Genomic DNA, 72,089 nt, shown 5'->3' on the forward strand with positions numbered 1-72,089 from the left:
CCTCTGGCAATTCCCCAGCCACGAGCACTATGGATAGCAACAACCATGCACAGTGGAACATCTTTCGTTGTTCCTAGGCTTCGCAACAATTTTCTAAGAACTCCTGGCAAAGGAATTTGGACAAGTTAAACTTGACCCCCTCCGTGCACTACTCAGCGAGTGCTACCACTGGCACGGGTACTTTGTTTGTGTGGCACTTGCGCATGACCTTTCCTACCAGAATTTGGGTTGCCACGCGCACTACTTTCTCCTTGATGTTGGAGATGGTGTAGCCCCTTTTCTTCTTTTCTAGCTTGTACTTTTTCTTCATGGCCTCCGTGATGGCCAAGTCACTACCCTTCCCTTCCGATATGTCTGCGGGGTCCTCTCCTTTGCATGGAAGCCAGGAGATGCGGTGAATCAGGTCTACTGTGATGGGGATGGGCTCCTCCAGCCACAAACACCCATCATGCACCAGGCAGAGTAGCTGCCTGATGACGAAAATGGTTATTGGTGTGTGGTGGAATTGTAACACCCAAAGCAAATTCAATAGTCCAGCCTTCTCCACTCCGCACAACCACTTCCACAGCTCTAGCTATGTAACCCCCGCTGCAGTGTTTTGCTTGGGCTTCATGAGGTTCCTTATCTCCAAGTGAGGGAACTTCTCGTGGTCAGCGAGGTCCCAATCTTCAAATTTTAGGCTTGGCACACATCCCAAGTGTGTGCCCTCAAACTTAATATTATGTGGGAGGAGCAGGGTCTGGAGTGAGCTCTTGGTCTCGTCCAGGTCCTTGGGCACTTTCTCCTTCCCTTTTCGCAGGGGGACATAGGCGAGAAATTTTTTCGCGTGGTGCATAGGCTGAGTGTCCTCTTCCATGCCTTCATCCTCTTCCTCCATGATGATAAGATCCTCCAGATATTCTTCCTCTTCATCCGTCTCTATGGTGATGGCTTTCCCCTTCTCCTCCATTGACAGTTTGGTGTGCAGCGGGTTCCACGGGGACACATGTACGGGGACCATTGCTTGTTTGTCCTTCTTGGGTCTTGGTGTGCGTGGTGATTTTGGGATTTCTGCCACAATCTTGGCACCTTCTGGAACATCTCCCACAGTTAGGGCCTATGTGGCCTCCTCGACGGTCATTTTTATTATGTCCATAACATCCTAAGCAATTTCCATTGTACTTGTCCAAAAATAATACTCGTGAAATTAGGGGCTCAATCAACGCTCGACTCACAACACTCAGGGCTCTTCCAATCACTCAATTTGCAAATGACCAAGTGTTGTTTGCTACGCAGCCCTTTATATTTTATAGTGCTTTTTGAATTCGAATTCAACCGTTCCCTCTAATTCTGGTTCATCAATGCTTTCTTGGCGACAGATTTTCCCAAATCTTGCCCATAAATTGCGTCTTAATTGCCTTTTGCCCGCTCCATTTGGCCTCAAGTCAAGCATCCCATCGTGAATAGTGACTTCAATGGTCACTTTCTGACCAACCCACACGACAATGCAACCCCTCGTGCGTGGTCGCAGACCTTATGACTTTTTGTTTCTCTGCACAACTTCAACCTCACGCAGCTTCCGGGCAGAGTAGTTTATAGTCCCACTCTTCCTTTCAACTACTTGGAGCACTAAGACTGTATTTCCTTCGGCTAGTCAAGTGGCCGCACCACCCATGTAAAGTTCCATCCTGTCCTCCGTCATGGTTCCTGGAGAATCCCCACCTTTTATTGTTACGATCGGCATCACGCACTTCACCATTTGCAATACGCTACCCTGGTCACTATGCTTCACAATATGCGGTCCAAGCTAAGGCATAAGACTAATCAATTCACAACAATAGTGCTCAAACTTGTCAACATGATCGTATGCGCCCTGCCTTACCATCCTAGTTTTTTCAATGAGAAAATCTTCCTTTTTCTCGTCCTCCAGCTTCTTGACTTCCGCGTCCACCAGAGCACTTTTCTTTCTTAACTGTACCCTTCCTTCTTCAAGTTCTTAGAGTCTAAGGTTTCCCTATTGGATCTTTGCTTCTAGGGTTCTGTGAACCGTCATCCCTACTAGTGTTGGATTAGGCTTTTCAAGTTCTAGAGGGCTTACAACGTTCGTCTCATATTCCAGCCTTGGCGGTGCCTACGCGGTCAAGTTCTTGCACATGGTCCTATATGCCCATAGAACCACTGCTATGAGCAGTTCTGAGTCAGTCTGTTTTGCATTGTGGACCCTGTTCAGTAATGCGCACACTTTGTCAAAGGTTTCCATGCAGATAAGATTTTGTACGCTTGGTCTTACCATACCTCCTGGTCCCAACTGGAGGGGTTGTCTGCGGCATTGTCTTGCCCGCTCCTGCTTACCAATCGTGTTTCCTACTGCGTAGATGGTGTGCCTTTGTGCAGGTTGCGCACCATATGCATGTATCCACCTAGGAAGGTGGGCGTGTGGGCCGTTCTGTCCGTCATACTTTGCTTCCATCTGCTTCTGAGGCTTCCCAATTGTAGGCACATCATCCTTCTGTATTCGCGCCTGTCCTCAGAACTCTGTTGGTGTGTACCCCACCACCTTGCGGGCGTAGCACGTAGTACCCATTTCAAAGGGTCGAACCGCTATTGTTTTGACACTTCTTTTTCAAATATATTTCGGAACTCCTCCACCTCGCTTAACCCGTCATACCTAGGCAGGTCTCTTGTCTTCGTTGCTACGCAGCACAGTGACCTTATCATCATGTTACAGTTGAGCATGGTTACCTCGTGTAACTGGTTCTGCCATCATTCTATCTCTTCGTCAGAATCTGATGTGCAGGAGCTTTTGCACTCCCACAATATTCAGCCATCCGCAGTGGGATTTACCCAGTCTTGCTCCCGTGCTGTTATCTTGTAGATGTAGTCCAGATCGTCATCGCTATCATTGTCGCACACTGATTCTGTGTAGCGCGATCCTTCTGCAAGGTCTAAGGTACCACTATGCATAGTGACTTTTTTTCAAAAATCATCTTGTGCTTCTTTAGATTTGTCACTCCATTCATGTCAGTGGCCCAATCAGTTCCCAGTAACACAGGATAGGGATTGTTGTCATCAATAATCTATATCACTTCGAAATCTGCTAACGTGCTCGCTCCTTCGATTTCTACCATAATTACTTCCAATCTTCCCATATGTAGGATCTTTTGCTGGTTTTCCATTTATAGTTGGATAGGAGACCATTGTAGCGGAGGCTGGCCGATGTGCTCCCATGTCTACTTTGGTAGGACGTTCCCGTTCGATCCTAGATCTAGAATTGCTTGATCCATCTCATATTCCCTAATCTGCGCAGTCAATCTCATCTCCCTTCCTGTTCGTGTTGTGTGCTTCCTAAGCTTCCAAACTACACGTGGTTATCCTTGCGCAGTCTTGACACATCTATTTATGAGTTATTGTAGCCCCTTCATAGCCTTGTTGTCGCGCAGTAGCTTCATGCATGTATCTAAGAATGTAGTGAGCATTGATGGGTCCATTTCCAGTTCCAGTCTGTCTTTACTTCCTGAAGTGGAGGCATCTGTGAAGCTCCTCTTAGCTTCCATGAATGTCTCTTTAGCGTGCTCTAGATCAAATTCAGGTTCCGTTGTTGGAGCCTTGCAAACCCAGGTACTTTCCTCAGGCTGCTTGCCCTTGTCATCCCCTGTTGTAATATTGCTTCGGAGCACGATATTTACATTATGTTCTTCCTCACGTGGCTCAGATCTCATCATTTGCAGGTTCTAAGTCGGGGGAGGTTGGAGTGCTCCTTTATCACGTAGCCTCTCTATTAGTGTTGGACAGTCCTCTATCTCATGATCGAACAATGTACAATACAAGAAAAATGGTCGCATTGGATTTGTATAGTCGTGGGCATAATGTCCTGGCCCTCCGCAATTGTAACATATTAGTTGGCCAGAACCCTTTCCTAGTCCCATTCCTCCACGGCCTTGCCCGTGCCCCTGAAATACAGTGCACGCCATTCCTATGTTTTTATCAAGGGCCCGTGTTTCAGCCTAAAATCTGTAGGTCAGAGTTCGATCCATCATCAGTTCATAACTTCTACAGGTGCGCTCGTCATGTCCCACTGATCTGCAAAAATTATAGAACAACTGCTGGGAAGTCTGTGTATACTTCTGTAATAGATGGCATTTATATGTAGCATACTTCCCTACTATCTGAAAAATCATGCACCACAATGTAGGCACTACATTTGGCCCTACTTGTGCCTTCAGTCTCAATGGCATTGGTCCTCCTCTCGCAAGGTAATTCGCGAACACCAACTAGTGGTCCTTGTCGTGCCCTTGGCCCTTGTATTTTACGCACCATACCTTGTCACGCACTTCTAGACAAGTCGTCCTGTCTTGTTTCAAACTCTACATCTCAAGGCACAAGTTTTTCAGCTGTGCGTGAATCTGTTGGACTCCTAGGTTTGGATCTTGTATCAGAGTCTCGTGCAATCTCATCGCGACCTCCAAAGCTTCAGCTTGAGTTGTTAGCCTTTGTTGCGACAACGCGTTCTGTAAATGCGATGTTAATGATGCTACAAACCATTCGCGATGTTGCCCATATGTTAGTGTCATGTTTGCTTCATGAATTCTGCACTTCAATCTTTGATCCAACTCCCACGGGGTTTCGCCAGGCAGCATTGTGATCTCCTTGAATCCAATGATCGATTTTTCCTTCGATTTTGGTCTGCTAAATTCCTTGTTTAGCGAAGCTTGGATATCTGCTATCCCCACATTCGGATTGTCATTGGAATGCTTAATGTACCAGGTCAGTGCGCGATCCTGCAAAGCGCTGATCAATGTTGCCTTCATTATATTGTCGTCCGTGACACCCTGTGCTTCCCATACCATTTTTACCACGAACCAAAATTGGTCTGGATCTTCATTCCCTACTCCCTTCAACACTAATAGCTTTATTGCGTTGGCCATACTGCTTCGTGGTGGTGGCAGAGGTGGTACGAGCGAAGATGGGGGTGAATATGGTGAAATTGGTGGTGGTGTGGGTGGGAGTGGTATGCGCGGAATTCTCTACTTTATCAGATTGATTGCACTTCTTCGTGAAACCTTTGCGAGTTCTTCTTCACCTCTGTACACAGGTGAAATCAAGGGGATAGTTTCTAGTTCCGTGCTACCTTCATTTCTATAGATCCTCCCACTCTGCATAGCCGCAAACATCAATCTATTTGCATAACTTGCTTTTCACACTATAGCATTTTAATCTAGGTATTCAAAGATTTAACATACTTACCTTGTGGTCCCTTGAGGATGTTGGCATTATGATGTATGTGTTGTACTTGATGGCAACCCACTTGTAGCAGAACAGCTCACTTGTACATGGTAACTAGATCAATCTACAAAAGAGATATCAGATGTGAAAGAATGCATGGCAGTAGTATTTATAGATGTGATGAAATGTAGGGCAGCTTCAAAGAATGAGTTCAAAAGGCAACTCACTCAAATGAAAGATCACAGTATAGCAGGTAAAAAACAAAGAATTACAGATCAATCTTCACAGAATGAAGAAAGAGCGGTATACGCAGGTTCACCTTGACCAAGCTGCGTATACATGCAGGTTAACAGAACAAAAGTAGCATATAGCATACACACACATTTTCATAGAAGGAAAAGCACGTATACCTTGGAAAACTAAGTTTTTGGTCCGAAGTATTTGGTCCATGGTATTGGTCCAAGGTATCTGGTCCAAGGTATTGACACTAAGTATTTGGTCCAAGGTATTGGTCCTAAGTACTTGGTCCAAGGTATTGGTCCTAAGTGGTTTTGGTCCATGGTATTGAGAATGGCCTAAAACTATATAAGGAGGAGAAGGTCATTAGGCCAAGGAACACAAGCATTTGAATATCTGATGAAGTGTGAGATCTAGTATGCAAGTTATGAGTTTATGATGCTCTACTTGATCTGAACCAAGGAGGAGCCTTAGTGGTTGATGGAGGACAAGATCTAATGATGGAATGAATAATATTTATATGGTTTTATCATTTTTATTCGAGATCTGTATACTGATGCATGTGTTGTTCTACAAATATTATGAACTAGTTATAATTGAAGTCTGGAATAACTGCAAAATTATGAATGAATATTTACAGATGTATACGCTGGTTGACTTTGGTAAAAGTGTGTATACACGCAGGTTCGACACATCGAAGTAGCATATACCTTGTGAACTATGATTTTTGAAGTTGAAATTGGTTTTGGTTGTTGATGCATAGATCTGGGTTTTGCTTTATGTTTTGGTGACTACATTCTGGTAACAGTGTTCAGATTGATTGATTGTGATTTGCTTCAGTAATGATGGATGAGATCTAATAATGGATCAGAATCATAATGAATTATCATTATGTGATCTGATGGGCTAGATCTGGTTGCTAACACATGTATTATCCTTTATATGTGATGATCTGGGTAAGTTTGAAGTCAGGAAGTGCAGCAAAGTTATAAGTAAGTATTTGCAAATCTATACGGTGGTTCGCCTTGATGAATTTGTGTGTACACGTTGGTTCCACTCTTCCAAGTTGCATATGCACTCTGATGCATGGTTTTGAGGTTACAACTAGTTCTGATTAATGATGCAGTGTTCTGGGTAAAAATCTGTGTACTGGCTACAGTGATCTCTCTGTTCCAGTTGATTTTTTGAAGTTGATTAAAGTATGAATGAATGGTTGATTTAGTTGTGTCAGAGGTCTAGAGGTTGTCAGAAAGTAATGATTGAATTTTAGTGATTGGTTGATGCATATATAGTTGATGGTTGTGCTGATTGATTTGAGCTTCAATGTTGTTGATGCGTCTAGTATGAAAATTTGATGAAACGTGGCCTTTAGATTATGGTGTTGAGTTCCAGGAGTATCCAGTCTGAAAATTTATGGAACATGGTCCTTAGAGGAAGAAATAACATCGTAGCCTTCTGTAGGCCGACACCTACGTACTAGTAAACATATCAGCTAGTGCAAGAGCTAGGGGGTTGTAGCTCCCTTCAAGTAGAAGCTGGAGAGGGAGAGAAGGTTGTAGCTTTCTGCAGGTAGAAGCCTTCGTACTAGTATGAGTCTGCACCAGTACAATGTTGTAAACATATTTTCCTATTATTAAAAGAAGACAGAGATGACAACAACAGGTGGTTTTCACCCACATTGGGTTTCCACCTTAAATCTTGGTGTTCATGTGTGTTTCTTATGTGTGATGGTTTACTCTGTTATTAACTGCATATGGTTACTATTTAATGTCTAATAAAGTACTGATTCGCAGATTAAAATATCAACATATGATGAATTAACTTAATCATTAGTTTGCTGGATATATGCTTTTTTCCTTAAGCATAGTTGGATGTACACATGGGTTTCCCACATGGAAGTAGCATATACAAATTTGAGTATGAAAAGAAAAAGATTATTGACTTGACTAATACTGATTCACCCCCCCCCCACCTCTCAGTATTATTTCCAACAATTGGTATTAGAGAAGGTCCTTTGGTAGAAGCTTGATCGCTGGAAGGAGATCTGTAGAACAATGGGAAGAATCTAAAGAAAAAAGCATCTAAGAAGAAGAAGACATCTCAAAGGAACTATGACACTAGGAGAATCGATTGGGGATTATGTGGAAGCAACTCTTCAGATTCAGAATCACCTCAGAACGAAGATGAACAAGAAAAAGAACTATCAGGTATGAATTTGTTATCCTTTGGTGATACATTTCTCCATCCATTTGAAGATGATGAAAGTGATAGCGAAACAAAATGAATTTGCTCTTATGGGTGAGAAAGAAAGATATAAAATAGAGGCAGAATTTAAAAGGCTTATAGACAAAATTAGAGATCAACAAGATCTATTAGACAAAAGGGAATGTTCCTTCAAAGAAGAAGCTACCAATCTAAAAGCTCAACTAGAGGAAGGAAACAAGGAAAAGGAAGATCAATGTCAAAAGCTGCAGGATGAAGTGACTTCATTAAGAAATGAAGTAAATAAAAGGAACAAAACAATCAATAAACTCAAAGATAGATCCAGTTACTATGAAAATCTTGAAGCTAAGATTCTCTCTCTAAAAGAAGATCTTGAAAAATAAAATAAGTAGAATGAAGAACTACTCCAAGCTCTTGAAGAACAGGAAAACGAAGTTCTCGAATTAAGGAAAAAAGTGGAAGAAGGAAGAAAAGTTGAAGAAATCATGAGGAAGCAGTATCTTGAAAAGGAAGAGCAATATTAGGTTGAGGTAAATATACTAAAAGGTAAATTAGAAGAAAAAGGATAGGCTTTTACGATTTCAAGATAGTACTAAGATATTGGATGATATTCTTAGTAGTCAAAGGTCTTCTGCCATCAAATCTAGCCTTGGTTTCCATGAATCTGTTGAAGATGAATCTAGCTCACAAGCTAAGGCAAGGAACTCTAATGTAAAACCTGAAATGCTCAACAAGGAGATTAGAGGTCAACTCCATCAACAACCAAGGAAATAAATTCTTCAAAGAAAATCTTTTACTCTTAACCATGGAAATGATAGTTGGTTATTTCCTCAAATGAAAAATGTTGAATGTTTTATATGTCATAATCTTGGACATGTTTCAGCAAGATGCAGAAGTAGAATGGTTCAAGACCATCACACAAAAAGATCATCATCTTGCAGGTACTTTAAGGGATATTGTTTTTCTTGCAATATGTTTGGTCACAAAGCCATTGACTGCTATAGAAGAAATATGAAACATGTAAGATGTTATGTATGTAACAAGCTTGGACATATAGCGAAGGAATGTAGGAGAAAATATCGGGCACCATACCAAAAGGAGCAAACATCATCACACTCGAAGATATGGAAGAAGAAGGAAGTACAGTCAGAAAAATGTGGCATGGCACAATGTACAGACATGACAAACTCCGGAGAAGCTGAAAGTATTAAACTTCAATGTTCTAAATCTCATACACAAATTGCATGAAGACAAGTCGTGTATATACGTGAGTTCAAAGCTGCACAGTCGCGTATATGTAGTGTGAGGAAAATGCTGCGGTATAGTCTCAGAAAAATTGATGTGATATGATTAAGAAAATTATCAGATATCATTTATGTCATAGATGACTGCAGTCTATGGATATTATTTAAAAGTGTCTTGATCCTAACAAGTTGTTGATAACTTGATGTATATCTGATTGATGACGACGCCTTGATACTTCTTATTGATATATGCAATGATCAGATCTGACAGTGAACAGGTTCAGGGGGAGAACATGCTATGCTTCTAATAAAGCATTGTTGGCATTATGTTTAGAAGTCTTTGGTATCTAATCAATGATGATGAACCTTATGTACACAAGTTTCCCATGATAAAATGTCAGATGATACTTGGGGTCACATAGTTGGTATTCAGATCAGATTTATGGATAATTGTGAATGACATTTTGATGATACATATAGTACATATATGTTGCTTACATGGTGATCTTCATTAGGACAAGGAGAAGTACAAAGATTGAGTACACAATTTCATTATTTTATGATGAGCGACTCATTTCTTTTATGCTGCTGTCATCATGCCTTCAAAGATGCATAAAGTTCATATGGTGCAGTTATGATATAGGATTCCTATAGATCTTGGCTCTCACACGGTTGAAGATTGTTGTTGTTGATGATATCAAGAAATCTTGACAAATGACCATGAGCTCATAGTTTGCTAGATACATATTGATATCTCTTTGATGGATACATGGATGATTACTCAAGTTGCATATTGTTGGTTGGCCAAGAGAATGGTGTTATTGCAGGTCGCAAGAAGACATAGCTATTTGAAGACATGGATATTCGAAGACATGGCTTACTTAGTCACATAATGATGATGAGTTCTTACCTTATGATGATAGTTGATACTCACATATGTTGATTATCATGGTTGATGCTTATCAGATATGGGATGTTCCCTAGTGATGATACATGGTTGATATATTGAAGGTCCTTGTGGAAAGATCATGCAGTTCTTGATGATGATGTGAAAGATCATGTGATGACTATGGTGTTTTCACATATGATATGGTGTGAATGATTTTGTTACTGCTTGGAGATATGACATATGTTGAGTTGATTCATGGAAGGAAATGAAGCAAGTTGATCTTGATGAGATCAAGAGGATGAGTTGATATCTATATGCAGACATACTTTGTCACAGGTTGATGATATTTACACTGACATGGACATATACAGGTTGCTGGTCTGGATGTTGTTGACAGATGCTTATGGAGCAGATCATACATGGTGTATGATAGTTGCTGATGACTATCATGGTCTTGTCTCTGTTATAAATGTCATGTATATCATTCAATGTAAAGGTCATATCAAGACCCATGATGTAATAATTTGTCTTTGTCTATTGTAGTCTTTTGATGAAGTCCCTTTTTGGTCATATGATGTAATTTGTACCCCCACTATGCATGGGAAGGATGATGTAATATTTCAGTCATGTATAAAAAATTGGTATATCCCCACTTGGATGGGTGAATGAGTCAAGTTTGGTATATCCCCACTTGGTTGGGAGAATGAATGTAGGTATGAGTCATTGGTGATAGGAAGGTCAAATTCACACAGTTGAGTTATAGAGTCATGTTATGTTTCTTGAAAATATTTGCAGAGTCTGCATGTGCTCAGGGGAGCATGGATGATACAGTACATCTCAGCATGAACAAAGGGGGAGTTCAATTAAATAATTCGGCATGCACTCAGGGCAAGCATGACCCTTTTCCCTTGATGTCAAAGGGGGAGAGTGACTTGGTGTGGCTTTTGTTGCCATCAAGTCTAAAGGGGGAGATTGTTGGCATTATGATGTGTGTGTTGTACTTTATGGCAACCTACTTGTAGCAGAACAACTCACTTGTACATGGTAACTAGATGAATCTAAAATAGAGATATCAGATGTGACAGTGTTATCACTCAAGTTGTCCTTAAAGCTCCTTAAAGGATACAACTGAGGTAACCACAAACCAATCTTTGGACTGCAGGGCCTAGCCTACCTGCAATCAGAGAGGGCTCTCTCTTTATAATTTAGCTTTGTTTTGGGTTGATTTTTAGGCTAGTTATGATTTTCTTGGGTTTTGTTTTGATTTTGATGGGATGGAGGATTCTTTCAAACAGAGTTGGGATGCATAGTGTGAGAAGTTAAAACCATTGGGCATGGAGTCATGGATTAGGATTGCTGTTGCATTTTCTTGGTCACAAGAGGAATACATAATAGGATAGCTACACATAAAACAATATCTAGCTAGAATAAAGATGGAACGAAGGTCAGTGAATGAAAGGAAACTAAGTAGCTCTCATTATGCTAACAGAGGGAAGGTGAATGAACATTTATATAGGATCAATCAAGGATTCCTAAACAACATTCATATATGAAGGAACTAGTGTAAATATGAGCAAATCAGTATTCATATTCAGGACTAATTCAGAGGAAAACATAGATAAATCACAGAAATTGAGAACAGAATACAACTAAGTGAGGTCTGAACTATTCTTTCTTTCTGCTATTTAGATAGTGAAACAATGATGGCATAAAACATATAAACTGTAAACAGAGATAAGAAACACTTATTGGGCTATGTAGAAGCGTTAGGATTCCATAGTCACTCTTCAGACATTAAAACACAACAGTCAGTTCATCTCCCAAACATTCCAGCAATCTTTGATTATAGAGACTCTCATAAAATACAATGCAAGTCTAGAGGAAGTTATCGACCAACCAACCCTTAAAATAGTGCAGAGGGTGGTTTAAATAGAAAATATTTACAAACATCCCTTGAACAGGTGTCAAGGGAGAAAATATCTCAAAATATCTATCAAAACAGGTTCAAAAGAGATCTGTGGAATAACTTCTTCTAATGCTAAGTCGTGCTGGAAATAAATGCAATAAAATATCTAAAATAGGTGTTCATGAGGGAGCAGCCTCATCAAAATGGCTCTTTAGGGCTGCGCATGGTCCTGTAGCTTCAAAAATGGACTAAAAGAGTTCCTTGAGCCACGCACTGTCCTCTGTGTGATAACTGCGCATTTAAGAAAGCAGCGCTGCTCCAAAATATGACTGGGTTCATTGTGTTTGCCAATATCTGCTTTGAAAACCCTTTACTTGTGCCTTCAAGTGGTCCTGCTGCCTTAAATGGCCAAAATCTGTGAGTTGGTGAGCCATTACAGCTCAATGATGCCTTGTTGAATCTGCTGGGGTCCCTTTTGCTTCATCTGCCTTGGAAGACCTTCACTGACATACTCCGCCGCTTCCCTGATACTCTTTGACACGCACATGGTCCCTTCTTGACCTCCGAATGCCTTTGAACTGTCCAATCACCCATTTATGGCTGTTGCTCAGCCTTCTGCCGCCTTTGGAGTCGTTATCAGCCCTTGCCGATCAGCGAATGCCTCAAAAATGGTAAAAAATTGCAATCTGGATGACTAGAGGATCATTGGAGGACCGCCGATGTGAAAACCCTGCATTTAGAAGTATTTTGGGCCTGGAGTGATTTGAAAATGGCTGAGGAAAGCATCGTTCCTTTGTAATTGGGCGGGCACGGGCACCGCATGATTAAATCTTTGAAAAAGGCCTATTTCATTAAACAGGCGGAAAAGCCTTAAAAATTGCAAAATTGATGAATTTTTGGCTCTGCCGCAACACTATTCATTTCTTTAAATCGTGGCCATTGGATCCGGCGCGGGCCGATCCAACGGCCCAGATCATATCGCTATATCGCATCGGGGCGGACCAGGGGGTGGCACATAAACAATCGCCGAAACTGCGCGGACCCGATATGCTAATATACCATGCTTTATTGTTATTTCGGCTCCGCCAGTCGGAGCGATACATGGGGAGTGCTGCGATTAAATTAGGGCCATTGATCTGGGGGCCCGATCCGACAGCTGGCGCTAAATCGCATCGGGGCGGACCATTGGTCCCAATATATAAAACCTCTGAAATGCCGCGGACCCGAAATGCTTATATGCCCTTTCTTTATGGAGATCCAGTCCGGTCCGTCGGCGATTTCATATCGGTGGATTTTAACAAAATCAATGTGCGGACCCGAAATCCCTTAAAATTTCCCTTTATAACTTTTCGGCTACGAAATATCGGAGCTTTCCCATTTCGCTGTACAAAGGCCTCCTTTCGGACCCGATAATTTTATATGCTTCATTTTATTAATACTTCGGCTCCGGAATAAGCAATGCTATATATGGGGCCGCGACTTAATAAAGACCATTGATCTAAGGGCCCGAATGGGCAGCCGCGATTAAATCGGCATTTCGCTATTAGCGGGGACATGGGGCAGGACTTTATACAATTGCGATCGCCGAAATGGGAGATCGCCGACAAGATCTGGGCCGTTGATCTGAGCAGGGGTGATGAACGGCTGTGATGCGATATTGTTGAAAAATGTGGGTTTTTACGATATAACTTAAGTTTTATAAAAAACTTGAGTTTAAACGATAAAACAAAAAAAAGGGGAGTTGCGATAAAAAAGAGTATATGCAGGATATATGGGAAAATATGATGGAGGAAGCCTCCGATAGCGATATCGCATCGGGGCAAAAAGGAATGGGGGCATATATATATGGGCCAGCACTGTTATTACCTCTGACAGCGATATCGCGTCGGGGGGGGAATCCATCGGAGGAGGGTTTATATGTATAGAAGGGGGTTATAAAGCATCGGAAGGGTTTTTTGCCTTTGAAGAAAGGTAAAATGAAATCGGAGGAAGGTTGTTAATGCATCGGAAGGGGTCCGAAGCATGGCGAGAGGGTTTTGAGCCTTGAAAAAAGGTTAAAACATGGATAATGGAGGGTTTGCATAGATGAAAGGAGGGATTTTATGCATAGGAAGGGGTCCTAATGCATTTGGAAGATGGTTTGAGGGGGGAAGTGAGGGCTCTTGCTCAGTTTCAGGTAAACTTAGCAATTCCCAAATGTACTTATGGTTATATTTTCAACCAGGGGGAGGGGATAAGTATATAGGGGAGTTATTAACATAGTTTTAGTAGGGGAAGGGGAAATAGATAGGGAGCTACATAGTAAAGTTAATAGTTAACATGACAAATGATCAGAGAGCACTAAGTATGCAGATCTTAGGCTATTAAGGGGGAAAATGATTCATAGAAGCAGTATGGACATTACTTGAGTGGAGCAGATCTTCACCAAGGTAAATGATGAAACTAAGAGGTACCAAGCAGATCTTGACCTCTTTTTAGGGAAGTTAGTGAGTGATTTGGGGGAGAGGAAGAAGGGGGAAGTTAGACATGCATTTCTTGAAGTCCTCCAACTGAACAACTGCCTTCAACTTGTGATATGATAGATATAACACTTGACAATATGAAATGGGTCACAAGCCATGATTTTGCAACCACAAAGCTACCCACCTAGCCTATTCACCTAGTATTTTCTCTTCTTTTTGGTTTGGGTGCACTTGAACTAGCATACCCAGCCTTTTGTTCTTTTCTTCTTGCTGTCTTCCTATCTACAACTACACTTATTGCATCCAGGGGCTCAGATTAAGCTGTTGAGCACCCTTATTTCTCTACCTATCTACAAATCTGCCAAGATTAAGCTGTTTGGACATATGTTTATTCTCTATATTCTACAACAAGAAATTGAAACCTAGGGAGGCCAAGATTAAGCTGTTTGGACCTCCTTTAGCTGAAAACTCATGAAAATGGATCAACTCATCAAAAATGGAACACAGCAGTGGCATTTAGACTAGCACACTCTCATGGATACTTCTCTGGCCATCTGTAGCAAATATGGAGCATTGCAGCAAGCAAAGTATGACATATTTGGCATATAAAAATGTCGATCATGAAAGATGATTAACCTGCTGCAGCAGGAGGCTAACAGACAGAATGCATGGCAGTAGTATTTATAGATGTGATGAAATGCAGGGTGGCTCCAGGGAATCAGTTCAGAAGGAAACTCACTCAGATGAAAGATCATAGTATAGCAAGTAAACAACAAAGAATTACAGATCATTCTTCACGGAATGAAGAATGAGGGGTATACGTAGGTTCACCTTGACCAAGCTGCGTATACATGCAGGTTAATAGAACAAAAGTAGCGTATAGCGTACACACGCACTTTCACAGAACAAAAAGCGCGTATACCTTGGAAAACTAAGTTTTTGGTCTGAAGTATTTGGTACATGGTATTTTGATCCATGGTATTGGTCCGAGATATCTGGTCCGAGGTATTGACCCTAAGTATTTGGCCCAAGGTATTGGTCGTAAGTATTTGGTCCAAGGTATTGGTCCTAAGTGGTCTTGGTCCATGGTATTGAGAAAGGCTAAAAACTATATAAAGAGGAGAATATCATTAGGCCAAAGAACGAAAGAATTTGAATATCTGATGAAGTGTGAGATCTAGTATGCAGGTTATGAGTTTATGATGCTCTGCGTGATCTGAACCAAGGAGGAGCCTTAGCGGTTGATGGAGGACAAGCTCTAATGATGGAATGAATAATATTTATATGGTTTGATCATGTTTATTCTAGATCTGTATATTGATGCATGTGTTGTTCTATAAATATTATGAACTGGTTATAACTAAAGCATGGAATAGCTGAAAAATTATGAGTGGATATTTACAGATGTATATGTTGGTTGACTTTGGTAAAAGTGTGTATACATGCAGGTTCAACACATTGAGGTAGCATATATCTTGTGAACTATGATTTTTGAAGTTGCAATTGGTTCTGGTTGTTGATGCAGAGATCTGGGTTTTGTTTTATGTTCTGGTAACTGCATTCTGGTAACAGTGTTTAGATTGATTGATTGTGATTTGTTTCAGTAATGATGGATGAGATCTAATAATGGATTAGAATCATAATGACTTATCACTATGTGATCTGATGGGCTAGATCTGGTTGCTAACACATGTATTATCCTTTATATTTGATGATCTGGGTATGTCTGAAGTCGGGAAGTGCAACGAAGTTATAAGTAAGTATTTTCAAATCTATACGCTAGTTCGCCTTGATGAAGTTGCATGTACATGAAGGTTCAACTCTTCCAAGTTGCGTATACACTCTTATGCATGGTTTTGAGGTTACAACTGGTTTTGATTAATGATGCAGTGTTCTAGGTACAAATCTATGTACTGGCTACAGTGATCTCTCTGTTCCAATTGATTTGTTGAAGTTGATTAAAGTTTGAATGAATGGTTGATTCAGTTGTGTCAAAGGTTCACAGGTTGTTAGAAAGTAATGATTGAGTTTCAGTGATTGGTTGATGCAGATATAGTTGATGGTTATGGTGATTGATTTGATCTTCAATTTTGTTGATGGGTCCAGTATGAAAATTGGATGAAACATGGCCTTTAGATTATGGTGTTGAGTTCTAGGAGTATCCAGTCTGAAAATTTATGAAATGTGGTCCCTGGAGGAAGAAAGAAGGTCATAGCCTTCTATAGGCTAGCGCCTTCGTACTAGTAAATATATCGGCTAGTGCAAAAGCCAAGGGGTTTTAGCTCCCTTCCAGTAGAAGCTGGAGAGTGAGAGAAGCTTGTAGCCTTCTGCAGGTAGAAGCTTGCGTACTAGTATGAGTCAGCACCAGTACAATGTTGTAAACATATTTTCTTATTATTAAAAGAAGACAAAGACGACAGCAGCAGGTGGTTTTCACCCACATTGGGTTTCCACCTTAAATCTTGGTGTTCATGTGTGTTTCTTATGTATGGTGGTTTATGCTGTTATTAATTGCATATGGTTAGTATTTAATGTCTAATAAAGTATAGATTCACAGATTAAAATATCAACATATGATGAATTAATTGAATCATTAGTTTGCTGGATAAACACTTGTTTCCTTAAGCATAGTTGCATGTACACGCAGGTTGCCCACATGGAAGTAGCGTATACAAATTTGAGTATGAAAAGAAAAATATTATTGATTTGACTAATAATGATTCACCCCCTCCCTCTTAGTATTATTTCCAACAACTGGTATCAGAGCAGGTCCTTTGGTAGAATCTTGATCTCTTGAAGGAGATCCGTAGAACAATGGGGAAGAAGCTAAAGAAGAAAGCGTCTTAGAAGAAAAAGACATATCAAAGGAACTATGACAGTGGGAGAATCAATAGGGGATTATGTGGAAGCAACTCTTGAGATTCAGAATCACCTCAGAATGAATATGAACAAGCAAAAGAACTATTAGGTATGAATTTGTTATCCTCTAGTGATACATTTCTCCATCCATTTGAAGATGATGAAAGTGATAGTGAAACAACTGAATTTTCTCATATGGGTGAGAAAGAAAGATATCAAATAGAGGCATAATTTAAAAGGCTTACAAACAAAATTTGAGATCAACAAGATCTATTGGACAAAAGGGAATGTGTCTTCAAAGAAGAAGCTACCAATCTAAAAGCTCAACTAGAGGAAGGAAACGAGGAAAAGGAAGATCAATATCAAAAGCTACAGGATGAAGTGACTTCATTAAGAAATGAAGTAAATAAAAGGAACACAACAATCAAGAAACTCAAAGATAGATCCAGTTACTATGAAAATCTTGAAGCTAAGATCCTCTCTCTAAAAGAAGATCTTGAAAAATCAAATAAACAGAATGAAGAACTACTCCAAGCTCTTGAAGAACAGGAAATTGAAATTCTCGAATTAAGGAAAAAAGTGGAAGAAGGAAGAAAAGCTAAAGAAATCATGAAGAAGCAGTATCTTGAAAAGGAAGAGCAATATCAGGTTGAGGTAAATATACTAAAAGGTAAATTAGAAGAAAAGGATAAGCTTTTATGATTTCAAGATAGTACTAATATTTTGGATGATATTCTTAGTAGTCAAAGGTCTTCTGCCGTCAAATCTAGTCTTGGTTTCCATGAATCTATTGAAGATGAATCTAGCTCACAAGCTAAGGCAAGGAACTCTAATGTAAAACCTAAAATGCTAAACAAGGAGATTAGAGGTCAACTCCATCAACAACCAAGGAAAGATATTCTTCAAAGAAAATCTTTTACTCTTAACCATGGAAATTATAGTCGGTTATTCTCTCAAATGAAAAGTGTTGAAGGTTTTATATGTCATAATCTTGGACATGTTGCCGCAAGATGCAGAAGTAGAATGGTTCAAGACCATCACACAGAAAGATCATCAGCTTGCAGGTACTTTAATGGATATTTTGTTTCTTGCAATATGTTGGGTCACAAAGCCATTGACTGCTATAGAAGAAATATGAAACATGTAAGATGTTATGCATGTAACAAGCTTGGACATATAGCAAAGGAATGCAGGAGAAAATATCGGGCACCATACCAAAAGGAGAAAACATCATCACACTTGAAGATATGGAAGAAGAAGGAAGTATAGTCAGAAAAATGTGGCATGGAACAATGTACAGACATGACAGACTCCGAAGAAGCCGAAAGTATGAAACTTCAATGTTCTAAATCTCATACACAAGTCGTTGTTGCACTGAAAATTGTCATCTTGGCATTTTGCAATCTGCGTGAGACCATTATCACTCATACTTTCCTCCTTTGCAAGTCTTAAGCCTCAGTTCCTCATATCAAGCCTTGAAAATAAGAGAAAGCCCTCAAAAGTCTCTAAAACTCTGGTTTCGCACTTTCTCTTTGCATTACCTGCGTCCCGCACCTAATGGTCATTTCTCCTACGCATCTGACCACTCTGTCTTTGTGTTATGGGTGTGGACCCCTGTAAAAGTTAAAAAGGTGTGAGTATATTCTGAAAAACTCACTTTCAGTCATTTCTAGAAGCTTCTAGAAGGAATCTTGAGGTGGCAAGTTCACTCTCTTAAGGTTCATGCATCCCATACCTTAAGGAGCTAACCCCTTGATGTGAGGAGTTTATCCCTTTGAAGGAGGATTCTATCCCTTCATAGATGGACCTGTAACCTCCTCCTTTGCACTATAAAATGAAGCATTGGGCTGGTTACTAAAAAGGGGAAAGCTGAATATTTTTGAGGTGAAATGCTGGTGGAACATAGTCTTCTTTAGTTGAGCTTTTATGAGGAGAGATTACATACCTCTAAGATCTCATCTGGAAGAGGGCAAGGCTTGTCAAAGTAAAGGAAATTCCTCTTTCGGACCCCAACAAGAGCTTGTTCAACATCAAGGCTAAAAAGGTTATAAGGTTCTTCTACTTCAAAGTTAATACAAATAAGCTTGTTTTTCTCAATAAGCTGTTCATTTATGGTTTATTTTATGGATTCCTTGATCACCATGATAGACATGATTTATGATATTTGTTGTGCAGGTGCTATTTGATGTTTGTTTGTTTGTCATTGCAAGTCTTTAAGGATAACTCTTTCAGACAATCGAGGGATGACTACAACGAACAAGCGTTGGATCTAAGGTAGGATATTAACACCTTTATAGTTTTTATTTGTAAATCACATATGTCTAGAGAAAGATAGATTTGTGTGTCTGTTTGTTTCTAGACTATCTTCTGATACTAGGGAGATCAACCTTGTCCGCAAGATCAATTTATTTGGCCAACAAATTGGCGACTCCATTGGGGAACTGAATTTGGTTTTTTGTTTTCCTTTGTCTTTGACTTGAGAAAATTGTTTTCGTTTCTGGTTTTTGATTGATGTATGTTGGCTTGGGTAGTTTTTAGAATCTGGATTATTTTTTGTTTTTTTCAAAGTTTTCAGGGGACTGCACTTTCTCTTTACAGACAGTGCGGGCATCTCCGCACTTTTCCTTTAGTAAACAGAGTGGTACCGCATCTGGTTCTACTGGAAGCTTGTGGACCCTGTAATTTTTTTTGAAAAACCTAAAATGTTTTCTTCCAGTTAAGTTTAGCTTTCATTTAAGGCCTTTGTCTACCCAGATCTGCATTTGTATTGTCAAAAATCTCTTGTGACTGAGTTCCGATGGTATTTTTTTTAAAATGATTTTCTAGAAGTTTTGCATGCCTGAAGTGGTTTTCACTTGGTCTCTGTAGTGACTCAAAGATCAGAAGCTTGAGAAACCTTAGATTTCCCTGGTGCCTTTTCGTCTTCTTGATGAGTCTAACTTGGTTTTGAAATCTATCCTTTGTGAGAAATAGATTTAGTTTTCTCCTTACAAATCTTTGAACAAGCTTTATTATAAGTTTTGAATTTCATTTTTATAAAAGAGAACATATTTGGATGTTTTTTGATTGATTTTTTATTATGAATGAATGAATCCTTAGTTTACTGAACAACTAAGTAAAACATCCTCAAAAAGATTTGAAGCTTTTATTCAATTAGGTTTTAAAATTTTTTAGATCTCAATATTAGTTTTTGTAGTTTTGAGTGTTTTTTAGAACTTGTAGATCTCTTTTGAAGAAAATTGTTTTTTCTAGTTTCGAGTTTTGAAAAAGGAAAGGGATTTATTGTGAGCATTAATTAGTAGTCTCGTTTTGAGCTCTTATTGAAAAATAAAAAAATATTTTCTTTTCATTTACATGTTAAAAGAAAGAATTGTTTTTCAAATAATTGCATTCTCAAACTCTTTCTTTTAGCTAGATTTTCATTGAAAGAAAAACGAATTGCTTATCATTTTAGGTGCATTTTTTAGTGTTTTTGGAGTTGAGTCTTCACACCATCAAAGTTTCATTTCCATACCTATTGACTTAAAGAACAACCCATAAAAGCAATGTTTAATTAAAATTGATCTAGTAATATTTTTTATTTCTAGGGCTCTTATCACCAATATAGCTTAGGCTAGTATCTTGGAGTAGGGAGTAATTAACTCTCCAAGATAGTTAAAACAAACAAGTAGCTATATCTTGCGGTAGGAAATAAATCCAATTGTAATTGATACATTCTGGGAAGCTTCCCTTAAAGGAGTCAATCACGAGATCATGTCCAAACCTTTGAGACAATCAAGTCTATTTCATTGGGAAAGATAGAAGATTTGCGCATATTATAAATGGTAAACCTCAGATTAACCATTGTCGAGGAGCCTGGGGTCACTTTTTTGAAAACCTTGGATTGATCATGTCGAGGGGCCTTCAAGGGGATTGAGCTTTGTTACTCTGCCCTTCCGCGTAGATCGGATCCTAGACTGTTCCCCCAGTGGTATTTGTTGTTGTTGGTAACCTTAGTGTCCATAAACTTAAGATTATTTCCTAAGGTTACGGTGAAGGACGGGTCTCACTGTACCTGGAGCAGACATCGCCTAGACTCACTTGGACTCTCTGGGGGGTTCTCTTCACTTCAGATGGTTTTGTGAAGAAACTTGTGCTAGTCTGTTTCATTAAGTAGGTTTTCAGGGTAACTGTTCCAACTGCCCTTTCTATATTAAAATTCTACGATGTTTTTGGTCCATGGTTTTTTGATCCATGGATCAATGAAGATCACAACGTAAGCAACACATATGTACCATATGCATCATCAAAAGGTCATTCACAATTATCCCTAAATCTGATCTGAATACCAACTATGTGACCCCAAGTATCATCATAGATTTTATCATGGTAAACTCATTTTCATAAGCTTCATCATCATTGATTAGATACCAAAGACTTCTAAATAAAATGCCAACAATTCTTTATTAGAAGCATAGCATGTTCTCCCCCTAAACCTGTTCACTATCGGATCTGATCATTGCATATATTAATAAGAAGTATCAAGGAATCATCATCAATTAGATATAGATCAAGTTATCAACAACTTGTTAGGATCAAGACACTTCTCAATAATATCCACATACTACAGTCATCTATGACAGAAACAATATCTGATAATTGTTTGAATCATATCACATCAGTTTTTCTGAGACTGTCCCACATTATTTTTCTCACACTACATATACGTGACTGTGCAACGTTGAACTCGCGTATATACACAACTTGTCTTCATGCAACTATTGGCTGGATAAATCAATCTTGCGGACAAGCCCAATCTCCCTAGTATCAGAAAGGGTGTGTATACCTTGGAAAACTAAGTTTTTGGTCCAGGGTGTTTTGATCGATGGTATTGGTCCAACGTATCTGGTTTGAGGTATTGACCCTAAGTATTTGGTCCAAGGTATTGGTCCTAAGTATTTGGTCCAAGGTATTGGTCCTAAGTGGTTTTGTTCCATGGTATTGAGAAAGGCCTAAAACTATATAAGGAGGAGAAGATCATTAGGCCAAATAACGCAAGCATTTGAATATATGATGAAGTGCGAGATCCAGTATGCAGGTTATAAGTTTATGATGCTTTGCTTGATCTGAACCAAGGACAAGCCTTAGCGACTGATGGAGGATAAGATCTAATGATGGAATGAATAATGTTTATATGGTTTGATCATGTTTATTATAGATCTGCATATTGATGCATGTGTTGTTCTGTAAATATTATGAAATGGTTATAACTGAAGTTTGGAATAGCTGCAAAATTATGAATGAATATTTTCAGATGTATACACTGGTTGACTTTGGTAAAAGTGCATATACATGCAGGTTCGACACATTGAGGTAGCGTATACCTTGTGAACTATGATTTTTGAAGTTGCAATTAGTTCTGGTTGTTGATGCAGAGATCTGGGTTTTTCTTTATGTTCTGGTGACTGCATTCTGGTAACAATGTTTAGATTGATTGATTGTGATTTGCTTCAGTAATGATGGATGAGATCTAATAATGGATCAGAATCATAATGACTTATCATTATGTGAACTGATGGGCTAGATCTAGTTGGTAACACATGCATTATCCTTTATATGTGATGATCTGGGTATGTATGAAGTCGAGAAGTGCAGCGAAGTTATAAGTAAGTATTTGCAGATCTATACACTGGTTTCCCTTGATGAAGTTGCGTGTACATGTTGGTTCAGCTCTTCCAAGTTGCGTATACACTCTGATGCATGGTTTTGAGGTTACAACTAGTTTTTATTAATGATGCAGTGTTTTGGGTACAAATCTGTGTACTGGCTATAGTGATCTCTCTGTTCCAGTTGATTTGTTGAAGTTGATTAAAGTATGAATGAATGGTTGATTCAGTTGTGTCAGAGGTTCAGAGGTTTTCAAAAAGTAATGATTGAGTTTCAGTGATTGGTTGATGCAGATATAGTTGATGGTTGTGGTGATTGATTTGAGCTTCAATGTTGTTGATGGGTCCAGTATGAAAATTGGATGAAATGTGACCTTCAGATTATGGTGTTTAGTTCCAAGAGTATCCAGTCTGAAAATTTATGAAACGTGGTCTCTAGAGGAAGAAAGAAGGTCGTAGCCTTCTGTAGGCCAGCATCTACGCACTATTAAATATATCGGCTAATGAAAGAGCCAAGGGGTTGTAGCTCCCTCGTAGTTGAAGCTGGAGAACGAGAGAAGGTTGTAGCCTTCTGCAGGTAGAAGCCTGCATACTAGTATGAGTCTACACCAGTACAATGTTGTAAATTTTTTTTCTTATTATTAAAAGAAGACAGAGATGACAACAGTAGGTGGTTTTCACCCACGTTGGGTTTCCACCTTAAATATTGGTGTTCATGTGCGTTTCTTATGTGTGATGGTTTACTTTGTTATTAACTGCATATGGTTACTGTTTAATGTTTAATAAAGTATTGATTCACATATTAAAAGATCAACATATGATAAATTAACTGAATCATTAGTTTTCTGGATATATGCTTGTTTCCTTAAGCATAGTTGTGTGTACACACGAGTTGCCCACATGGAAGTAGCGTATACAAATTTGAGTATGAAAAGAAAAAGATTATTGACTTGACTAATACTGATTCACCACCCCCTCTGAGTATTATTTCCAACAGAGGAAACATCGTTCTGCCTTGCTATAGCTGACTGAAGGATCTACCGCGAATTCGATGATGAATCCTCCAATGATTCAATCCAACGAGTGATCGACAGCATGCACGATCCTATCTTCCAATGCTTCTAGTCTGCGTACCAACTCTGGAGTCCACACAATAGGTTTGTAGAGTTTACACCTTCCTTGCCTATCTTTTAGCTTTGCGATCCACTCGTACAACTTAGTGGGGAAGGATGCAAAGAAAATTTCATGGATCTTCATATACAAATAACAATTTAACCACTCTTCCTTTGATAATCGCGGATTCTTGCTTTCCTGCGCCGTGAACTTGTGAATATTGTCCAACCACTCCTCAATTCCTTTCTTTGTCGGATTCTAGTGGTACGACATCAGACATCTTTATGCAGATCTCAATCCTGGCAATAGAACCATTTGTTGGCTTTTTGGGGCCTGACCTAGGTTTAGAGTTAGTTAGCCAAACAAATACCAGTACTACTGGCTCTTTCGACAACAGTCTACGGAGCGTGGACTGTGATCTCACCTGAAGTAGTATGGGAGGGTGCTAGAACCAAGTTTCTACACCCTGAAGATGTCTGATGAGTTTGATTGGTCTGCATTTTCTCCCTACACGTAGGAAGCTTCACGCACCTTTCCATTCCTCGCGACCTGATACACTGCCTTCGTGGAGCCCTATCCAGGGGTTGTGCCGTGTTTTTCACTATTTACCAAGACCTCACTTATATTCCAATGTTAATTAATTATGTTTTCCTACTTGAGTGATTTGAGTTATACTTAACAACCTAAAACATTCATACAGGTGTGCACATTAAATAAACAATATATTTGCAAGTTATAACAATCATACATTAACCCAAGAACAGATACACAGAATTATAACCAAACTTCTCTTTATTGATTCTTTCCATGGTTATAGACTCAACTTGCCCTGGGCACTCAGCTGCAGGGGTTTGCACACTCAACTCTAGACTACTAGGCCTCTACGCACTTCGCTATAGAGCCTTCTCCTACTCTACGACCCAAAGACACACTTTACACTTTGACTCAGGCACTTGGACTTTCTTATCCTTTTTCCCTTTTTTCCTTGACACTTAAGAGCCTCGCTCTATTTATACAATCGCATGGTCCGCGAACCATGGGTAGGTCTATCCAGCCAACATTACATTACAAAACTAGGGCTTTGAGCCCCAAAACATGCCTTGGGGGATACCATGCCCAACATTTTTTGTTCTCAGTGGGTTCCTCACCTTCTTAAAAGAATCTCCTTTTGGAAACATTGCTATCTCCTTTGTCTTCTTTCCTCCATGGTATTCCTAGGGGCAGTGTGGTGACTCTAATGATGAGCTCAGGGGTGAGTTCTATAGAGAGGCCCCTTATTACAACAATGGCTTGGATTCTGGTGAGTGGAGTGAGGAAGAGAGAAAATTCTTCAGCCACCTCATCATCATACCCTCTGAATTTTTCGAAAAACCCCATCCAATTATGTCTTGTGAAGATTTCAAGCACTTGGGGGTGTTGTTGGATTCTCATTGTGTTTGTGGGCTCCCTCCTATTAAACCCTCCCGTCATCTTGGTTGGCAAAGTTTGAGGAGATGAGAGGGTTGAGACAATTTCAAATGAAGAACCAAAACATAAATGACTGTGTATGTAATTCCCTTACAAAGTTGATAAATTCACTCAAACTTAGAGGATTTTTTGTTCAATTACTTGTAAAGAGGGCTGTAATTACAAAACCCACCTCTTTAGATTGTTTGCAATGGCCAACTCTTGTGATATCCCTTCTGAAATATTCTCTGCCAATCCTATAGATAGTCTCTGTGTATCTTGTAGGAATTCCTGTGCAGTAAAATGACGGAGTTTTCCTTCCAATGGGTTGCCTGGGTATGAGAGCGACCTAAGAGAGTGAGTTTCAAGGAAGTGAAATGCATGAATTCATGGGAACGATGTTTTATTTCCTCTTATGGTCATTCAGGGTGAGGTGGTGTGCTGGCAGCAAAGGTATGTTTCCATTTTTGGACCATTGGTCCCCACTACCACCTCATCATTCCCCACTCCTTGTAATCATCTCCCACCTCTTGCATCCATAGTTTAACCGTTTTTGTCCTACTCCCTCTCTATCTTTCAGTTGACTGCTGCCACGTGTGAGCGAACAGCCTGTTTTGTATATGTTTACTGAACGAAGGCGGCCAAGTTAATTGGCCACATTTTTGCTTATAAACCAACTATCTCATAACCCTTACATTTTTTTGACTACATGATGCATATGAGAGAGCGAGCCACGATACTTACCTATGGTTCCAATGTTATGCTGCAGTTGTTGAAGACCAGGGGTGTTGCTATGTGTATTTGCTACATGCTATTCTTCCTCCTCCTCTTGTTGTATGCTAATGGCTTCTTTGTTTGTGAAGGTACCTGTGGTTGAAGATATGATGCTGCTAGTTTGGAGCTCCTGGATCATCATGTTGAAGGCTTGTTGCTGGTATGATTGGTATTCTGTGGGATAGGATGCTACAGGATTTCCTACAAGACGTCCTGTAGTTGATTCTCCCTAAGAACTCTTCAATAATTCTTTTTTCTGGGGATGTGAGGATGATGACATGGATGGAGAGAAGAAACAGGAGTGTGGAGAGCAAGGAATCCTCAGGTGATGCTCTTTATTCATCCCTTCTTTTCGAACACTGAAAAAAATACTCGTGAAACTGATTTTTTTAAAATGGTGAGTGTAGGGGTGATGATGGTGGACAAGGTATGGTGATTGAATGATGAAGAGGGTGAATTTTATTGGCCTAGAAAGTCATTCATTTTCCTTAGGACTGCTTCCTGTAGGATTTCTGGGTCACTATAATTCCTACAGGATCATCCTGTAGGTTTTCATGGGATCCTGTAGGAATACAGGGGATCCTGTAGAAAACACAGTCTTTTTATAAACTAAAGCAATGGAATCGAAAAAACGACAAAAATGATGGAGGAATGCATGGTAATGAGTGGGAAAATAAATATGTGAGTGACAGGGGTCTCTTTGTGATCATCCTTTGCTCCTTGACTGTCCTTCTTGCTGACCTGCAAATGGAAATTTCATGATTTTTTTTTTGAAAAACAACTAGGCTTCCTTTGAGAGGTTTTCAGCATAGCTGTTTGCCCTCGACTCCTCAAGAGAGGTTTTCACCCAGGGATCTTTCTTATTCTCTTTTTTCTCTTCTGTTTTTTTTTTGACACCACTAGGTTGCCTCAAGAGGTTTTCAACCCAATTATGGGACTCAGGCACCTCATGGAGGTTTTCACTTGAGTCCTTATTCTTTTTTCTTTTTTCTTAGTGATTTGATGAGGGAAGAGCTGAAACTTGCTCCACTATCATCACTATTTTATTAATATCATCAATGAACTCTTGTTTTGATAAAGGTCTCTTGTAAATTTTCAATTGGTGTCCATTAACAAGCAAAGGAATGGATTCTTCATCTATGGTTCCAATTTTCACTAAACCATTATCATTGCATATTTTCACAACATAAGGTCTTAGCCGTATTGTCCTTAACTTGCCCTTGAAGTCTTTATACCTAGAATCATATAGCAACGCCAATCGCCTTCCTAAAATTGCTTCTCCTTGATATTTTTATCATGCCAGATCTTCCTCTGAAGTTGAACTACCTCTATATGTAGGAGGGCCTGCATTCTGAATTCATCCAAACCATTCAACTGGAACAATCTCTCTTTATGTGCACTACTGAGATCCAGATCTAGTTGGGCTGCCATCCTTAATGTGTTATACTCAAATTCAATGGACAACAAGGCCTTTTTCCCATAGAACAGCTCATAGGGTGTGAATCTAGTGGTGGTCTTCCATGTGGTATTATAGGCCCAGGTGGCCTCAACTAGTCTATCTGCCCAATCCCCCCTGCTGCTGCTTACCACTTTGGTCAATATTCCCTCCAGTGCTCTGTTGGTCACCTCCACTTGTCCATTAGCTTGTGGATGATATGGAGTGGAGGTCCTCTGCTTGATCTTGTGATGGTTGAGCAGGTCTTTAATCATGTTGGAGGTAAATAGGCTGCCTTGGTCTGTGACCGGATCTCTAAGGTACCCAAATTTGTAGAATACATTCTCCCTTAGGAACTCAACCACCTTCTCCTCTGTTGCTACCTTAATTTCCTTGGTTTCAGCCCACTTAGTCAAATAATCAGTGCACACAATAATATACTATTTTTTCTTGGAAGGAACGTCAATAGGCCCAACAAAGTCCATGCCCCACTTGTCAAATGGCTCGAAAGTCACTTGAGGCTACTGAGGCATTTCATATCTTAGAGTAGGCCTTCCCATCCTTTGGCACCGATCACACTGACTAGTATATTTTCTCACATCCTGATGAAGAGTGGGCCAATAATAGCCTGCTTGTAACACTTTTAATGTTGTCCTTTTTGCTGCAAAGTGACCTCCACAAGTCCCATCATGACAGGTCAGAAGGATGTCAAAGACTTCCTCCTCCCTGACACACCTTCTCAAGATTTGATCTGGGCCAAGTTTGAAGAGATTGCCCCCAATCCAAGTGAAGGGGTGCTCTTCCTTACTATCTTGCTCTTTTGTTTGGAGGACAAGTTTGGTGGGAACTGTGCTAATACCAAATAGTTTTCTATATCAGCAAACCATGGAGAGAGAACTAAAATATCAAATAAGTGATCATCGGTTAACTAGTCATCAACCATTCCTTCTTCACCTACAGGCAAATTTACTCTAGACAAAAAGTCTACAACAACATTTCCTTACCAGGCTTATCAACAATGGTTAGATCAATCTGTTGTAATAAAAGTAACCATCTTATAATTAGAGTATTCACATCTGGTTTGTTCATTAAATATTTTATTGTAGCATGGTCAGTATGCACAAATGTTTGATAGCCTGTAATACAATGTCTGAATTTGTTCAATGAATGCACAACAATCAGGAGCTCTTTTTTTGTCACTGTATAATTTAATTCAACCTTAGATAAATTCTTACCGATAAAATAGATAGCATAAAGCAATTTTTCATCTATTTGACCTAGGGCTGCTCCTATTGCTTTGTGTGAGGCATCAACATGAATATGAAAGGGGAGGGCCCAATTTGTGCCTCGAAGAATCGATGCAGTGGTTAACTTATCCTTTAGCATGTCTAAGGCCTCTTGACAACTTTTTGACCATATAAACTCAGAGTCTTTGGCCAATAGACCAAATAAAGGAGAGGCCAAATTGCTAAAGTCCTTTATGAACCTTCGGTAGTATCCAGATAACCCTAGGAAACCTCTTACATCTCTCTGCTTTTGAGGAGGTGAGACCCTTTGGATGATAGCTATTTTTTTGGGTCCACCTGCAGTCCTTGCTGAGATATTGAATGACCTAGCACGGTCCCTGCGGTCATTAAAAATTCACATTTTTCAAGATTGAGAGACAGGTTCATTTCAATGCATTTGTGAAACACTTTGCCTAGTTTAGATAGGGCTTCTTGAAAATCACAACCATAAGGTGTAAAATCATCCGTATAATTCTCCATCGCATCATGGACTAATTTGGCAAAAATACTGAAGACTGCTCTTTGGAAAGTGGCAGGGGCATTGCATAGGCCAAAAGGAAGGACCCTTTAGGCAAAAGTACCCCAAGGACAAGTGAATGTGGTTTTATCTTAGTCTTCTGAGCAGATCTGGATTTGGTTGTACCCACTGAATCCATCTAGGAAAGAGAAAAACTTTTCCCTACCAGGCCATTTAGCACTTGGTCAATGAAGGGTAGAGGAAAATGATCCTTCTTTGTGGCTTTGTTGAAATCCCTATAATCGACACAAATTCTCCACTTACCATTTTTCTTGGGAACTAACACCAAAGGAGAGACCCACTCATTGTTGGAGATAGGGTAAATGAATCCTACATCTAGCAGTTTTTGCAATTGTTCTTTGACTACATCTTTAAGAGCTGGATTCATCCTCCTTTGTGGTTGCTAGACTGGCTTGCAACCTTCTTTGATGTATATGTGGTGAGTACACACTGAGGGGTGTACTCCCTTCATTTCTTTGTAACTCCAAGCGAAGGCTTCTAGATTTTCCTTTAACATGTTTCATAACTTCTCTTCTTGGAGAGCAGAAAGAGATGGATTGATTTTCAAGGTTCTCTCTGGGCCAAATTCTATGGTTTTGACACGGAGTGGGTTGGAATTGGCCAAGCATAAGTTAATTGGATGATTGTTCTGGGTTTCCTTTACTGCTTCTTCTAAGGGCAATGAACTAGGAGTTGGACTTTGGAGTAGGTGTTCAATCAAGTCATCCTTGTCATGCGGAAAGAGTCAATTTTGCGGACAAAACCGACCTCCCTAGAAGCTTAAGGCTTTCTAGTGACAAACAAGACAATTAAGAACAATCCTTCTCTAAATATGCATTTACCATATAAGAAATCAAGTGTTTAGATCCTACCTATAGTCCAACGTTGTTGTACTAGTCCAGCCTCGTCGATCTGGATGAGCTCCTCCTTCTCTTCGAAACCTGCATTCACTAACAATCAAACGATTAAATAGCACCTGAATATCTCATAAAATAAAACATATTTAACATACAGACCAAGGAGTATATGAAACAACTCATAAATAAAAATTGTTGAGAAGAATGGACTTATTTGTATTAATAGGAAACAAAAGAAATCATTACAACCTGAGCCTTGGTGTTGTGCAAGTTCCTCCCAGGGTCCAGCAAGAGTTTTCCTTTACTTTGACCAGCTCACCCACTTCCAAATGAAACAAGAAAGGATGACAATCTCTCCTCACAAGCTTCTACAAGGAAGTCCTAATCTCAGCAGCATCTACCCTTAGGAATGTTCAGCTTTCAACCTCCCCTCCCTCTGGCCCAATGCATGTATTTATAGTGTTGTAGAGGAAGTTAATCAGGTCCACCATCAATGGGATAAGCCCCTCTTTGGGTGGGTTAACTCCCCTCTTGATGGGATAAGTTCCTCTTCCATAGGGATACATGAACCATCTGGAGGCGCTCCATACATGTCAAACAGGCTTCTAGAATGCTCTAGAAATGACCACAAGTAACTTTTTTGGAGTGAAACTTGCGCCTTTTGACCTTTACAGGAGTACGCACCCATTGCTTTACAGACAGAGCGTACAAGTACGCAGGTATTGTGAACTTGGGTTGCGTACACGCAGGTAAGGTTGAGAGAAACTGCGTACCCAGAGATAATTGACTTTAAATGACGTTTCTCTCTTTCTTGGAGTTTGACATGGAAAGCAGAGGCATGAGACTTGCCAAGGAGGATAGTATGACAGTTGATAGAGCCATACTAACTGCAAATAGTCATGGTGACATTTTTTAGTGTAACAGATTGCCCCCTAAAGTGCGAAGCCTGAAGTAGATTTAGGGTTTCAAATCATCTAGGAAGGGTGAAGTACTTTATCATTTCAAGGATTATCTTGTGGAGAGCCTGGTCAGAACCTGCAAATATTCAACACAAAATACATATATAAGATGATATCATCGCTGAGGTAGGCATTCCCATACTCAAATTGAAAACTTTAACTATCAATCTAACTACTGCTCTGATACATGAATGATTTTGCAGTACATCATAATCATAGACAAATGTAGACACAGTATGGACGCAACCATCTGTTTATGATTAGTCTACTATATAATGAATACAAAACTCCTCGCAGCCTGGATGGTGGAAACTAGATCCAGGGTCTTCATTTCTACTTCCCGAATTGGTACGATTCTATCCATGCGAATAAATGAGTTGATGTCGAACATGGTAGAAACCACTTGATTACCAGTCAATGATGTAAACCGTTAACAAGTGTGAGAGAGACCACCAGTGATGTCAATGGTTCTCAAAGTACCCAGTACAATCCATGAGATGCGAATGAATGAGTTGATGTCGAACATGTCACGGAATCCTTCGATCGAAAGTCAATGATGTAAACTGTCGTCAAAGGTGAGAAACCTGCCATTGATGCATGCCGACTTCAAGGTACTGACGATTTCTAAGTCATCTCTCTAGATAATGTGATGATGTCGATAGAAAGCGACCCGTTGCAGGCAAGCCCACAACACGAAATCATAGTTCAAGTTGAAGAAATGTTGCTGTAAGGACTGACTCAGGGACGGTTAAAGATGGATGACAAGTATTTTGCATATGAATGGTTTATTTGCAGAGACCTCTTGAACACATAACGACACGACAGATGGCTTGGCGACGATTGACCCAAAGTTAATACCCAGAAACGGTTGAAGACTTTCAAAGTGGTTTAATCAACTTTAAGACAACGGATTTCCCAACCCAGGTGAATGAAAAGTGTCGTGTTCAAGAGTGGTAGTAAGGTTCTTCTGTGACAAAGGATAAAAAATAGGTTCATTCTTCTCTCTTTTCCCCCACCATTTCTGGCAAGTACCTCTTTATTTTTTACAAGCTTGAGGAGGATAACATATGCTTGATTATAAGCTCATCCTTCGGATGAGTCCAACTTAGTTTAGATTCGAACCCTAAGAAGGAGTGGTTCGTTCCTGTTTGTAATCGAACAGGTCCTTTACTGTGAAATTTTAACGAGTCCAGTATAGGAGAAACTCGGCGTTTTTCAATTTTAGAGAGTCTGAAAAAACTAAAGAAGACTCTAGGGTTGAACTTTTTCGTAAATTTGTGTCTCTCAAGCCTGAAAAAGTATAAAATAATACTTGAGAGAACCGCTTGATCTTGCGACCAAGGAGTACTTTCATGATTAGTGTCTCTGACCTGAAAAGTAAAAAGCGATCAAGGACACGTCGTTTTATTTCCAGTATCGAGTTTGAAACGACAAAAACCCGGCAATCTTTTCCTTTTTTTACGGTCAGAAAAGGGCTATAAGGGGACCATCTTTTAATTCCATTTTAACGAGTGTAAAAGAAACGCTCGGCAATCTTTTCATGTTTTAGGAGTCAGGAAAGGGCTTAAAATATGACTCTGATGTTTTGGTTCGTGAAAAATGATAATTTTCTCTGAAAGACCTTTTGTCCTGTACAAAAACAACACATTACTCATACTTGTTTAAGATAGGCAAAAATACATTGAAAAATATCTCTCCATGGTGAAAAATAAACAAACCTAGCATTCATTTATCCAAAAAACCTATAAAAAGACTTTTTACCATGTCATTTTTACCATTTTATTGTTGAGGGAGAGAAAAGGTCTTTTGGCAAGAAACTTCCCGTGGACTTTGCGGAGAATCCAACCGTCGGAATCGAGCGCCGTCTCTTTTAGGTATTCCACAACATCCTCCTCTTTGTTTTGATCCATTTAGAATTTCATTTTAAGCCCTAGTTTGATTTTTTTGGAGGTTTGGGGTTTTAAGATACGCCCTTTGGGGTACGCAGGTGCCCCATGGGTGACCTGCGTACCCCGACATTTTCGTTAATGGGAAAATGGTCGGAGTACGCAGCCCACCTTCAGAACAGCTGCGTACCGCCGCTCTGTTTCTGAACGCGGGGTGCGTACTCCGCGCAAAGCAATTTCAAAACCCCAACTCTCAAAAATAAACCATTAATTTTTTATTTAATGAATTCTAATGGGTGTTTTCTGGTGTGTAGATTGCCCACCATGCTTGATTGGCGCGAAAGAGAACACGAAGATGTCGATTTGGCCGCAATAGATCATCAACCTTCCATTGATGCTTTGAAGGCATGCGGTCTCTACAAGTACTGGGCCATACCTGGCATGAGGGCCCAGGTGCCATTCTTAGAGTGGCTGGTTGAAAGGTGGAACGTCCAGGAACAATGCTTTTACATCGTAGGGCACCAGCTCGAGATAGAGCCCTCAGACATATATTTTCTCACTGGTTTGCCTAATAGGGGCGAGCAACTGTCTCTGTTCGGGACTAGGCCGGGTGACCAATCCCTTGCTAGTCTGCGGCTAGAGTGGTGCAACAATCAAAACCAGGAGAAGGGGATAGAAATCAAATACATATCCTGACTCTGCGGCGCAACCGCTTTGCACAATGCCACCGGGTCCCAAATGCGGATGGCGATTGATTGCTTCCGAGGCACCATTTTCAACTGGTGCGATGCTGTGTTGGCCAACATGAAGGGCCAACTAACTAGGGCAAAGAATGGGCAATTAAATACCTTTGGGTATGGGCCTTTAGTTGTGAGCTTTTCCCTAGAGAGAGTTCCGATGCTTATCCCTCAACATCTCACTGTTGCAGTTGGGCCACCTCGGGAGCCAAAGTTGATGCGATGGGTTGCGGTGATGGCCCGGCATCCTGACGAGGGAGCGGGAGTTGTTCGATTTCCTGCGGGTTAATTTCACTGGTTGGAGGACCAGGTCTTTGCGATCCAGGATTTTCCTTATGCCGGAGTAGATTTTCGCGGTGATCCGGACATAGTTCTTCCACAGGGAGAACAATGGGACAACAGAGGTACTTCATTTTTCACAAGTTTTTAAATTATCTATTTTTTTTTGTTTTTATATCGTCTCAAAACTGACAGTGACAATTCTCAAAATGCAGATGTAGGCCCACAGCGTCCGGCCAATCTCCGGCCATTCGAGAGAAGAGTACCAGTTGCACCAGCACCGGCCCCACAGGATGCGGCCGCAGAGACCTTAGCCGAGTTGGAACAAGACCTAGATCGTCTTACGGCGGACATACCAGAGACGACTATAGACGATATTCCTATCCGACTTCAGCACTATGTGGTCGTAGTCCCAAGACCTTTCAGGAGGTTCCTGTGTAGAGTAGCGCGGGTAGTGGTGTCGTATAGAGAGCACCACCAGTGATTGGCTAGTCACTTTTGTAGACACATGTGACATTTTGGTTTTTTGTACTTATCATTTTTTCCGATCATAAGGTGTTTTGCAACCTATGATCGAAGACGATGTATATTTTGACACACTCCTATCTATATATATCATTATTACCGGCTTATCTTGTTAAACATGTGTGATTAAATGTTAATGTTTTTAAATTTACATGTATGATTATCGCAAATGTCTGTCTAACATTCGAGAAGCAATTGCATCTGCTAATGTATTAAAAGACCTTGGAATATGTTGATATTCGATGTAATCAAATTCACGTTCCAAAAGACGCACTCTCAAAAATAACCTTAATAACACTGGATTTCTAATGGCATAAACTCTATTAAGCTGTAATACAACGAGTTTAGAATCTAACCTCACTATCAAACTCCGAATCCCAAATGAAATGGATTCAGATAATAATTCAATCACTGCACTGTATTCTGCAATGTTGTTTGACTGAGGCTCACCCCATGCATAGAAACTAACTCGTCAGAGGGCGAATAGATAACCCAAGCTGCAGAATAACGACGAAAAACACACTTTCTAAACTAAGCAGATTGTCTATTCTAACAAACACACTAGCTAGAAAGAGAAAATTAACCTAACTAACCTAACGAAAATCTTCACACCCACCATTTAAGCATAGTACCTCTTTAGGTAAAGTCCATTTCTGGGTTTACCCAAAGAGTCCCCATCAAAGTCAACCAGCTCATAGGATCCTTTTGCTAGCTTTCGCTTAACAATGTAGGGTCCATGCCACATAGGAACGAATTTTCCAGCACCTAATTTATCGTTAGCTTGATCATACAATAGCACTAGGTCTCCTTCCGAAAAATTTCGAGGGGTCACATTTCGATCATACTGAGCTTTCATTCGTTTTGCATGAGTCTTGATTGCTAATGCAGCATCGCGTCGAGTTTCATCTAATTGAGCTAAGTATAATAAACGCTTCTCTTCTTCGGAAGTAGCTGGAAGTAATTCGACAGCCATTTGAAGTGATGGGATTTCGCATTCAATGGGTAGCACGACTTCCAAACCATAAACTAGTTGGAAAGGAGTGAACCCTGTTGATGTTTTCATCAAAGTTCGATATGCCCAAAGCGCGGAAAATAACATGTTGTGCCAATTCGACCGATGAATGCCAATGATTCGTCGGATCATGATGACCAAAACTTTGTTGATGGACTCAACCAGACCGTTGGCTTGTGGATAATAAGGAGTTGAGCTATCGTGGTGCAAACCAAGCTGGCCTGTAAGTTCTGTCATCATAATGTTTCGAAAATGGCACCCATGGTCAGTGATTATCGCTTGTGGGACAGCAAACCTAGCAATAATGTGATTGAATACGAAAATTGCAGCGGTCTTGCCGTCTGCCTCGAATGTAGGTATCGCCTCGGCCCACTTAGTAAAATAATCAACCGCAAGGATGATATACGCATGCCCCCCGGCCGAGTGAGGGTTACATGTAATAAAGTCGATACCCCATTTGGCAAAAGGACCAACGACAATTATAGGGTGGAGAGGAGCTGGTGGTGCACGCATCTTGCGATCAAACACTTGACAGTTGTGGCATTTTCAGACCGCAATCTTTAAACATGGACGGCCAGAAATAGCCAGCACGCAACACCTTCTGGGCTGTGGCATACCCAGACATATGACCGCCACATGCCCCAGAGTGACAGTCATTCAAAACCCTTTCTGCCTCTTCGTGAGTTAAGCAACGTCAGAAAACCAAGTCCGCCCCACGGCAATAAAGAGTATCTCCAATAATTTTGTACTGTTGGGACTGGAATTGAATTTTCCGACGTTCCGTCTTTAGAAGCTTCGGGCCAAAAGGATTGGGTTTGGAGATAGATGATTATACCCCCGTACCACGGATCTAAAGTGCTGATGAGAAACAAAGATTCGTCCGCAATGGGCTCTTCTGCCACAGTTTCCGTGTCAGCACGTAGGAAGTCACACATCAACTCTGCAAAGACTAAAGATTTCTTAGACTTAGACTTTTCAAACTCTAAGTCGAACTCTTGCAGGATAACGATCCACTTAGAGTACTTGCCCCCTAGCAATTGTTTAGTCAAAATGTAGATCATAGGGTTGCAATCCGAAATGACTGTAGTTTTACGGAGAAGAATGTAATGACGAAAACGTTGGACAGCCTGAACGGCTGCCAGGGCCAATTTCTCCACATGCGAATATTTTAGCTCAGTGGGATTTAACGTCCTACTAAGATAATATATCACATGTTCTGTTGCGAATTTGTCTTCCTGAACTAATACCATCCCAATCGTGGAATGAGAGGCAGCGAGGTACAAAAAGTAGTCTTGGTTGTAGTTGGGAGGATGCAACAACGGTGCATGGGTCAATGCGTGTTTAAGTGCATCAAAAGATTGTTGAGCTATCTCATCCCAAGAGAATTGAGCGTTCTCTTTCAACAACCGTGTAAAACCTTTTGTAACCTCGGCGTAGTTAGGAATGAATCGGCGTAGAAAGTTTGCTTTCCCCTGCAAACTTTGGAGTTGGCGAAGACTCGAAGGGGGAGGCAATTTGATGATAGCTTCGACCTTCGAGGGATCGACGCGAATGCCGGCTTTTGAAACTACAAATCCCAGCAATCGTCCCACTTCTATACAGAAGACACATTTGTGTGGGTTCAAACGTATATGATAATGCCTACACCTCATGAAAATTGCTCGTAAATGGACAAGGTGATCAGCTCGATGTAATGAATGAGCAGGCAAATCATCGAGGTACGGTTGCACAATGTGTTTGATGTCATGAAACGCATAAGACATTGCCCTTACAAAAGTGGCTCCGGCATTCTTAAGCCCAAAAGGTAATTTGCAATAAGAAAATGTCCCCCAAGGACAAATGAAAGCCGTTTTTGGTTGATCGACAGGTAGAATATTGATTTGATTGTAACCGGAAAAACCATCCATAAAGGAAAATATTTCACTGTCGGCACAATCATCAATTATTTGATTGATATAGGGTATGGGATAGTTGTCTTTTGGACAAGCACGATTAATATCCCTATAGTCGATACATATTCTTATCGTTCCTTATTTTTTGTTAACCGGAACAATATTCGATACCCAATCCGTTAACGAGATCGGATAAATGAAACCTGCTTTCAACAACTTCTCAACTTCTACTTCTATTGCAGCCGCTTTCCGAGGGTGTATCTGACGCAGAAGTTGCCGAACGGGTTTAGCGTCCGGGTAAGTCTTGATCCCATGAACAACAATAGAGGGATCAATTCCTGGCATTTCCTCGTAGGACCAGGCAAACACGTCACGGAATTCTTGAAATAGGGCCTTGTATGTTTGAATCTCATCATCTGTACACGAGGCACCTATTTGAATGTTCTCAACAATTCCAGCTTTGACGGAAATGTCAATGGCAATAGTTTGGGAAATGTTTCCCAAATTCAACTCTGAATCAGGATGTTTCATGGGATTTTGAGCGTCCTTGACATATTCAGCCGTAAAGATTGATGAAAAATCAGTTCCAAAGTCATCACCCTCAGGTAAAAACAAAGATCTATGATGGAGATCTTCCCATGGTAGATCGTCTACACTTAGGATTTCGCGAAGTTGCTCGTTAGATGACACGACTTCGGGAAACGCTATCCGTTCTGAGGTTGATGTGAAAAGTGATTCCTCATGGACCACATTCATTTGGTCGATTTGGGTTGAACGTGAGTCGGTAAAAGACTGCACAGCCTCATAAGCAATTTCATATGGACTCAAAGGCATAGCATCACCGAATGAGACTATTTCAGATTCAGATGGGACAATCCATGGATCATCGTAAATAATAGTATCTGATGTAATCATATGAATGAATGCGAATGAAGGGTCTGCGTTGATTGGAGGAAAAGGAAAAGTTCCCAGTAAACCAGAATCTTTAACTAATCCTACACCAACATCCTTATAAGGGATAGTCGTTTTACCGACATGCTGGATACTCTCAGAAGAGGCTGGGTCGGATGAAAAGAAAACCAGTTGTTCTATTGTCACGATCTTGCCATTATGTGGAAATTTTATTACTCTGAAGACTGATGAGACGACCGCTGTCATAGCGTAAGACCAACTTTGACCCAAGAGAAGGTTGTAGTCTAGAGGGGCATCAACCACCTCCACATCCAGACTAACGGTTTTTCCTTCAACCCCTATAGGCAAATCCTGTAGAATGCCAAACGGATGGAACCCACGTCCATCAAAGGCCTTAAGAATTGTTGGGGATTGGTTCAGCGAAGGAGAACCAAGCGATCTCCAACACTGAATCGACATAATACACGTGGAAGCTCCCTCATCAATTACAGTCCGATGAATAGGCCTGTTTTTGACTATCACTGGGATCTAGAAAGCCATCTAATGAGGTAAACATGGTGTACTATTTTCTAGATCAAAGATTATCAGGTTCGGGTCCTGAACATCAACAGCTCCTATAGCCGACAAAAGTAATTTTCGTTGTGCTGGGCATGATTGCAGCACTTCTAAAGCCGACATTGCTGAGGGTGAAACAGCTAAATCCTCAACAATGTTGTAATTCTGGGCTGCTCTCGCATGTGGATTGAAAGCAGACCTTCGAAGTACACCCTTGGCGGGCGGTTTAATTACTAAGTCAGCGTTAGGTTTCTCGATCTGTAGTGGATCGGAACCGGGAGCTGAGGTTGATGGATTTGACTAAGAAGATTCTGCTTCTTTCGATCCATCAACAGGACTTTTACTACCATAATCGTGTGATCGAGTCGCAATCCGTACATGAGACATCATCAATATGGGTTCTTCACTGGCACTCGAGGAAGAACCTATCATCTTACTCTCCTGCTTTGGAAATGGATCTTTCAAAACAGCAGGAGTTTGGGAACCCTTGACAATTTTCACAACCTCGGCCCGATGAGGGCAATCTCTTGTAAAATGATCCTCTTCACAAATAAGACAAGGATATCAAGGTTTGCGCTTTTCGTCATTGGTTTCCGACTTTTCTTTTTTCTCCTTTGGAGCCTTGTCTGCTTTATCCTTCTTCTTACCTTTATTTTTCCCACCGTTTTTTGATTTGGCCGTAGATGTCTCGACAGCATGTATATCAGCGGAAATTTCAGCAGAAGACTCTCCTGTCGGGGAGTCTGGTAAGGTGATAATGGGCGAAGAATTCTTTGAAGAATTCTTCTTGCTTTTAGTATTCACCGTACCAATCATGCCATCAGCAGCATGAGATCCTGAAGGAGCAGCAACAATTTGATTCGACTTCGGAAGATCTGGGATCTTTTCGTGTAACGTACCCGACTGAGTATAAACTAAGTCAAGGTACTGTGCTTGAGCAATGACTTGCTCTTCAGTAAGTACTCCGGCCTTAGCTACGTCTTCAGTAATCTTCGGTAATAATGATTTAACAAACCATTCAGCTAAGATTTGGTCCGGGATAAAAACTTTCACTAAACGCCTTCGACATCTCCATTCATGAATATGGTCAGAAATATAAGTAGACGTCGACTGTTTTAATGAAGTTAATAACTCGGTGCAATTATCATATCTGACCGGCAACTAAAAATGTGTTAAGAACGAGGTAGCTAACTGACTAAAATTATAAAAAGAGGCCCGTGGTAACTCAATGTACCACTTGGCCGCGAGTCCAATGAGCGTACGCTGAAAAAGACGTAAACGGATCGAATCATCCGAAATAGAATTTGAAGCACACCAGAGGTGGTAAGTCATCACGTGATTTGATGGATCCTCTCCCGACTTACCTTCGAACTTGGGTATGTCACTGGGCAAATTATTTGGCATTGGCGGCCAGAACGGAAGATAATTTATAGGATCGTTCGTTAGGCGTGTCAAGTCTGGTAAATCCAAAGTTGCGATAAACGGCAATTTCCAATTAGGATCCCTAAAACTCTGAGTCACAGGACCAGTCCCAGGAGGAGGATATCCAGGATAACTTGGAACAGGAATCGAATTCGGGATATTGTATCCTCCCGGAAAACCAGGATTAACCGGACCGTACTGGGGTTGCTGTGGTTGTTGATAAGTGTACCCAGGATACGGTTGATACTGGTAAACCGGTTGTTGGACAGCAGGCCCGTATTGGTACTGTCCCTGGTACGGTTGATAAACAAATTGTGGTTGAGAAGTAACAACCGTACTTAAACCTGGCTGCCCCACAGGCATCTGAACCGTAGTTTGAATCGTGGATCCAGACAATGGTAAAGATGTCTGTGGAGTAGTGGCAGAGATAGTAGAAACTAGAGCTGTCGATACTCCAGAAGTAGGTGTGGTGGAAGGAACAGATGTTGCGGTAGTTGCAGCAGTCGTTTGAGATGGAGTACTAGGTGCAATTGGCGACTGAGTAACTACCGAAGGTACAGAAGTTTGAACATTGGACTGGACTGGTTGCTGGGGTGGACCAGAAACCACAGGTTGTCCAGTTTGAGATGACAACTGTACGCTTGGCTGCAACACTTGTTGAACTTGCGATGGATCCCACACTATGTTCATTCCGGGGTATTGACCCATGACAGGTTGAGGATATTGAGATCCATAACCGGATTGAGGGTAGGATTGATAATTGATAGGTAAATTTCCCATACCTTGAACGTAAGATTGACCTTGAGGTGGTTGATAACCTTGACTCGAGTGCTGACCTTGGGGTATATACCCTTGAGGTAAGTACTGATACTGGGGTTGACCTTGAGGCATAAATTGATACTGAGGTTGACCTTGGGGTACATATTGAGGCTGGGGTTGACCTTGAGGAATATACTGTACCATAGGTACATATTGTCCTTGAGGCTGCCCCCCAGACGCAAGTTGTGTACCTTGAAGTTGCCCCCCAGGCGTTAATTGAGGCTGCCCCCCAGGTGGTAATTGACCACCTTGAGGTTGAGAACCGGGAATTGAACCTGACATCATGTAAATGTCTCCTACACCCAATGGTTTATTACCATTGTTTCCAGCTAATGACCCATGTCCAATGGGTTGAGGAGATGCTCCTGCAAAAGTACCAGAAAGTGACCGATACCCAGCAGGAACAGAAGGACCACCATACAAGAAAGATTCAGGGGGTTGAGTAAACACGAACGACTGACTAGACATATTTACAGGAGTATAAATACCTCCGGGTGGATAAGGAGTACGAGGTGGAGAAAAACTTATGCCTGAGTTGTCTAAGTAATTAGTTAACGAAAGGTACCAAGTAGTACTTCTAGGTGGACTGTAAAAGATAGATTCACGCTCTCTTAGATCAATGGTAGGTTGATCTTCAAGAATAGGGCCGCCTACTTCTTCTTCTGGAGAAAGTTCTTCAATAGCTATCAAACCAGAAGGAAGATTTTCGGTTATGACTCTTTCTACCCTAGGTGAATTAGGAACACTAGAAGTTGGAGTAACAGGTTCAGATATTTCAGGTTCTTCGCCTATATCACTAGTAGATGAAAAACTACCAGCAAGCTCAGAAACTGCAACAGCTTCAGGATTATAACTTGTTTCTAGACTTTGGTAATCTGGATGGACTACCAACGAAGATTCTCCTTCTTCAGGTGAACCTACTTTACTGCCACTAGGAGGAGTTACAAGGACTTTCAAACCTTCGTAATAACCTGGGACGTCTTCAGGAGGATCACCTCGAAGTCTACGAGACTTCCTCAACAAATCGGCCACGGTAACAATCTCAGGAGACTGGCCCCGAAGTCTACGGGACTGTCTCGGTAATTCCGCCATAGTTAAAAACTTTTAACTACTGCACACGCAAACAAAGTAAAATCTCAAAGCAAACCACCTAAAGTCTCTAAAGAACCAAACAAATTTGAATCACACGCCTAAAGAATCTAGGGCGTCAAACCATGCACAAACAGTAGCCTTCCGGACCGAAAACACTAGTTGGTGATGAAGCCCAACATCGTCGAATTCAGTACAGAAGTGGTGGGTTGAACAGTTACCCCGGCAACCTGCTTAATGAATAGACCAGCACAAGTTCCTCCACTTTAACCATCTCGAGTGAAGTGAACCCCCCGGAAAATCCAAGTGAGTCTAGCCGACGTCTGCTCCAGGTACAGTGGGATCTTCCCTCCACCGTCACCTCGGGTAGAATCCTAAAGATAATGGTCACTAAGGTTACGAACAGCAACAAATATACCTGGGGGAACAGTCTACGACCCGATAGCACGCAAGGGCAAAGTAACAAGCTCAATCCCCTTGCCGGCTCCTTGACAATAATCCAAGGTTTACCGACAAGTGACCCTAGGCTCCTCGATAATAATCTGAGGTTTACCGTTTGTAATACGTGCGTATCTAGCGTCTTTCACAATGAAGGAGGATTGATCCCCTCACTGGTTCGGACACGGTCTCGTGCTTCTCCTTTAAGAGGAGCTTTCCCAGAGTACAAATGAAAAAGTTGGATTTATCCTACCACAAGATAAGCTACTTGTTTGGTTTTGCTGTCTTGGAGAGTTAATTACTCTCCTACTCCAAGACACTAGCCTGATCTATATTGGTGTTTCAGAGCCCTAGTAAATAAAAAGTTACTAAGTTGATTTTACTTTAAGCGTTAATTTTTGTGGCTTTTCTTTAAGACAAAAGGTAGCGGAGATGAAATTGACGGTGTGTGGACTCGACTCAAACCACTACAAAGATGCACTTAGGATGATTTATACTAATTCTCTTTTCAATGAATTCCTTAGCTAAGAGAGTTGGAGAATGCAAAATTTATATAAAAACAACTTTCTTGGCAATGAAAATCAAAGAAACGAGCTCTTTATCTTTTTCAAAACATGCAACACATGACCACTAATTATTTTGCGAAAATTCCCTTTTCATTCAAAGACTCAAATGCCACTAAGCAAACTTTTCTTTCAAAGGAGATTTTTGGATTTTTTTCCTACTTAACAAAGCATTTAAAAATCAAAAAGAAAACCTTTACAAATCTATTAAATCAAAGCTACTTAAAAGCAAATCAAAAGAAATTCACCTAATAAGCAAATCTAATGAGGCCAAAACTTACAAAGTATGATCCCAGGATGTTTTACTCAGTCGTGATTTAACTAAGGACTAGTCAATGCAGAATCAAAAACTAGTCAAAAACAAACATAAAATCTTTTGTTCTTTTTTGTAAAATGAAATTCACAGTTCAATCAACAAACTCTTCTGAGTTTCGGCAAAGAGACAAAACAAAGGTAGATGTCTCACAAGGGTAGATTCTATGGAAGGTCCGACTCCTAAGAAGACTGCAAATACCAGGGAGATCCAAGGTTTTACGACTTCTAAAGCCAAAATCACTACAGGACCAATGCAAAAATCAAACCCTAAGGAAAAATCTCTATGAATTCCACTAAAACACTTGACACTGACGAAACAAGTTCAGATGAAGATCTCTCGTAGGAAACCAGTGGATCTAGGTGGAAAAAACAAATTAAGCAAAATCTAAGAGGCAAAAAGGAGAAATTTGAAATTTTCTCAATTTTGACAGGGTACGCAGGCAACCTGTTTACACAGGTGCGGGTACGCTCTGTGCACACAGTCGTAGTGCGTACAAGTACGCACTGTGCTGAACTCAGAGCCTACGTACTTCTAGCAAAACTAAGAAAAACTAAAATCCAATTTAACCCTAAGCTAGCCCACCCAAACACACAGTCAGACAACCAAAAACCAGAAAGAAAAAGACTTTTCTCAGATCAAAGTTTCAGACAAAGGAAAAATCATTCACATCAATGGAGTTCCCCAGTGGAGTCGCCATTTTGTCATGCGGAAAGAGTCAATTTTGCGGACAAAACCAACCTCCCTAGAAGCTTAAGGCTTTCTAGTGACAAACAAGACAATTAAGAACAATCCTTCTCTAAATATTCATTTACCATATAAGAAATCAAGTGTTGAGATCCTACCTGTAGTCCAACGCTATTGTAGTAGTCCAGCCTCGTCGATCTGGATGAGCTCCTCCTTCTCTTCGAAACCTACATTCACTAACAATCAAACGATTAAATAGCACCTGAATATCTCATAAAATAAAACATAATTAACATACAGACCAAGGAGTATATGAAACAACTCATAAATAACAAATTGTTGAGAAGAATGGACTTATTTGTATTAATAGGAAACAAAAGAAACCATTACAACCTGAGCCTTGGTGTTGTGCAAGTTCCTCCCAGGGTCCAGCAAGAGTTTTCCTTTACTTTGACCAACTCACCCACTTCCAAATGAAACAAGAAAGGATGACAATCTCTCCTCACAAGCTTCTACAAGGAAGTCCTAATCTCAGCAGCATCTACCCTTAGGAATGTTCAACTTTCAACCTCCCCTCCCTCTGGCCCAATGCATGTATTTATAGTGTTGTAGAGGAAGTTAATCAGGTCCACCATCAATGGGATAAGCCCCTCTTTGGGTGGGTTAACTCCCCTCTTGATGGGATAAGTTCCTCTTCCATAGGGATACATGAACCATCTGGAGGCGCTCCATACACGTCAAACAAGCTTCTAGAATGCTCTAGAAATGACCACAAGTAACTTTTTTGGAGTGAAACTTGCGCCTTTTGACCTTTACAGGAGTACGAACCCATTGCTTTACAAACAGAGCGTACAAGTACGCAGGTATTGTGAACTTGGGTTGCGTACACGCAAGTAAGGTTGAGAGAAACTGCGTAGCCAGAGATAATTGACTTTAAATGACTTTTCTCTCTTTCTTGGAGTTTGACATGGAAAGCAGAGGCATGAGACTTGCCAAGGAGGATAGTATGACAGTTGATAGAGCCATACTAACTGCAAATAGTCATGGTGACATTTTTTAGTGTAACAATCCTCATCCTGCTATCCTCCTCCCATGGTTGCTTCTAAAGCATAACGTTGGGCGGAAAAAACTTCATCTTCTTCCTCATCCTCCAACCATAAAGGTAAGTCATGCTCTAGAGAAGGTTGAGCAGGAGGGTATAGGACTAACTACTTGGACATATGCCCATTCTTGATGGTCATATTCCTAGTTCTGTAACTAATGTAAGCATTGATAGTGGCCAACCATGGTATCCCAAGGATGAGAGGTAACCAACAAGCTTAGCCTTAGGCTGGAGAACTAGGAAATCTACAGGGTACTCCCAAGAGTCAATGGAGACCATCACATCCTCCACAATTCCCTCGGGGGTTACTGTGGAATGGTCTGCAAGTTGTAGAACTGTTGTGGTCTTCCTTAATGAACCTTGGAGGTTGAGCTTGAGCATTGTGTCCTTGGTCATCACATTAATGGCAGCCCAAATATCGATCAGAGTGTGTGGGACAATGGTGCCATTGATGTGCACATCTACTACAGGGCTTCCAAGGTCCAAATATTTTGGACAGATTACTTGCCCCAACATTAAGTCAGATAGCTTCCCAATGACATTAATGGTAGGGGCATCCCTTTTTCGCCTCCCTGGATGCTTGAAGAACTTCTCCTTAATCAACTTATTGTAAATAGGAACATATTTTATTGCTTGGATAAGTGGAATCTTTACACATATTTTTCAATTCTCCTAGAAGTTCAGTCTCTTCTGGGGTAGGTTGGAGTGGTTGGGCTAATCTCTCAGGAAAGGGTAGATTTACTTTTTGATTGCTTTCCTCTCTTTCTTCCTCAACCTCCCTAGGTGGAGGTGGAGGTTGGTTATCTGGGGCAACACTCCCAGATATTAGGTTAATCTCCTGGATTTCCACAGCATAAGCTGGATATGATGTCTCTCCATTGTATACTTGTTGAGCCTGCCTATTGTTCAGGTTCGGATTTGGCTGGGTAGGAATCTGGGGTTGCTTGGGTGGAGCAAAGTGTAGGAACTGTGGTTGGGCAGGTGGTGGAGGCAATAGAGCTGGAGCATTGTTGTATTGGGGCCTCCACCCCTGGGGTGGTGCATTCCACTGAGGTTGTGGTGGAGCATAAGGTTGAAATGACTGGCTGGCTGGATGGGAGTGATACTGAGATGCAAAGGACCAAGGAGGGGGTGTAGACCAGGAAGGATGAGTAGGTGGTCCCCAAGAAGGTATGGTTGTGGTTTGGTTGGGGTTGTAATATGCATGGGATGACCCTTGCATGCCCTGCTAGTATGGTTTAGGCCCATGAGGTCTCCTTTGGTTAATTTAGCAGAGCTGCCCAGTGACCCCTTCAACTCCTTGACATACAACTTTGAGTCCAAGCAAAGAAGGGCACTTGTATTTGGAGTGATTTTATTCATAGATTGAGCAATTTTAATAGAGTTCAATGGACATTCATTCCTAGGATGCCTCCTGGAGCATCTAGGACAAAAAATGGCTGAGACTCTCTCTGCTTCCTCCTGCTTCCTCTTAATGTGCATGGTATCCATTTACAATGCAAGGGTTTGCAACATCTCACTTTTGAAATCTTCCAACATGTTTCCAATTTCACCCTTTATGGATGAGTTGGAAGACAATGTATTGAACATAGGTTGGCTACCCCTACTCTTTTTCCTAGCTTCCCTAGAACAGTTTCTAAAGACAATCTTGATATCCTCAAAGAGAAATTGGTAGATATCTCCTCCTACTAACAAATGTAAGGTATCTAGAAGATCCTCCCTTACTCCCCTAAGTAGGACCAACTTTAGTGATTCAAGCTCAAGTGTGCACTTGGCCCTTTTGTAGCTAAGCTGGAATCTTTCTTCGTAATCCTCTAGGGATTCATCATTGCCTATGGTCATCTTAAAAATTTCTTCTTTAGTATCCTTTGACCGACAATAGTCCCAACATTTGTTGTTACAGGCTTGTTGCATCTGAGCCCAAGTTGTGATGCTATCTCCAGGTAAACCCATGAACCAGTGTAGTGCTACATCCTTGAGGGTAGATGGAAATAGTTTTAACTTTTGCTCATCATCTGTATAGTCATAGGTTCGGAATATAACAACAAACTAAAATAGGAAAGTTTCAGGGTCCTCTATGGTCAAGCCATGGAAATGAGGTAGGGAATAGGGGCTTATATTTTTCATCTTAGTGTCCCCATTGGTTTCCCTGATGGGGAAGGCACCCTCAACTCTCTCTCTATTCCCTCTGTCATTTCTGTTTTCAGCCATTAGTTCAGTAGGAATGGGTTCTTCTTCTTCTTCTTCCCCTGTAGGTTCTTCAAATATGTCAGGTTTCTCACCTAAGGGTTCCTATAATTCACAACCATCAAAGAAGAGGGAAGGTTGGTTGTTTGATGCAGTGGGGGTATTTGGAAAAAATTTCCCTAAGCTGTCCCTATTTCTACGAGGCATGAAAGGAAATATTTTTTGCTTAGTTTTGTATTTTTTTTTCAAACTTGGAAAGCACTTGCAGAATTAAAATTGTCGATTGAATGAAAATTACTGACAGAATGAAAAAGATACTTGCTAAATTGAAATCTTGCTTGCGAAATGGAAAGGAAAGCAGAAAATGCAAAATGGAAGAGAGGAAACAACCAGATTACTTTTGTAGAAATAAACTAATGGTAGAATATTGAGGACAAGAAATAAAAGAAAAGAAAGCAATAACCACATTCTACTCAGACACCTCCCCAGCAATGGTGCCAAAAAGTGATGAGTGCCAGTGTTGCAACAAGGATGCTGCAACTCCTGGGCTACTAGTTTTACTTATCAACCCAGGGCTCGTACAAACTTGGAGGTGACAGTGCTGTATGCACAAGTAAAAGTGATGGTTCTACCTGTTGTCAATGTTCAGCTAGCGAGAGACCACTGGGGTTCCTAGCCAAACTTCTATGGAGTCAGAAGAAGCTTGATTTTTTGATGGAGGAAAGGTAAATCTATTCTAAGAGAGAGTTACTCTACTGCAATAATGGATAAGGTCGAGATGTAATGCTAAATCACACCATTTCCTAATTAACCATTTAAGAAGCTATGCTAGGCAGAAATGCTAAATCAACATGAAACAAATGTTGTTATCTAAGTTGTATAAGTAAGAAGCATCAAACAACAATAACGTGTAAGTAAAGAGACTAAACTAAATCTATTTTTGCTTTTTTGTTTTTTTTTTTATGCAAAATCAAGTATGCAAACTAATTGTTCTTGTGGATGTGGTAGGTGAATTAAGGTTTTTTGAGGATGGATGGAAGGGTTATGAGATGGATGGATGGTGTAGAAGACCCTTGGGAGGATTTTGGTGACTTCCTAGAGGTTATCCATCAATTCGGCCTCAAAACAAGCTGTTTCAGGAAAACATACAGGATGTACTAGAAACCTACAAGATACAACCGAGAGCTAAATGTGAGGTGTTGGAGGTGATGGGAGGCCTAGGAAAGGTGTGTGATGGGTGGTGTTAACACCCAGGTTGTTCCCTTTGACTCCCAAGGGAATACGGCCGGGGTAACCACTAACCAAGCTTTGGATTACAGTTCCTAGCCAAACTGTAATCAGAGAGGGCTCTCTCTTTAAGGTTTATCTCTGTTTTGTGAGGATTTTAGGCTAGTTATGAGTTCGGTTTTTGCTTAAGGTTTTGGTTGTGAACTGTTGATTGAGAAGGGCATGAAATGTTTGAGGGATTTTAGTCCATTGGGCATATGGAGTCAGAAATTGGGTAGATCCTGATGTCTGTGAGGGAGAAGGACTTACTGCAGAGCTAGATAGCTATTCATGATACAAATTTTGATTTATAAATGAAACAGAGTGAATGAAAACTTATACATAGTGTGACTGTAAGTTAAGAAAGGCCATTTCTATTCAGTAGCATCTAAGAATTACTGCACAGAAACTTTCAAAGATTTATAGTAAGTTGGAGCATTTAAGAATTCCAATTTAACAAATAAACCTGAAGAAAACATTTATAACAAGGAAAGATTGAATTCAGGGTGTCTCCATGGACAAATCCTGAGTTATTCTTCTTCTTTCTTGTTGAGATTTAGAACACATACAAGAGAAATGAAAAAGACAAAAAGAAAACACAGACAGAGATAGAGAAACTTATTGTATCAAGCTATAGCATTAGAATTTTGCAGCATTCAATGGTTCCAACACAGTATACATCAGAAAAGACAATCTCTGAAATTCTGAAAGCTCCTTTGTATTATCTCTCCAAAAAATACAGTCGAGTTCTCTTTCTGAACAAGTAACAACAACCCCTGCAAGCTTATGCGAGGGGGAATATATACAATCGGTTCTACAAATATCTGAACCGCTGAGTCATCTGATAATTAAATACGCTCACCAACTTTACAAAATAGCAGATAAAGAAGTAATTACTGCTGTAAATACAAAATGAATGCTCTTTAATTCTGTCAGAAATCTTTTTGACCTTTGGAGGCCACTGAGTCGATTTGAGTGTTTTGCATAAATGTTGAATGATGTGTCTTTATCCTCTGTCATGCTGTAGCTTTCTCGGCCCTGTCATTTGCAGCTGTCAGTATTGCTTTGGTGGCCGAATCTTTCTGCTGAGTTGGCTCAGTCCACTCTTCTTCATACATACTGAATGCATCAAATTTTCCTGTATATGATGACTTATGTTTTTTTAATGAAAAAACTTGATGAGATGCTCTAGTTTACAGGATCAATTGTATCATTTTGGTCCACCATTCCTGTGTGGGCAATTGATGTCTCAAAATTGCATCTAGGGTCTCATCTGCCTCTGTATATTTGTAGAAGTTTGGAGGCACTTCAAACAAATGTTTGATCTCATTCATAATGAAAAATAAGTTCTCTACTCTGTTGTAGAGACTTTGCCCAGATGCTGGCCCTGTTTCTTCTGAAGTACTTGATCCTTGAGTGATCTGATTGGTGGCAAATGTGTTGACCCTTTTAGCATAGTTCTCATGTGAAAGTAATTTCCCTGCACTGTTCAGTAAGCCAGGGAGACCTCTGCTTTGCAATGTTGCAAACTTGTCCATAAATCTATTTACTTCTGTCTGCATGTCCTGGCTTCTCCTTTCCAGTGTTTGTACTAGGCTTCTCAATGTAAGGACCTTCTTTATCAGCTGGATGGTTTCAGTTCTGTTGGAGATCCCTATTGCTGCCAGCTGAGGACTTGTACGGTTATTTAGCACGTTAATCATTCTATTTTCTATCTCAGGCATATTGCCTAGAGATGCCCTTGATCTTTTCACTTCCTTGTGTGCTTTGCCTATGAGCTCCATTTGCTCATGAATGGTCTCAATGTATTGCCATTGATCTGTGATAGATTGGTCAATGTTGGCCCATAAAATTGTTTTGAGCTCAGCTATCACTTTGTCAAGAGTGAGCTCCTTCTCCAGCTCCTTTATCTTCTCCTTAAGGGCTTTTATTTCCCTTCCTTTTTCTGCTACATTCTGCTTGGATTTGTCATATTTTTCATTGAGCTTAGCCAAATTCTCCCTGGCTTCATTTAGCTCTACCATTTGGGCTTCTAAGGCCTGAATTTCATTCTTCAGCTTCTGCATATCAAGGCTTGGAGCCTGCTCTGTTGTTGGTGCTGGTGCTGATGTAGATGGTGTTGTCTGAGCTGTAGGAGGAGCACTAGTTTGAGGGGCTTCCTCAAGGTTGATTATTTGTGGAGGGGGCTGCGATGTTTGGCCTACTTCCCTCTGTTGTAGGGCTGCCTGCAGTGCTGCCTCTGATTCTCCCAATTTTTCCTGTGTCTGGATCAGCTGTTTGTATAGTGATACCAGCATAGCTGCTGCATCCTGGTCATGTCTCAGCTGGGAAACCTCTTTTGTTTGTGGGTGAATGGTTGTTGGGATTTTAACCATTTTCCTTAGTGTTGCCATATCTGCATCTCTTAATTTCAGCAGCGCTTGCACAGCCTTGATGTCCTTGGGATCATGCCCAAGTTCTATGATGATATCCTCTAAAGCTTTGATTCGGTTGTCCTTTGCTTGAGAGGATGCTTTCTCCAACTCAAGTTGGGCAGCTATATTATTTAGGCTATTTTCTAGCCTCAGATTTACCAAAGTTTTGTCTGCCAGAGTGGCATACACCATCTCACCCGTTTTCTTGTGCAATTCAATCTGATCCATAGGGTGGATGTCTTTTGCAAGGACCTCAAGGTTGGTCCTTAGGTAGTCTGCAGCTGACTGTGGCTGCAACATGGTTGGCATGAAATTAATCATTACCATTTTTCCCTCATGTACATCGTATGCAGACATCAACCTCTGTTGGTTTGTAGGGGCCATCTTCAACAAGTGATTGTAGAGTTGTATCTTGAGTGGCTCATTCCTCCTTTTGATATCAATAAATTGTTGTTTGATGCCTGCTTCAGCTCCCCTTTGGTGGCTTGAGGAGCTGACTTCTCCTCCAACTGTCCTTTCATGTTCCTGGTGAAAGGAACTTGCAGATGCTTCCATGCTCGATGGGCCCATGCCCAAAGATTTCCCAATAGGCATTTCTTCCTGAGAGAGGGGATTCATTCTATGCCTTTTCTCCCCTTGACTTATAGATGTGGTGAGGGGAGTCTCCTGCTCTCTATCCCTCTTCTTTCCCTTTTCTTCTTTTTGTGGAGTCTGTAGTACTGAGGCCTCCACTGTCTTTTCTTGCCTAGGGGGCACATTCTCTGGAGCCTGTTGCTCAATGGATATTGGGGCTTCAGGTGTTTGCTCTTGCTGCTGTACTTGTTGCCCCTTTTTTTGCCCTCCTTCTTGTCGTTCTACCTGTTTTTCTGCTTTGGTCTGCATTTGGTCTGCATTTCCAAACTGTCTGAAATATTCCAAGGCAAATAGTCTCATCGGGACATATCTTGGTAGCCTATAAGGGTTCAGCTCACAGCCATATACTCTTATCACTGTATGGTGTTGGTAAAAGTACCAATCACCAATGTTGTAGGACTTAGAGAGATGGAGAATTCTTTGCATTTCCTCGGTTAATCTTGGAGGAGGAACACCATATAACAAAGTCATTGCTGGATGAATGAAAAGGTCTATGAATTCACAGTATGTGTATGGTGAGCGGGAGGTGCAATGAAAAACTGAGGTCCAAAACACAACTGACCTTGGATTTCCCTGGGCATCAAATTTCTTGAGGGGAATGGGGAAACAGTCTGGTTGATAAAATAGGAACAGATGATAGATGTATGAGGTGTATCTGAACACCTTTTCCCTTTCTAGATTCATCAGCTACTCATGAATCTTGTTTGCAATATATTCAACATAGTCATAGTGCACAACAGGAGGCTTCCCAGAAGAAAATATGGACAGCATGGCCATTATGGTATCATCAACATCTTCAACTCCCTTGTAGCCCAGGACATAGCTAATCAAATCTACCAGCATTCTCCCCAAGTCATTTAGATATGGATGTCCAATAGGAGGTGTTCTCAGAGCTTCAGAGCTTGGCTGAATGAATAACTGATTAATTTTGATGATTTGGGCACTGGACAAGTTGCCCCCCTTCTTTAATAAAACTAACATGGAGAGAGGAGTCAATGGTCTTGCAGAATGAAAATTGAGCATTTGATTTATGGCCTCAGGGGTAATATGAAACAAGACTGAGCCTGACGGATTGAGAACAGCTCTCTGACATGGGTCATAGCATTCACAGCATCTATGGATCAAGTCTGGAAGGGCATTGACTTGAGGGGGGTTGTAAATGGGCAAGTTGGAGTCCCAAATCCCTAAAATATCAGCTCCACTGAGGTGTTGAGCTTTCAATTCATTTAGCATATGAATATTATACTTAGAATTTATTGGGAACCAGTCTAACATCTGATAATCTATATCTCCTAGGGCCTTCCATTCTAACTCTCTTTTTGGGGCATTCAGAGGCTGAATATTCAGGGCTACTGGTGTTTCCATGGTTAAGTAGTAGAATGATTTGTATTAGAACTGGTGTTACTAAACAGAGCAACACAGAGGAGTATCTCTTGGAACAGATAGGTGAATTGCAGAGGAAAAGAGGGTAGATGGTAGTGACAGCAATTGAAATACTGCACAGAGGACTGATAGAGTAAATGTCAAGCCTGAAAAAGCTTTCTTCACGGTGAATTAGAGCAGCTCGGGTTTTTAGTTCACGAATGCGCGAACTAACTGTGTTTTTAGGCAAATTTAGCTAAATGCAGGCTCTTCAAAGGAGTTTTCGACCCAACAATTTAAGAATAGGTACTGGTACCGGGGACTCACTGGTAAATATAGTGTTTTCTCAGTCTTTTTAACTAGTTTTGGAGAATTATGGAGAAAACTAGGCGCATGGGAATGATTTCGATAAATACCTCTTTGATTTGCCGGCAATGGTTTCAAATGCAGGTGGTTTGGATGCGCCGGCGGTCTCTGTAGCGATTTCTACAGGTTGGCGCTGGTTTGGTCGTAAAATGAATGCAGAGGGAGCAATAGTTGTTTTTGTAAAAAGTGAGAAAAACACGGTTTTTTGGCGAAAATATGGATTTTTGGAACATTGGCGCCTTTTTTGGATGACGTCAGCATGACATCATCAGGTGGGGTCAGGGTCGGGTGACATCAGCATGACGTCATCGGGTGACGTGGTGGCCTGTGAGTGGTCCACGGGGATTGCATAGGTGGCGGACATGTCAGAGCATTGGCGGACGAGGGCGCTGATGCGGCGGTGAGGTGGCCTGACGTGGGCATGACGCAGCAATGACGTGGGCGCGGCGGGACCAGCGGTAAACCAGAAACGGTAAATGGTATTTCTCGGACCGCTATTGATACGGTCGCGGATTTGTCAGAGGGCGACCCGAGAGGATATGGGGGTGACGCGTGGCGGAGGCCTGACGTCACCCTCTGACAGTTTCTCGGGCGATAAAGGCAGTACATCAGGACTGACCCGATATGGATATGAGCCGTCGGATGAAGATCCCTGGATCCGACGATTGACAGGTCGATGAGATGTAAGGATAATACGGAAGGCGGGGCCAATAAAATATTATTATTCTCTGAAATGTGTGCCCGGCGGAACTTTATAAAAAGTGGGTTTTTATGGTTTTTTGCAGTGTTACGTGTTAAATGGGTTTATACACAGATTTATTTACAAAGCGCGTTTAGGTTATTAATCCAAGCAAATCCCGGATTAATCCCATAATTAATTTTCCAGCGCTCTTAGGGTCGCGCTTAATGTTTTAGCGCTTAAAAACATTGAAACTGTACATAGAGCTATAATGCTCGGGGAAGGGGATATATAGGTATTTTTGGGTTTTTTGTGAAATTTACATAGTAATAAGGGGAATAGGGGGTATAGGGAGTTACATAGTAAGAAGTTAGGGGTTAATATGAGTAGAAGAGGTGGATTGAGAAGTGGAAACACTAAGTTTTATATGGAATCAACTTAGTTTAGGAAGTAGATCAAAATGAAAAGAATTTTAGACAAGAAATGTGCCTCTTAAAGGAACAAAGAACCAACACAAGACCTTGACTTCTTTCATGAACACAACTGGTGTAGGGATGTTAACAATGAATGTGAAGGGGGGAAATTATGAAGTTAGACATGCTCCATTGAGTTGCTGCAAAATGATAGAGGAGAGGACCTTCTCTATCCATTGATGTTTCCTTCATGTTAGACCAACAAAATTCAGTTGAAAGGAATGATATTTCTGCAACCCCATCTACCTACCCATCTACTTGCCTAGAATTTTTTATTTCTTCATGGAGGGTGCACTTGGACTTGCAGACCCTCATGTGCCTTTTCTTTTCCTTTGGCTTTTTCTTTTGATTTTCTATCTAGAACTACCTTTATTGCTTCCAAGGCCCCAGATTAAGCAGTTGGGAACCTTAATTCTCTACCTAACTATTGATCTGCCAAGATTAAAAAGTTTGGACAGACTTCTTTCTCTATTCTACAACAGAAAATTGAAACATGGCATGATCCACATTAGGCTGTTGGACCATCCATCAAAATTGAGTCAACATCAAGCTATGTACACACATTGTTTTCTTTTGGAAATATGGGATCTTTGCATCACCAAAGCAGAGCATATTTGGAATTTTCATTTGCCAATCATGAAATATGAAACCTATTGGTATAGGTATCTAACAGGTGGAATGGAGTGGGAGAAGGTCTAGGATCACTCAGGAGTCAATATACAAGATAATAGATGGCTAGATGCGCTCAATGTGCTTGGAAGAATTTCTATGAAGAATGATGAAAAACTAGTGAAGGTGATGGTGAAAACAAGAGATGGCTAAGGTGGATGGAGTGGAAGGTGGCTGCTGGCTATGTAGTCTTAGTCTCATCCTAAAGAACTTGCCCTGCATAAAACATGTGTGTCTTCCAAAAATCTATGCAACAAGATACATTTTCATAAACTAGAAAAGAAGAATTAATGAATCAACTGCCTATACTATGCATGAAGAAAGTTGATGAAAGGAATGAAATCATGAATGAGATCTATTGCAAAAATGGAGATGAAAATATGACAATGGAAATCTACCCGGAAAAACTAACCAAATACTAATTAAAGACAACAAACTCCAAAGCTCATAAAAGAACTAGAAATCTGTGTTTTTGGGGCTGCTTAAGGTTCCCTTCCTCAAGTCATGATCCTAGAGGGAGGAAGTGAGGCCGAGATACTTGCTAAAAATCTTGTGGTGATCCCTTTTATCCCTACTAACCTGCCACTTGAAATAAGGCACACATGGTAGCAAACTATTAAACAACCAATCTAATCTACACTACTTGTAATGGAAATGCATCTAAAACGCAAATGAACATTGAAGCTATGAAACTACACTAAACATACATGTACAATAAAGAGGAGCCTTGGATACTAGGGTTGGGCCCTAACCCAAGAGCTTCAACCCTCTGAGTTAAATCAGTGCTGGCTCAAAATAAAACTCATTCTTATTACCAAAACAACAAATTACATGAATATAACTTTCACAAGTCTTGTAGCTCGAAAATAGATTAGAGTTTTACAATAAAAATCCGAATACTACTAAGGTCCTAGGCCTCTCTAGTTATAAATTTGAAGTCCCCAATGAAAACATTAAAATTAGGGAGGCTTGACTCCCAAACTCGAGATAAACTGATACTTTGTCTCTCACTTGCTCGGTTGCCTTCTAGTCCTCATGATTTGGCTATTTTCACTCCGAGTTGATGCGATGAATGGAGGAATATTCGAATGGAGGAGTAGTAAATGAGGAGGATTTACCTCCTACAATCACTCTCCTTTGTCCCATTTGAGTTTTGACCTTAGTCTTTGCCAAAATTCCTTGATTTTCTCCTTTGGTACTACATTCAATGCATATTAGTCCACAAAGCATAATATCCAACTCTAACTCACCTCATAAACAAAATATAATCAAAAACATGTAATAAGTTATGAGAAAAGTTGGTTTGACTAAGCTAGGAGGTGAATTAAGGCCCATATAATTACCCAATGATGAGGCTCATCATCACCCCCTACTGAAAGTGTTGCTCATCCTTTGAGCAACTTAATCAATATCCATATCCTTCATGGATCTAGTGGCCTCTCTGACATCCCATGACTCTATTATGGTCTCCTCTTCTTGTTCATAGAAGCTTGCTTTCTTTTCTACCTCTTCCCACTGCCTCTTTTCCTCTTCTTCTTTTCTCCCTTCTATCATCCCTAAGATTAGTAGTGGATTGAGTTTTAGGCCAATCCAATGACCTTCAACCTTTGTATAGATTGCTTATACATAGGTGTCCTCTTGAGTGCCTCTCTCAACCTTTGAGGAGAGTGATACTCTCTTATCTTTAAGCTGTATGGTAGTGTGTTCCATCTCCTCAAGCAAGCATGTATGATATCATCTCCTAGCAACCTAAACATTTCCTTAAAATGTGAAATTGCTTGCTCTTGAGTAGCAAGATATCTAGGTGCCAGCTGAGGATCATTTGCAATCAAATTATGGGTACTGATGAGGGCCATGGGATTTGACTGTTAAGCTCTGATCACAAGAGGTTCAATTTTATTTCTTGCCAATATCCTTTTCATCTCTGCAGCCCTTGACTCCTCATGGTTCATCCATGATTCCAAAGCCATTAATTATAAATCTCCTAGCTTGGCATTAGGGTCCCATACATTCATGTCTGTGAGAGCCATGTTGTGCAAATAAAACTAAGCCATTTTGGCCCTATATTCTAGTGTACTTTGATCACAAAGATCAATAAATTGCCTGTAGTCCTAAAATGGCATGGTGCCTCTCTGTGTTAGGGTCTTAATCTGAAATTGCAGCCACAGTTCTTTGAGGTATAGAGCATAGGATTTAGCTGGCATCCTACTTTGGATTTCTTCAAAGGAGAGACTGGCCATACATGCCAATTGATTCTCTCTTTCCTGCAGTTGTCCCCTCAACCATGCATTTTCTCTCTAGTTGATTTCTCATTATAGCTTCTCTATCCCTCAAGCCACTTAGCTCTATGCCCATCTCCTTGAGTTTCTCTTCCATGTGCCCAATGTATTCCACCCCCTTTTATTTGGCCATATGCATCCATCGGTGAGTTCTGGCCCTCTCCTTCTCAAGCTTGAAGAACAATGGGATAACAAATTTTTGAGGTATGACCCTGCTGTTACACAGCAATTTGTCACCGTTTGTCACCGTCCCTATTACCCCTCACCCGCACACTGGAGGACTCATTCCGGGACCTATGAGAAGTGACATGACCTGAAACCACTTGCATCATATTCCTCTAAGTATGAACTTCATATGCCCTAAAGACATCTCCTACAAAACACCCATGAAAACAGCTCTTTTTGCATTAGCGTGGGTACACAGTTCACTGCCCGCGCCAATGAGGGAAATCCTCTAAAGAGAGCGTGCTATTGGCGCTCTATCTCAGAGTCGCACTCGCGCCAACCAAATTGAGTAAAGTTTTTAACCAACAAGCTCCCGAAGGTTCTCTTCAACCTATTCACCAACTGAATCTATGTTGAGCTAGGATGGTTTGGCTTCGAATCTCCATAGAAGGGAAGTGGTTTGCCACCTTTCATGGAAGTTTCTAAGTGATAAAGCCAATCCCATGAATAATGTGGTTGATCCTATCTCTTTCCTCTCTATCTATAAAAGCTTTTCTCTATGCCTTGAGCAAGCTAGTTACAGTAGTTCCAGTTCTAGTATAGTGATAGAGAGTTTGAAGCTGCAAGAGCCTTCTTTGCACCCATAAGGCCAAATCTAAGTAAGGAGATTCTTGTCACCCAAAGAGAGAGAGGCTTGTTCCTATCCCAACAAGCTTTGCAAGACTTGTGTAGCTGACTTCCCAGCCAAAGGAGGATTTGACGTTAGAACAATGGTTGTATTCTTCTTTGTTATTTATTAATAATAGATGACTATCATTATGGTTCCATTCTCATTGTCTTATGTTTGATGTTGAGTTATATCTTTTCTGACTGATATATAATTGCATCTACTAGATTTTATGCTTGTTTTCGTGTTGGTCTTTGCATGTGCAGGTGTCCAATCACGGAGATCGTGGGGATCGTGACCGGCCAAGGCAAAGGAACGAGGGCGACATCTCTTCTACGAACACTAGCGTTGGAATCCAAGTAGGTTCCCACCATCCACTTTTTATTTGCAATTAGGAACTTGCGTGATAGCATTGTGTGATTGTTGCTAGACCCGGTCTGGGCTAGTAGGGATCGTCTCTGTCTGCAGAGAGGATTTACCTCCACAACAATTTGGCGACTCCGCTGGGGAATCTTGTCTCTTTGGTTTCTCGTTTGATTGCTTAGATAGATTTCTGGGTTGGATTTCTTGCTATTTCTTGCTTCCTAGTTTGCCTAGATACTGTTTTCAAGCCCTGGATTGCTTGTTTTTGTTTTTGACTTAGCAAACTCGATTAGCGCGCTTTTTAGCCTTACAGTCGTGCCAATTAGCGCAAGTTGCTCAAAGACAACCCATGCCAATCCCATAAAAGCGCGAGTTGCAGCCTGACAGTCGCGCCAGGCCTGTCAACTTTTCCAGTTCGTTTGTCTTCAAGCCCTCTGAGCTTGGATTTGTATTTTTCCACGTCTTTTTTAATTATTGGAGTGTGTTTGATCCTTGTTTGACTAGTTTTAGACCTCCATCCTTCGGGTGTTTGCCTTTTTCTATCGATTTCACATTTTAGCCCTAGGGCATCTAGTGGCTTTGTGCATCGAGCCTTCCGTAGGAGTCTTGGGTTCTTTGATCATCCAGTCAACTTTGTGATTACTTTTTGCGCTTGCTCAGTAGTTGTCAAAGCCTTTTATTGATATTCAATTGATTTGCTCCTTTTCCACTTGGATTTCGCTTGACTTCGTCTGGGCTTAGATTACATAGCTCGTAGAGGTCTTGTGTTTTCTTCTTGGTTTGAAGGACTGTTTCAGTGTTTTGGGGATTCGATTGTGTTCTCATTGAGTGAAATTTGTCTCTTTTGCTCGGTGTTACTATCTCTCAAAATTTTTTTAGTGCACTTTGCCATTGAAAAGAAAACGAACAATCTCTTTTGCGTTGCATTAGTTAATTGAAATTAGAAGATTTTCATTGATTAGCGATTTAAAACAAAAAAAAAGTTTTGTTTATTTGTCATTAGCTGCATTAGAGTAGTTCTTGATTGTTTGTGGTCATTTTGTTTGAAAAATTCTCAACTCTTTCGTAGTTAGTATTCATCGAACGAAATGATATTCTTTGGCATATAGTTTGCATTTAGGGAATTGTGAGAGATTACATACAGTAGGACCTGGAAATTGAAACTTAACTAAAGATCAACCATAAAATGAACTGAATGAACTTAAAAACACATTGTAACATAACGCTCAATGATTAGAGGTCTAGGCTAGAGACGTGCTCCGGCATCGTTAAACCTAGTCACTGTTGTTTCACACTACGGTTGGGTGATTCCTCCCTTTGTGACTTGATAGTGGTCTAGCACGGACTTGAGCTCCCACGTACCGTCGCGTATATAGGGGAGACCCCACTAGGTTATCATCCTTTATCCACAGGAAGCTGTGTCTGCCGCCTTACAAGCCATAATGCATCGAACACAGCATTCGAGAAGATTGACTGCCGTACGGGAAGTCCTTTGTTTTCATATGACTGCCAAGGTGTATATGCAATTTTACGGATTTGTTTGGTAAACCCTTTACCTAGTCTCTCCAGAGTAGTCACTTTTGATCCTTTTCAGACTCCTTAAAAGAAAAGGCTCACTTGAGAAGTTTGTCACTTCGGGCTCACAAAACATTCGAAGGCGACTAGAGTCACCTTTTTGTCCTTTTCTCGACTCTTAAAACATGAAAAGGTCAAGTTGTGTCTTTGCGTCTTAAAATTTATTTGGCCATGATTAACATTACCTGGTTAGATCTTGTGTGCGTTAGTTTGAGTAGGGTCCTTTATCGTTAGATTCCCTTAGGTCCTGTTTGAAGTTTATCATCCTGGCTGAGCCATCGACTCCCGTTCCGAGTGATCAAGGGTCTCCGTCTTCCGCTGCTCCTGAGGTACCGGTTGTGAGTGATACTCTTCCTGTTATCCCGAGTATCCAACCGATCAACTCTTGTGCCCCGGGCGACGAGGATTACGAAATCAATTGGAACCCCATCTGGGAGCCTGACGAGGACGATATTCCTGTTACCCCCCCTAGTGTTTCGTCTCCAATGTCTACCTCTCACATGGATGAGACATCTCCTAGAGTAAGCGAGACACCTGTGTTGTCAAATATCGACACTCCCATCCCAGCTACTTCTCTGCTCCCCCCACGCAACCAGTCGTTGAGGGATAGGGTAAGTGCCAGGATCCCTGCTTCGACTATGTGGGACCCCCACATCACTCCCACCACGGGATCTTTTGTTTCACAAGTCCACACTACACCTGTCACTTCAGTTTCGACAAATCCAACTATTTGTATAACACATTCAACTCCGGTTGTTAGTGTCGTTACAACGTCTTCAGCTTTGAACACTGGTGCTGGTCCCCCTCACGGTCAAGTGAGTAGCGCCCAACCGGTACACACACACCTAAAGTTATCCATCCTGCACAAAGTGCACCACCCTCTTCTGGTCCTGGCCCAGGGAGGGGGCCATATGACGCCTATGGACAAGCTGTTCAGGATCCGAATGCGCAAGGTCCATTCTATTATTACGATTCTGCTGGTCAATACCTTCAGCTTTCTCAACCCTTGCCTACTCAACCTATTGTTGAGGTTTCGGTACCATTATCCGTTACTTGGAACGCCACCACTTTCCATGGGGGCCAAGTAAGGCCTGCACAGCTTCAGGGACCGCCTAACCAAGGCCAGCCATCTTATGTGCAAACCCCCCAAGGGCAGCAATATTATGGCCAGTCTCACCCAGGACAACCTGGGGGCCTACAAGGACAACCCTATCAGGGACAACCATTGGCCACTGGTGGTCCATCTTTTACTTATCTGACTCAACCTTCTGGTTACCCGGGGCAACCTGGTACCCAACAAGGTTACCCATCTGGACAAGCTTCAAGGTCAACCTGGTATCCAGCAGGGTTATCCCTCTGGACAAGCTTGACAAACTTATATTCCACAAGGTCAACCGGCAGTCCAACAGGGGTATCCTTCTGGGCAAGGGGGGCAGCCTTACGTACAGCAGGGCCAACCCACTGCTCAGCCTAGTCATCCTACTGGGCAAGCAGGTCAGCTTTCTGCACAGCAAGGCCAACCCACTGCCCAGCCTAGTCATCCCTCTGGACAGGCTGGCCAACCTCAAAGTCAACCGGCCGTCCAGCCCGCTCAACCATCCATTCTACAAGGATAGCCCTCGGTTGCTCGAGGACAACCTGGTACCCAGCAAGCACATCCTTCTGGGCAAACGGGTCCATCCCAAACCCAACCAGGCCAACCTTCCGGCCAGATGGTCCAAGCTCAACCTGTTCAAGGACATCCTTCTGGGCCCCAGACTCAAATTGGTTATCAAATGCAAGGTGGGCCACAACCCCAACCTTCCTACCAAGCGCAGCCTTCTTATCAGGCTCAGTATGGAGCTCAGCAATCGTATGGCTACCAGCAACCCCAGGGGCAAACTCAATTTACCCCTTATCAAAATTATCAATGAATGCAGGTCACTCCTTACTAGAATTATCAGCAACAATATGTTGCACCTGCAGGTCAAGTTGCTAATCCATGGGGTGCTGGGGGGCAGTCTGAGGGTCAACGGTCTACTTATGGACAAAATCCATATGGACAGAATCCTTATGGACAGAATCCTTATGGACAGAATCCATATGGACAAAACCCCTATGGGAAAAATCCCTATGGGCAGAACCCTTATGGGCCAGGCCCATCCGGACAAAGTCCATGGGGGCAACCACCACCTGGTTGGAACCCTGGTACTACCTCTCTTCCACAGCCACAAATGTCCTTCAACCCTCAGTTTCCTTTCTTAGCGACGTTGGAACTCCCAGATGTGTCCAAGTTGACGAATGACCCCATTCTTCATAATCCATATTGGCCACCAGTTCCAACTAAGATACCCGGTGATTGCCCAAAATTAGATGGAAAAGCTGGTGAGGACCCTCAAGCCCATGTCATGACCTATCACCTTTGGTGCTCATCCAACTCATGGCTTGATGACTCCATCCGGCTTTGCCTCTTCCAAAGGACTCTCACCGGCTCGGCCACTAAGTGGTATATTGAGTTGAATCGCGGAACATTTCAAGATTTCAACTCGTTGGCTATGGCATTCCTAACTCATTTTCAGTTACCCATTCGGTATGAGACAGGGACACATCTCCTTACGTCTCTCAAACAGGACATGGCCACGCATATATCTGATCATATACATGAATGGAGACGGCGTCGTTGCTTGATCAAATTTTGGATTCCTGATCAGCTCCTGACCGATTGGTTCACGACTTCCTTTGTCCCTGCAATCGCATGAGACATCGCCTTGGGAGCTTGTGTAACTGAAGAGCAAGCTATTGCGCGTGCTCAGTACCTCGACTTAGTATATTCTCAGTCAGGTACTTTATATGATTATTTTCCAGACGCCCCGAGACCTGGAACATCCAAAGCTCCGCCAAAACCATCTGTTGACAGTGTTATTGGCTCTGTAAACGCATCTTCAAAGAAATCATCCACAAACCCTAGGAAGCAAAAACAGAATGCTTCTAATGGAAACACTTCTCAGGGTCAATCTAATTCTGGAAGTACTTCCAAGGTTAACGCCGTTCAGTCCACCACGGTGGATAAATCCTCGAAAGGAAAAAATAAAGGGAAAGCCAAAAATAAATCTGAACAGCCCAAACAGGACTCCCCTAAACCTCCACCCGAGGAAGGAGCCAAACGTAAACCTAAGTATCCTTGTCTTATCTGCAATGAGGATCACTACACTAAAGACTGCCCTAGGCGGTCCGAAGTTAGTCGATTGTTGAAAGGTGCTCCTGGGACTCCTGTTGTGCTTAAAGAACCTTTCCCTTCACGACAAACTCAAATGGTGGTGGATCCATCGCAACCCTCTTCTTCATTCAGCTCTCAAGTATTTATGGCTGGGAAAATCCCCATCCATGTCACTACTCGAGCAAAAGAATATCCATCTCATGCCGGGAAAGAGCCGGAGGTCCCCTCCAGCGCTCCTCCGTCTAGTTCGGGTCCACTCCACATCGAAATACCTAGCACTGAGACAACTATCCGACCCCCTCCAAAAGGTGTACTCCGGAAGTCTTCTTACAACCCTAATGCTCGTGCCGCCCAGCACTATAGCATTGTTGAGGACTTAGCTCAGGCTCCGTCTGCTATGTCCGCTTTAGAAGTGCTCTAGAGTTGCCCCTCCTAGAGGAAGTCCTTGCTATCGGCCATTGGTGGCATAGACCCGGCTGACTCGGATCTGATTTCTTTTGATCTCGAGGGCTATACGCCGAGACTGCCTCACCAAATCGCTTTCCTTATACAGGTCATCGTCAATGGCAAAACGATTCATCGTACAGTCATCGACGAAGGTGCCTCAACTTGCATCATGTCTGTCACCTGCTGGAAAGCTATTGGTTCTCCAACACTGAGCCAGTCTCCTACGACATTAGAAGCCTTTGATGGAAGAGAGTCCCGTCCTTATGGTATCCTCCAACGCTTTCCCATCTCCTTGGAAGGGAAGACGGTAGAAGTGGAGGTCGAAGTTGTCGATGCTAATCTTACCTACAACCTCCTCCTCGGACGTAGCTGGACATACGCCATGCAAGCCATGGCTTCCTCCCTTTTTCATGTCATTCGTTTCCCTCATCAGGGGAAGATTGTCACGGTGGACCAGCTCTCCTTCTTCGCCTCCTCTTCTGAAGGCAATGTTCCTTTCGTGGAGCATACCTCCAAATCATTCGAGAGTGTGGGAGCCGGACTCTTTAAGGATCCCACCCTAGTGGGTGTCTTTCCACTTCCACCTCCGAATCTCGCCCCTATTAACATGATTTCCATGCGATCTAATCCGTGGGTCCTTCCTCCCACTAATCAGATAGAATCCTAGGGCGATATGATGCCGTTGAGTCCTGCCGAGCTCAACTACGTCGAAATCGTTGCTGCATCAGCTCCCCCTCCCGAACCTGCTCTTCCGAGCAGTGTTCCCAACTCATATGTTCATTTCCCTTGGCTTGGAGATGATGCTACTTCGGATCCATTAAAGGAAATATTTCCTTCCGATGAAGCCATCATAGAGACCATGTCTCTTGAGGAACCCCCTTGGTCAGATCATCACCACCGTTCCTCGTTTCTCCCTGCCCATCAGGAAATGATCGCATGTCTCGAACGGTTTGCTTCGTGTATCCCATTCCAGCCCCTTCAAACACCTATTCAAATTTACCAAGTGTCTTCTGAGGGCAATATGGGAAACATTACGCAAACCCAACCCATCGACATCTCTGTGGAACCAGGGATTGTCGAGCATATTCATATTGGAGTCACTTGCACTCCAGAGGAAGTTCAACTTTACACCGATCTATTTCGTGAATTTCGTGATGTCTTCGCTTGGTCCTACGAAGAGATGCCCGACATCGACCCTAGTATAGTGGTGCACGAGATACCTACGTATCCAGGTGCTAAGCCTGTTCGTCAACGCCTACGCCTCGTGCACCCCCAAAAGGCTGCAGCCATTAAAGCAGAAGTCGAAAAGCTTCTCAAGGCTGGTTTCATTTACCCCATTCCACTCACGGATTGGGTTTCTAATATAGTCCCTGTGAACAAAAAGCAAGGTACTATTCGAGTCTGTGTTGATTATCGTGACATTAACCGCGCTTGTCCTAAGGATAACTTCCCCACACCTTTCATCAATCAGCTTATTGATGAGTGTGCAGGAAGCGAAATCTACTTGTTTATGGACGGTTTTTCTGGATATAACCAGATCAATATTGCGCCTGCTAATCAACATAAGACGACTTTTATTTGTCCTTGGGGCACTTTTGCCTATAAGAAGCTCCCTTTTGGTTTAAAGAATGTCAGCGCTACCTTCCAACGTGCAATGTCCTATGCCTTTCATGACATTCGTCACATTGTACAGCCATACCTGGATGATCTTCCAGCTCATTCAGTCAAGCGTCAGGACCATCTTTCCCATCTTCGCGAAATTTTTCTCCGCTGCCGACACTACCGTATTAGGCTCAATCCTCATAAATGTGTCTTCTGCGTTGAATCAGGCCAACTACTCGGGTTTATCATCTCCCGAGAGGGCATCCGTCTGGACCCCCTCAAAGTCGAAGCTATTTTGAACCTTCCTCCCCCTGCTTCTTTGCAGCAGTTGCAGAGTTTGCAGGGTAAAGCAAATTTCTTAAGATGATTCATTCCGAACTATGCCGAGGTGGCTAAGGGTTTTACACGGTTATTGAAGCGAGATACACCCTTCCATTGGGATGCTATCGCTCAGGAGTCTTTCGAGCGACTCAAGGGTCTCCTTGTCTCTGCTCCATTATTGCGACCTCCGAACTACCACCGTGATTATACTCTGTATCTAGCCACCGCCGATACCACTATCGGCATGGTTCTCGTGCAAGACGATGATGATGGCAATGAACATGTCATATATTATCTCAGCCGCAACCTCCTGGATACAGAAACTCGATACGCTTACGTCGAGAAGTTGGCATTGGCCGTTGTTTGTGCCGTCCAATGCTTCCGGCATTATATCTTGTTGCGCACCACAACCATGATTTCTGACTACAACCTGATGACGTACATTTTGTCACGTCAGTTGCTGGGGGGAAAATACTCAAAATGGATCGTAATCCTCCAAGAGTTTGACTTGGAATTTACTGCTGCCAAGTCTAAGAAGTCCCTGGTCTTTGCTGAGTTACTCTGTTCTTTGCCGTCTCCTTCTGCACCCTCTCTTTCAGAAGATCATATCCCGGACGAAACTCTTTTTCTGATCAGCACCCTCGATCCTTGGTACAGGGATATTATCGTTTATTTACAAACGTCCTCTTTCCACCCCGCTATATCCAAAGATGCTCGGCGGCGGATCTGCCATCAATCTCAACCCTATCGTATCATAGGGGACACCCTGTACCGTCTCGACGTTGACTCCGTTCTCCGCCGATGTCTTACCCTTGAGGAAGCTGAGAGAGTCCTGAATGACTGCCACTCTGGCGCCTGTGGTGGCCACATGTCCGGATATGCCACAGCTCAAAAAATCCTTCGCGCTAGTTATTTCTGGCCATCCATTTTTAAGGATTGCATTCTTGTTGTCCGCTCATGTCATGCATGCCAGATATACCAGCGGAAGATGTGTGTGCCACTGGCCCCGTTGCACCCTGTAGTGATCGTAGGCCCTTTTGCAAAATGGGGCATTGATTATACAACCTGTAAGCCTCGCTCGGCCGGGGGGCATGGGTTTATTATCGTTGTCGTCGATTAATTTACAAAATGGGTCGAGGCGATGCACACATTAACTGAAGATGGTCATACAACGGCGCAGTTTTTGTTCAATCATGTTATTACGCAGTTCGGAGTTCCACAGGCTATCATCACAGATCACGGAAAGCATTTCCGTAATCACATGATGACCGAGCTGACAACCCAACTAGGCTTACGGCACGATAGTTCAACCTCGTACTATCCTCAGTCTAACAGCCAGGTTGAAGCCGTTAACAAGATTTTGGTTACGATGCTCCAACGTACTGTTGACATGCATAAGTCTAATTGGCATCTGATGTTGTTTCCCGCCTTGTGGACCTACCGAACCTCTGTGAAGGATGCCACCTATTTCACTCCATTTCAACTCGTTTACGGACTGGAGGCTACCCTTCCTATAGAATGTGAAATTCCTTCGTTGAAAATAGCCGTCGAGTTGCTTCCCAACACTACTCCGGTAGAGGAACGGCCTCTTTATCTAGAATGGTTAGACGAGACCCGTCGCTTAGCCTCTCTAGCCATCGAAGCTCAAAAGAAGAGAGTCAAAACTCATTTTTACCATACCATTCAGCCTCGTTCCTTTGTTGAGGGAGATCTAGTCCTGCTATACGACCAAGCAAATGACAAGCTGGGGGCAGGTAAACTCGAGCCCATGTGGCTAGGCCCTTGCATTGTAAAGAGAGTGTTGCAAAAAGGGGCGTACGAGCTAGTTGACTACGAAGGTAATCCTCTTGATAAGCCCCGCAATGGGCTATACTTGAAAAAGTACTATGCATGATTCATGCGCTTCGATTTGTATATGCGTGTGTGTGTGTGTGAGTTTTCATGTTTTTGGCTTGGTGTGAAAGCGTGATTGCCCCTTATTGTGTCTTTTTGCTCCTTGTGCAGATGTCGGGTGCACCTTACATCGGTTTCGCTGATGGTGCCTACCGCAGCACTCGTAATTTTTCCTCTGCGGCGTGGGTGATCTACGATCCTCACGGTGAGTTGATAGATCTTCAAGGTGTGTGTTTAGGCTGTACTACAAACAATGTTGCTGAATATAGCGCTGTTATTGAATTATTAGCCGAGGCAATTAATCTCGATATTTGTACATTGTTTGTTAACCTAGACTCTCAACTTGTCGTCCATCAGCTCAATGGGCGATATTCCGTCAGAGACCGTCACATTTTAAGGTTGTACTTACGTGTTAAATTGTTAGAAAGGAATTTTGACTTTATCACATATCAGCATATTCCAAGACGATTAAACACATTATCTGATGCATTGGCTAATCATGTATTAGATAGACATTTACGTAATTTATAATCAAAACATTATACAAGCAAGCACATAAAGGCACAATAATAAACCATAGGCATATGTATATATATATGTGTGTCGCAAATTTTTGCACCGCGTGCATTACATAGTCCAAAAAATAATACATGTTCATCCTGATACATCCTCGGACAACATGTCCCTCAAAAAATATGCATGAAAGAAGCCTAGAAGTCTATTCGTGGTGGTGCTCATGATAGCACGTCACCGCGCGCACCAAGCGTCTCAACAGACGATGGATGCGGGTCGGCACCCCCACTGTGTGCCTCTGGTATGCAAAAGGCACGTCCGCCAATCTCGCGTAACCTGGAATCCCTTGGGTGAGTCCCTCGAGATTCTGCACCAGCTCTTCCCCCACGGCACCCCTTGCTTGAGGATCAGCTACAGGTTGGCCCCTCCGCGCTATAGGAGACAAGCCGGCTGGTCGCTCTGGGCCCACATCTTCATATACATACAATTGTTATCAGAACATGCATGTGTTGACAAAAAAAAATGAAAATACATAAAACATCAAAAAGAGAAGATCATACCTAGCTCCTCTTCCCACTCCTCTCCCTCTAGCAGTGGGAGGTCTGGATCCTCCATGAATTTGGTTCCCACGTATGGCCAATCCTCTACCACGATCAGTTGACGGCGAAGCCATATGAAGAACTCGGGCCGCCAAGACATCTGCTGGCCCCCTCCTCTGGGCATCAATGCTGCCCAGCGAGCCATCCTAGGCTCTCATGGCAATGGGTCCGCCACTACAGCTCCCTGGTACTGGAAGAGGGGTAATCGTTCCAAGAAGAACGACACCACAATCGAGCCATACCCGAACTGTTTCACTCCCCCGCGCTTACACTTTGTAAGCTACCTTTTGATATTTGTAGTCACCGCTGTAGCCCAGTCAAAAATGGTGGGGCTGAGGCATTCTGTCGCTAGTAACAGATGATTCTTGCTCGCCTCATGGGGCACCTGTACCCCAGCTGCACGCGTGATGGTGAACAGTATCACCTTAAGAACCAAGTCATGGATGGTGGCGATATCCACCTTGGCACTGTTTTTCCCAAATTGTGCCTCTGGACACACTCGGGCCTTCACTTCACCTATCTTTTCTTCGGAAGGTCTGCTTCCGGTCAAAATGGGGCTCACCCCTCTCCGTGACAGCCCAGTAATGAAGTACACATCAGATACATCCAGCTCTAAGGTTTGATCCCGTAAGTGAAATACTTGGTCATCAACATCCCAAGCATCCACTATGAACTGTAATAGCTCTGGTTGAGCTCGCAGATAAGAGGTGAGGAAGAACTTCTTGAGACCACAGTCTCTCAAAGCATTCATACATCCCTCATCCGCTATTTCCAAGGCGTCTACGGCATCATGCTCCCGTTCTTTCCATTCCACCACCATTTTTGCTTGTTTCCTGCACCCACAAGGATGAATAAATCATTATTGGAACACTGGTAAGCTTACAAACCAGACAAATTTCAAAAATGATGAGCAAATTCAAGGCAAAAGTTAGGTCGCGCAGTTGGCGCGACTGTTTTTAAAACAGTCACACCAATGGCACGGCACCTTTGGGAAAATCACTCCATTGGCGCGGACCCATGCCGGATACCCGCGCCAATGGGGCACAACCCTAAATTTTAAAATCCCCCTTGCGAAGACTCAATCAGGGAACAAAATGCATAAAAAGAGTATGAAAATGGAGCTAAGGGAAGCGCCTCTTACCTGGAACTGGCGGAATCTCAAATGGTTGCACGGATTGGCGATAATCACTGCTCGAAGTTCGCTCCCCAAATGGACCACTACTACTATGCAAGAGGTAAAAAGTAAAAGTAATTCTATTTTTTACATTTTCACCATATTTATAGACTTTTTGACTTGTAATTAGGTTTAAAAAGTTGTTTTTTTAATATTTTAATATATTTTTGGTCGAAAATGGATTTTACGCTTGCTTTTGGTGTCATGACAGGTCTTTTTGCAACTTCGATGGTGAAACGAGTTGTATTTTATACTTTTTCGGACTCGATAAATACACGAAAAAGTCACTGTGGAGTCATCTTTCAGCTCTTTTCTGACTCGCTAAAAATGAAAAGATCGCCGAGTTACACCTCTTGACTCGTTAAACATAAATACGAGGCGGTCGTCTTTAAACCATTTTCTGACCGTGTAAAAATGAAAAGATCGTTGGACCCTTGTCGTTTCAGGTTCGTTAATGGTCATGAAACGACGTGATGTTGATCGCTTTTTTACTTTTTCAGATCGATGTCATTATAAATGAAAAGTACTCCTCGATCGTAATGGTCGGGCGGTTCTTTCGAGCATTGTTTTATACTTTTTCGGGCTCGCAAGACACAACTTTACGAAAAAGGACCCCCCTGGAGTTTTCTTTTCTGCTGTCTTTTCAGACTCTCTAAATAGGAAAATACGTCAAGTTCTTCCTCTGTCAGACTCGTTAAAACTTAATGACATCGGATTCTGTCGTAATGACGCCCCACAAGCATATGCTATCCCCGTCAAGCTTGTTAAAAATAACTGGGGTACTCGCCAGAAATGGTGGGGAAAATGGACCCATAATTATTGTCGTGTCGGCAGTATGTCGCTCTTGAACATGGAACTAGTCTGCATTCGTGTCTGGGTGGGGACATCTCATCTTGTTTTACACTTGCCTCCATGGGTTTGGGTTATCCTATTTGACCTCTCATCTACTCATTGCCTTGTCACCATGACCTCTGCTCATTTGATGTCAAATACTGCCAAGTCCACTGTCGTGCCACCGATATGTTCAAGAGAAGTTGACCTCTGCAGAATTACAACCTCCTCTGATACCTCACATCATTCTGATTCACCACAGCATTCTTCCTCTGTCTCGTGTCAATGATGTGGGAAACACTATGGCCCACCTTCGATCAAGGTCACTTCCTATCGACTTCAGCTCATTATCCAGGAAGTTGATCTAGAGACTCCCTTCGGTGCCTTGGAGCCTGCATGCCTCAATGGCAGGTTCTTTGTGTTCGACGAGAGGTTTTCATCATTGGCCTCCGATCGAATGATTCTACGGGTGTTCGACGCCAGCTCATTGATTCACACGCCGTAGATTGTACCTGTAGTATCTTGAGGGCCATTGTCATTATTGGTGGTACCTCTCACGTCTGTTAACAGTTTTCATCATTGACTGGTAATCAGACGATGTTCATGCATGTTCGACTTCAACTCCTGTATTCACATGCTTGGACTTGTACTATGTTCGGGTCGAGATAGAGCGCAAGACCCTGGATTTTGTCTGTTGGAATCCAGGCTGCGATTTGTGGATTATTATGAGCATTACATGACTCATTCACTGGATGGCTACGACCATGCCTGAGTCTATTTATCGATCCTCTCTGGATGGCTGCGTCCATGCCTTGGATCTAGATTATTATGTACTCTGTTATGGATGGCTACGCCCATACCACATATATCATGTACTTGAGATATCAGTTGTACTTCTTTACGCAGGTTCTCCAGCTGCCATGTTTTCAGTCACGCATGTTCTTGTAAAGCATTTCACCTCTCTCTCTCCCTCGGGCCTCATGCTTTAGGGGGCATCTGTTACACAGCAATTTGTCACCGTTTGTCACCGTCCCTATTACCCCTCACCCGCACACTAGAGGACTCATTCTGGGACCTATGAGAAGTGACATGACCTGAAACCACTTGCATCATATTCCTCTAAGTATGAG

The sequence above is a fragment of the Pinus tabuliformis genome, chromosome 1_1, assembly GCF_031772625.1.
Source record: "Pinus tabuliformis cultivar Carrire ecotype Pingquan chromosome 1_1, CPIR1, whole genome shotgun sequence".
Lineage (NCBI taxonomy): Eukaryota > Viridiplantae > Streptophyta > Pinopsida > Pinales > Pinaceae > Pinus > Pinus tabuliformis.